We start from the raw sequence: 72,089 nt of genomic DNA, 5'->3' as shown, positions 1-72,089 counted from the left end.
CTCAGGTACCACCTCACATCTATCAGATTGTGTAAGATGGGAAAAAAGGACAGTGGTCAATTTTGGAGAGGATTTGGGAAAACTGGGAACAACAATATACTGTTGGTAGACCTGTAAACTGATTCAATCATTCTGGACAGCAATTTAGTACTTTGCTCAAAGGGCAAGCAATCACATTGTGCATACAATTTGATCCAGCAATACCACTATTAGATCTATCTCTCAAAGAAAAAAAAGGAGGAAGTGGGATTACAAAAGGTACAAAACTATTTATAATAGTTCTTTTGTAGGGGCAAAAAAATTTGAATTTGATAGAATGTGCATCAATTGGGAAATGACTGGATATGTTATGTTATATGAATGTTATATAGTACTATTGTTCTTTAAGAAATCATGAGTGAGGAGTGGAGCCAAGATAATGGTGTGAAGGCAGCATTTCCCTGAAACTCACCCCCTCCAACTCCAAAAGCCATAAAATTATGACTCTAGCCAAAACTTGGAGGGGCAGAACCCACAGAAAGACTGACTGATACAATTTCCCCCATCAAAAACAACTTAGAAAAATCTCCCAGAAAGGTGTATTTCATCAGGACTGGGGGGGTTGGAAAAAAAGCCGTGACCACAGAGCAACCCAGGGATCACCAGTTTGAATGGGTGGTGAGAGAACTCTGCTGCATTAGAGAATAGCCCCGCAATGAGAACCTGCAGTGGGAATTGGGGAAGCCAGTCTGCAACCCACAAATTGTAAAGGGGTAGCGGGAGATTGTAAAAATCTCTCTGCTATTGCTGGACCAGGACTCTGTTGTTTGCCCCCAATCAGATCACCACTGTAGGGCAGAGGGGAGTGGCTGTGGTCATCTACATATCAAAGCACAGGCAAGTGACTATAAGACCTCTAAGGAATAAAAGTCCCTGTAGATTGTCCCAAAACTCCCCCAAGCCTTGGAAATACTGAAAATTAGTCTTGGGTTGCGGAAATGAGCAAACAAAAGAAAAAGATGAATATGACCATTGAAAATTACTTTGGGCCCCATGGAAGATTCAAAAGATGACAAACTCGAAGCTTCTGTATCCAAAGCCTGTTAGAGAAATAGAAAGTGGGCTCAAGGTATGGATGAGCTCAAAAAAAAGATTTGGAAAGCAATTAAGGGAGGTGGAGGAAAAATTGGGAAAAGAAATGATAGCAATACTGATAAATCATCAAAACTAAATCAGTAACTTGGTGAAAAAAATATAAAAAAACTACTGGGGTGGCCAGGTAGCACAGTGGATAGAGCACTGGCCCTGGAGTCAGGAGTACCTGAGTTCAAATCTGGCCTCAGACACTTAATAATTACCTAGCTGTGTGGCCTTAGGCGAGTCATTTAACCCCATTGCCTTGCAAAAAAAAAATAAACTATTGAAGGAAATAATATGCTAGAAACAAGTTTAGACCATATGGAAAAAGCAAAACAAAAGGCAAAGGAGGAGCATAATTCCTTAAAAAGCAGAATTGGTCAACTGGAAAAGGAGATAAGAAGAAAATAAGAAGAAAATAACTGCTTCAAATGCAGAATCGAACTAAAGGAAGCTGATGGCTTTGAAAGAAATGAGGAAGAAATAAAACTCTACAAAAAAGTCAAAAATTAGAAGAAAATGTGAAATATCTTATTGGAAAACCAACAGACCTCAAAAACATATCCAGGAGAACAGACTGCAAAAGGATGAACATTGGAAACTATATTTTCATGTAATCAGAAAAATATAAAATAAAAGTTTTGCCAAAATTATCATTGTTTAAATCAATAGTGATTTAAGATATTGTTTGCATTGACTATTGATAGAACTAATATCTTCCTCCAAAACTGCCTGATAATATTCTTTGATCACTTATTAATTGAGAATAAGTTTTATGTTTATAAATTTGACTCAATTGTCAGGGAATCACAACCTTGATGCCATGGTCTTCAAGAATGATAGAAAAAGGACATTTCAAGGGTGAACCCAAGATGCTGGTGTGAAGTTAACATGCTCTTAGGGCTTTTACATTCCAAAGCTAAATGAAGCCTCTGCACAAACATTAAAAATATCGATCTCACAAAAAAAAAAGATCCAAAGAAGTTTTCTACAGTAGATATTGTGAAGGATTTTTCAATGAAGGTCTGGTTCTTCTGGGAGAAAGAGTAAATAAAACTAATCAAGACTAGAGAGCAGAAAAGCCAGTGGGAGCCTTCCATCCACAGTGTAGTCCAGGTCCCAACAAGTAGGCAACACATTATGTCCTGGCAGCAAGATGGCAAACCAGCAAGGGAGCACATCAAAGAAATCTAAATCCTGGGAGCACCAGGACAAAAGACAGGATTGGATTGGGAACAACCTAATTCATAGGAAGAACCTCAAAATATAAAGGAGAAAATAAACTTCTCCAAAGGCAAGACCTGGTCAACATAGGCAACAACTTGACCAAGGACAAATCAGGGATCAGACCCAAAAAATTTTGGGTCTACACTCCCTATATACCAGGAGCAGAGTTAAAACAAAAAAGATGAGCAAAAAGCTAAAAGAACTCTTACTATAGAAAGTGATTATGCAGATAAAGATGATAACAATACCAGTTTCAGAAGAGTGTATGAATTGTATACAAATCCAAAAACTCATAGAACTTTAAAAAAAGAATTTAAAAATTATAAAAAACTGGCAAAAGAATTTGACTCCTTTAAAAGTAAAAACAACCAACTGAAAAAGGAAACACAAATGTTAATTGAAGAAAATAAAACCATAAAAATTAGAATGGAACAAATAAACCAATAAATTTATGATTACAAGAATCCATCAAACAAAATACAAAGACTGGAAAAATGGAGAAAACATAAAGTACTTTTTAGGAAAAAATAACCTGGAAAATAGATCAAGAAGAGATAATTTTATGAATCCTTGGATTACCAGAAAGTCAAGATAAAAAAATTAATGTAGGGTGGCTAGGTGGTGCAGTGCATAAAGCACTGGCCCTGGAGTTAGGAGTAACTGGGTTCAAATCCAGTCTCAGACACTTAATAATTACTTAGTTATGTGGCCTTGGGAAAGCCACTTAACCCCATTTGCCTTGCAAAAACCTAAAAAAAAATTAATAAAAAAACCTGGAAGATATTTTGCAGGAAATTATCAGAGAAAACTGCCCAAATCTGCTAAAACAAGGAGACAAAATAGCCATTGAGGGAATGCACAGAGATCCTCCAGAAAGTGACCACGGGATAAAAACTGCATAACTATTATTGCTAAATTCCAGAATTCTCCTACAGCAAGCAGCATAATGGAAACAATTTGAATACAAAGGAAACAAAATCAGAGTAGCTCAGGACTTATCAGCCTCCACAATGAGGAGAACCAGAGAACCTGGAATACCTTATTAGGGAGGGCAAAGGACTTTAGATTTCAACACAGAATTTACTACCCTGCTATACTGTCAGTGGAAAAGATGGATGTTTCAAGGAAACAGAAGACTTCCAAAATTTCCTGATAAGAATACCAGAACTGAACAGAGAATTCAGTTTTAAAAGCAAATCAAAACAAATTTTAGGCCAGTCCATTCCATCAAATTCTATAACACTTGTAACTCTTGAGAATTATATTTCTCTTAGGATAGTTAAAAGACTGAATATAATTGAAGAGATTGGACTTAGAGGATATGGGTATGGTTGATTCTTGTCTCTCCACTGAAGAGGAAAAAAGATGACATCACTATATTTGAGACAAAAATCCCTGATGAAAAGTAGGTTTCGGAGGCACTTAGGTGACATGGGGGATAGAGCACTCCCTGAAGTCAGGATGTTTCCTGAGGTCAATTCTGGCCTCAGACACTTAATAATTTCCTAACTGTGTGACCTTGGGCAAATCACTTAACCCCTCTGCCTTTAAATAAATAATTTTTTAAGAAAGGAAAAGCAGGGCTGTTTACACTTAAGTGTTTTAGTTTCCTTTGACCTACTTCAATTCTAATTTTGCTCACAAAACTTTAGCACTTTCACTGATGAGGGACCATCATAAGATGGTCATTCCTGAGTCACTGTCTCACATGCCTTACAATCAATTGTAAAGTTCTTAATAGAGGTCTTAATAGTGTCCCAGTACTTAGAGCACTTTGAGATTTTATGGTTAATTCAGTCAGATGTGACTTTAGGACCAGAGGGTGAGAACTTAGGCAGGAAGGCTGGACTTTATCTACACTTTAATTTACAAGGGTTTAAGCATGCTTTGTGGAGAGCTAGAGTGTGCTTGCAGGGATGTATAAATATGTTTCATGAAGTGATTTGATTTGGGTTGATATTTGGGTTCATGAAGATTTTGTGTCCATGGGGAGTAGTTGAAAAGTGAGTAAGGTAAAAAATGATTATAATTTCATGTGATTCACGATTCTTGAGAAGCATATTTCTAGGGAGACAGAAGACAAAAGAGTACTGTGACTTTGAGGCAATGCTGCTTATCAATTAATCAATCAATCTGTTCTTGTACTTTGATAGTACTTTGAGGTTAACAAGCAATCAAGCAATCAACTAGTCAAGCATTGATTGATGACACCTTACTGAAAGTATTTGATAATTAAATAAAATCAGGTGAAGAGGCACAAAGATATATAGTTTTAGAGGGAAATAAGGGATGATGAGAACACTGAGCAAATTCTATTCTACAGAGTCAGCCCAGAGAGGGAATAAGATGCATTGCCAGTTGGAGTTAAAAGTCTATCCTACTCTACAAGGAAAGGGAAGGGGCTAGGGAAAGAAAAGTGAAGAAGGGACTGGTAAAAGGGAAGGGGGAAGGTATAAGTAAAAATAAACTGAAGGGCAAGGTTTAAAGGAAAAGTTAAAGGAAAAAGGAAGAAAATCTTTGGTGAGGAGAAATAAGAGAAAAGGAAAGAGAAAAATACAAATGGGGAAAGCTGTCATGGAGGGTAATACAGAATTATTAATCTTGAATATGTGAATGAGATGAACTGTCCCATAAAATGGAAGTGGATAGAAAAATGGATTAAAAACCAGAATCTTAAAATATGTTGTTCATAAGGAACATATTTGAAGCGGAGAGATACATACAGGGTAAAGGTAAAAGGATAGTTGAAAACATATGCTTCAGCTGAATTAACAAAAATCAGGGGTGCATATACTGATCTTAGATAAAGTTAAAGCAAAATTTGATCTTATTAAAGGGCTAAGGAAGGAAACTACATCTTCTTAAAAGGCATCACAGCCAATGAAGCTATATCAATATTAAACATGTATGTGCCAAGTGATATAGCATCCAAATATTTAGAGGAAAAACTGAGAGAATTAGAAGACATAGACAGCAAAACTTTAATAATGGGGGACCTCAACAATCCTCTCTCAGAGCAAGATAGACCACAAAATAAACAATAAGGAAGTTAAGAAGGTGATAAAATCTGAGAAAACTTTAATGCAATAGACCTCTGCTGAAAATAATAGTAACAGAAAAATAATAAAACTTTTTCTTTGCATTATATGACACCTATACCAAAATTGACCATGCAATAAAACATAAAATCCTTAAAATCAAATGGAAAAAGCCATAAATAATAATTGTACAGTTCTCAGATCTTGATGTGATATAAATTACCTGAAAAAAATAGGTCACAGAAAGATAAAACAAAAATCAATTGGAAACTAAATAACTTAATTTTAAATAATGATTTGATCAAAGGGCAAATCAGAGAATTAATCAACAATTATATCCAAGAAAATGATAAAGATGAGACATCATACCAGAATTTATGGGGTGTAGTCAAAGCAGTTTTGAGAGGAAATTGTATATCTCTTAAATGTCTATATGAATAAAATAGAGAAAGAAGAGAATAATGTATTGGGCATACACTTAAAAAGCTAAGAGTTGCTTTTATGAAAAGAATACAATAAAATAGACAAACCTTTGGTTATTTAATTTAAAAAAATAAAGAAGATAACCAAGTTACCAGTAATAAAAATGAAAATAGTGAATTAACTATCAATGAGAAGGAAATTAAATTGATAATTTGGAGCTACTTTGCTGAACTGTATACTAATGTTTGATAACCTGAGTGAAATGGATAAATATTTACAAAAATATAAGCTGCCCAAATTAACAGAAGAGAAAACAAAATACTTAAACAGTTAATTAAAGAAAAAAAAGTTGAAGGAAACATGAATAGATTCCCTAAGAAAAAGTTTCCAGATCCAGATGCATTTACAAGTAAATACTAGAAAACAATTAAGGAGCAATTTATTCCTATACTGAATAACTATTTAAAAAATGTGAGGAGTACTGTCAAATCCCTTTATGTCACCAATATGGTGCTTATACTGAACCAAGGAAACCCAAAATAGTCAAAGAAAATTATAGACTAACCAAATGAGCATTGATACAAAAATCTTAAATAAAATTTTAGCAAAGTAAATAGGGCAAGTTATTTCTAGGATAATGCACCATAATAAGGTAGGATTTATACCAGGTAGGCAGGGAAGGTTTAATATTAGGAAAACTCTCAACATAATTGAATATATCATTTACAAAACCAACAGAAATTATATGATTATCTCAAGAGATGTTGAAAAAGTCTTTGATAAAATACAACATTAATTTCTATTAAAAACACTAGAAAGTACAGGAATAAATGTCATTTTCCTTAAAATATTAAGTACTATCTGTTTAAAACCCATCAACAAACATTCTAAGTAATGGGGATAACCTAGGAACATTTAAAATAAGGTCAGCAGTGAAACAAGAATGCCCATTATGACCATTACTATTCAATTACTATTCATTACTATTTTAATAGTATTAAGTTTTGGAAATGTTAGCTTTAGCAATAAGAGAAGAAAGAGAAATTGAAGGAATCAGAACTGACAATGAGGAAGCAAAGTTTCACTCTTTGCAGATGATACAATGGTATACTCAGAGAGTCAGAGAAAATCATCTAAAAGACTACTTGAAACAATGAACAAATTCAACAAAGTAGCAGAATATAAAGTCCACATAAATTATCAGCATTTCTTTATATGAATAACAAATTCCAAGAGCAAGGGGTAGGAAGAGAAATTCCATTTAAAGTAATGGAGACATCATTAAAATATTTGGGAATCTACATCCCAAGGCAAATTAAGAAACTGAATGAACAGAATTACAAAGCACTTCTAAATATTTGGAAAAAAAAGTCTCAATTTTAGGTAGAGCTCATTTTATAAAAATGATACTTCTACCCAAATTAAATTACTTATTCAGTACCATGCCAGTCAAAAGAGCACATAATTATTTTACTAAGCTAGAAAAAAGACAAGAAGAAAATTCATCTGGAGCACCAAAAGGTCAAGAATATCAAGAGAACTGATGAATAAAGAAATGTAAAGGGAGGTGGACTAGTTCTATCAGATCTAAAACTATAATGTAAAGTGGTAGTCATCAAAACTGCCTGGTTCTCATTAAGAAATAGAATAATGGATCAGTGGATTAAGAAAGATTTAGCAAAACAATAGTAAAGACTACAAGTAATCTACTGTTTGACAAACCAAAGGACATTAGATTCCGGGATAAAAATGAACTATTTGAAAAAATTGTTGGAATAATTTGACAATTGTATGGCAAAAACCCACACCTCATCCCTATACAAAAATATGGTCAAAATGTGTACAAATTTAGAAAGTTTAACAGCATAGATAAATTAATAGACCAAGAAGGACTCTATCACATCTTTGGAATGGGAAGAAACTTATGACCAAGCAAGAAATAGAGTATATTATTAATTGCAAAATGAATGATTTTGACTCTAATTAAAAATGTTTTGCACTAACAAAATCTGTGCTGACAAAATGAGAAGGAAAGCAGAAAGTTGGGAAACAATCTTCAAAACTAGGGCTTCTGATAAACATCTGATTTCTAAAATATTTAGAGAATTACAAGATTATAAGAAATTCCCCAATTGATAAATGATCAAAGGATATATGAACAGAAATTTTTAAATGAAGAAATTAAAACTACAATTAATCATATGAAAAAATGTTTTAAATCATTACTAATTAGAGGAAGCAAATTAAAAGAAATACAAACTATCACCTCACACCCTCACACCTTAGTTCAGATTGGCTAGGATGACAAAAGGGGAAAATTATCAATGTTGGAGTGATTGTGGGAGGATTGAGATTTTAATGCATTGCTGGTGTAGTTATGAGCTCATCCAACTATCCTTTAGAGCAATATGAAACTATACCCAAAAAGCAATAAAACTGATGGTACCTTTTGACCCAGAAAATAATTGGAAATTGAGAGGAGCTATCAATTGATAGACTGAATAAGTTATGACATATGAATGTTATGGAATTCAATTGTTCTATAAGAAACCATAAGTGATCCGTCTCTAGAGAAGCATGGAATGAAGTACAGGATTTGATTCTAAGTAAAGGGAGCAGAATCAGGGCAACATTGTACACATTAAGGACAACATGGTGAGTTGATCAACCTTGATAGATGCAGCTCCTCTCAGCAATTCAGGGAGCTATTAGAGTGGTTATGGACAATGCTATCCCCAACCAGAGGAAGAAAAACAAAACAAAACCAAATAAACCTCTTCATAATCTAATGAATACTGGAGTCAATTTTTAAAAAAAATTCTCTTATGTCCTTTTCTCCCCCTTAATCCTAATACCTATATTGAAAATGACTAATCTACAAATGTGTTTAACACAATATGTATGTGCAATATTTGCTTGACTCTGCTGCTGAGGGGAGGGAGTTGGGAAGGGAGGGTGGAAGGAAATAAAGTAACTTAAATATATACATAAGAATATCAATGAATTTTGAAAAGTTTTCACAGTATATATTTGGAAAATTAAAACATCAATTAAATGAAGGACTAAAAAACATGCAAAACACATTTGCACAGGTCTTTTTTTAGACAAACTGGTTGTTTAATAACTGTTTCCCAGTTTATTTTTAAATTTCATAATCTTCTCTCTTTCTTATTTGGTAATAATTTTTTTCCCCATAGATCTAACAGGTAAACCATTTCCTTGAACTCCTAATTGGCTAATGATATCAACCTATATATGTAAATCATGTACCCATTCCATCATTATCTTGCTATAAGTTTGAGATGTTAGTCTATGACTAGTTTCATCCATATTATTTTTTAGTTTTTCCAACATTTTTGTCAAATAGTGAATATTTTTTTATCCTAGAGGTTGAAATCTTTTTTTATCAAATTACTATATTTATTTACTATATCAAATTACTATACTTACTATTTATCAAATTATTATACTTATTTACTAACGTGACTTATGTACTTAATCTTTTCCATTGATCAACTGTTTTATTTCTTAACCAGTGAAAAATAGTGTTTTAATTGATATTTTATTTTATTTTTCCAATTATATGATATGAAAATATTTCAACCTTCATCCACATACATATGCATATTTATAAGTTACATAATTTTCATCTGTTCTCCCTTCCCACCTGACTCCCCTCAGCAGGCAACAGTCAGGTGACTATTACACAAAACCATTTGTGTTTAACTTGTTTACAAATTAGTCATTGTTGGTATAAGAAACTAGTAGAAAAGGAAAAGAAAGAAACCATGATATAGGAAAGAAAAACATAAGATAATTTTATTAAAAAGTTAATGTAGTGTTCTTTGAAATTGCATAGACATTTTGTTTTGTTTTGTTTTATTTTACTTTTCTTCCTTTGGATGGGATAGCATTATCCATAGTCCCTCTAATAGGGTTCTCCTAACTGTCTGAAATGCTGAGAGGAGCTGCAGCCATCAAGGCTGATCAGCTCACTATGTTGTGGTTATTGGATACAATGAACTCTTGGTTTTGCTCCTTCACTCAGGATCAGTTCCTCTAATTCATTCTATGCTATTCTAGAGTCCTACCATTCATGGTTTCTTATACAAAAAAATTCATATAGCATAACATTCACAGCATAATTTGTTCAGTTACTCCACAATTGATTTGAATCCCCTCAATATCCAAATCTTTGCCACCACAAAAATAGCTTCCAGGAATATTGTGGAACATAAGGGACTTTCCACAGTTTTTATGCTTTCCTCTGGATATAGACCCAATATTGGAATTATTTGGTCAAAAGGTATCAACAGTTTTATTGCTTTTGGGGCATAGTTCCAAATTTATCTTCAGAATGTATAGATCAATTCACAACACCAATATTGCATCAATGTCCCAATCCTCCCACAACCTCTCCAACATTGATCATTTTACATTTTTTTCATCTTAACCAATACAATAGGCATGAGGTGATAGATCATATTTGTTTTAATTTGCATTTCTCTAATTAGTAATGATTTGGAACATTTTTTCAGTTAATTCTATATAACATTTATTTCTTCATCTGAAAACTTTATATTCTTTTAACAAAGGTTACAAGTCATTTCAGAAGCTGAAATCTTCTGGGGGATGACTTGTAACCTTATAAGTCTGATGGAATTATCTATACATTTTTGAAATGAGATTTTATCAGAATCACTAGTTGTGAAAATTATTTCCCAGTTTTCTATTTTCTTTCTAATTTTGGCAGCATTGATTTCATTGGTATATTTTAAAAATTTTAATATAGTCAAAATCATTCATTTTCTTTTATAATGAACTCTAGCTCTTGTTTTGTCATAAATTTCTTCCCTTTTACAGAGATCTAACAGGTAAAGTATTTCTTGGTCAGTCAATTGGTCTATGATATTACACTTTATGTCTAAATCCTGAGGACATTTCAACCTTATTTTGGTATGGGGTGTAAGATGTGTGTCTATGATGATTTAAGAAGTTATAATACATAGTGAAGTATAGGTAGAGAGAGAGAGAAAGAGAGAGAGAGAGAGAGAGAGAGAGAGAGAGAGAGAGAGAGAGAGATAAAAGAATCCATCAGGCAGCACTGAATGAGCCAATAGATAATAGAATACTGTGGCTCTGAGCTGGAATCCAACTCAGGTTTTTATGTCTTGCTTCTCATCCAGGGGGCAAAAGGTGAACTCCTTCTCCTTACTGGATCTGGAATTAGGTAGAAGTTGAAGCCTAAGGAGATCAGGACACAAATTTTACATTACCCAATGAATCAATGGTAGTTAATTTACATCTCAAGAGTATTTGGTTGTCAATTTACATCTCCACCCAATTTCTACATTCACAATTCTCTTCATCTTCCTCCTACATCATCCCCCCCACAAAATTATTCAGAACCCAGATTCTTCTGGGCCTTTCAGAGACCATTTGGGGATGAATACATTACAGCAAGGACTTCATTGAGGCAAGATCCAGAGAATGATCAGCTGGCAAACTGGTTAGTATCCTTCAGAGGCTAATCTCAGAGATATACAACTTAGAGAAACAAAACCCAAGAAATTGGGTTTTGAGCAAGCAAAAGCTGGAGATATTGTAACAGAAAAGGATATTTAGAAGAGGTCCAATAATTAGGAAAAACTAGGTCCATAAGGGACAAGAATTATACTTTATGATCCTATGCCAGTATCAAAATACCTTTTATAAGAACATGGGTTCCAAAATAACACCTTTTCATTGATGGATGCCACATAAATTGTAAACAAAAGCTCAAAAATAGTATAAACAAATGTACTGAAAAACATCTTAAAAATGCAAGTGTCCAAAAAAGTAATTAGCAAAAAAATTTTCAATTTTGCTTTGGCTATGTTTAGAATGAACAAAAATTCTACTTGAAGAATGGGTCTCTCCTTTAAAGTAGTTAAAAAATTCTAATAGGCATCATTCTGATCCTCTAGTTCCCTCTCATACTTAATTATGATGCACCTGGAATGATCATGGAAATTTGCTATCACAGAGCAGAGAAGGGGATGAGGACATGTTCCCTTATGAAGTCATACAGACAATCCTTTTCAATGACCCAGGTGAGGATTCCTTTAGGAGAAACCTACCCCAGATGAGGCTAGGGCCATTCTTTCAAAGGTCATTTAACATCAAACCCAATAGTTTCATTGGCATATTGTCTTTCTATTTTAATTTACCTGATATCAGGCAGATCAATTATCAATATATTGTAATATGACAATTACCTAAAACTACAGCTTCAGGTGGATTGAGCACTAAGGAGAATCAAGACTGTACCAGGATGTAATTTGGTATAAGAGATCCAGGGGTAAAAATCATCATTCAATTGTTGCTCATACATCTAAAGATAGTGCTTTAAATGAAATACAATGAATACATTTTGAGATATAAAAAAATGCAATATACCTAAATCATATTTTTTTATGAAATCAACTTTTTGCAATGAACCAATTTAGTTCTTAACTATGTTGAAAGTAACTAAACATCTTCTGGCTAGGAGGTTGCCCATCATCTCCATACTTCTCTTGCTAGAGATTGCCACAGAGAAATATCAAATCATAATGATTTTTTTTCTTCCTCATGTTACATAGGTGGTTTTCCCTCAAACAAGGAACCAGTTTAGTACAAGTCCTTATATATATATATATAGCTAGAAATTTCTATGCATAAACTTTTACAAATTATTTTCAGAATTTTTAAAATACATATGCATATATATTCCCTTCCATAAACATGATGATAGATGATAAGAGATGAAGATTACAAACTTTCTTCCTTTATCAACAAAAGACGTTGTGAAATTGTTGACAATGTATATCAATTTATCATCAAAACAGATCAGATTACCAAATTTGGGTAAAATATTTCACTTTCCCAAAAGAAATCAGTAAATATATTATATATGATTCAATATTCCAATGGGATTTTCTCAGCCTAGCTCAATGGGGTTTGGAAATGATAAACACATATAGCCTAAGGAAAACGTGGACCCTGCCCACAATAGGGCTAAAACCAATTTTGGAGGATCTTACTCTTCCTGCAGTGAAGCATGCATTCTTCTTAGACAAAAGTTTGAGTTTTGAAGTCCTAAAAAGAAAGATTTCCTTCTCCCTCCCCCCTCTGCCTCAGAGGATAGGAGCTACAGAGAATTAGAGAGCATTTCAAAGAGAAAGAGAATTCACACAAATTTAATTTCCAGGAACTCAGGTGTTTTGATTTTGTCAAATCTAATTCCTTCCAAGGAGCAAGCACACAGCTGGGAAGGGGGAGTATTTGGTACCAAGTTTCCCCCATATTTTAATTCTCCATCAATTTATAGGTAGGCAAATAGTCATTTGAACGTAAGGCCAAATGGCCTTCCTTAACAATCCTTACTCCACAGTGGAGTGTAAACCAAACACACTTCAGAACTGCCTTTCTCTGGTAAGTCTGAATAAAACAAGGCAGGCCCACACTAGGGCTCCTGTGAAACATCCGCATGGGATCAGCTTGCCTGACTCTTCATAAAGCCCAACCTTTTTCTATTTTCCAGAAAAAGAGAAACACAGAAGGGGGACTAGAGGTCCAATAATTTTCCTACTTTTCTAAAAATATAGGATATAAAAAAGACAGTGTGCTTCTCTCCTATGGAGATCAATCCTATTTCCTAAGTCTGCACAGAGACTTTTTTATCCTGTCTGGCTCACCATTATGTAGCCAGTGGTGATTTGAGTTTGGGTATGTCTATAAGAACCATTATTCAGCCTTGGGAAAGCAAGGGTGGAAATAAAACAAAAATCTATTAAAAGAACTTACAACACATGGGGTGATAGAGAGAGAGGAGAGAGGGAGAGATAAAAGAACATCCATTCCTATTTAAAACAATAAAATGTATAGGAATAAATGGAATTTTCTCTAAAATAATATCATGGTCATTAAGTGTTCTTCCCTCTCCCATCTCATTAGGAATACACTTCTCAAGAGTCATGAATCACATCAAATTTAAATCATTTTATAGCTTGCTCTTTTTCAAGTACCCTCTAAGGACACAAAATCCTCATGAATGAAAGCAACATGCAAAGCCAAATCATTTCATAAATCATTTGTTACCCCCTTCCCACACATACTCTCTCCCACCCTCTCCCTTTTAGCTCCCCAACTATGGTACTTAAAATCTTGCTAACTGAAGTATGGATTAAGTCAAATCCTTCCCACCCTCTGCTCCTAAAATCACTTCTTATTTAATTAATCATAGAGTCTCTAAATGCTCTAAGTACTGGGATACTGGGGAGCTCTCCCTTAAGAATTTTATAATTTTTTGTAAGGTATGGCAAACACTGACTCAGAACTGCCCAGCATGTCAAGCCATCATCAGAAAAAAGCCATCTTCTGTATCACATAAAGTCTCTAAGTGTTCTAAGCACTGGAACACTCTGGAGCTCTCTAAGAGAGAACTATACAATTGATTGAAAGGTATGGCAAATACTGACTCAGAATTGTCCGGCATATCAAGCTGTATAAGCAAGAAATACATGAATTAGGTCAAAAGAAACTGAGACAAATGAACATAGAGTACACACCTCTGCTTTCATCTGGGCTTTTTATCTCAAACATAGTGATGTAATTTTTGTCCTCTTCAATGGAGAAATAAGAAACAACCATATCCATATCCTCTAAGCCCTATCTCTTCTATTATACTCAACCCTTTAACTATCCTAAGAGAAATGCAGTTCTCATGAATTACATGTGTTATATCTCCACTTTTAGGATTGTATAGAGTTTGATGGTCTTGACTAAAATTTGTTTTATTTTGTTTTTCCTTCTCCTTTTCATTTACATTTTTTATGAAATTCTTGAATCGCGTATTTGGTCACTGAATTCTCTGTTCACCTCTGATCGTTTTATCAGGAAGTTTTGGAAGTTCTCTATTTAATTGAATATCCATCTTTTCCCCTGATAATCTGTGCTGAATTTTGCAGGTTCATAAAATCTGCGTTGTAATCCAAGATCCTTTGACCTTCAGTATATGCCAGGTCCTCTGGTCCTTTAATTTTGAAGCTGGTAAGCCCTGTGTAAGTGTGATTACATTTCCTTCCTATTTAAATTGTTTCTTTTTGTTGCTTGCAGCATTTTCCCCTTTATTTGAGGATTCTGGAATTTGGCTATGATAGCCCTTGGAGTTTTTATGCTGGGAACTCTTTCTGGAGGAGTTCTGTGTATTCTTTCAATGGTTATTTTGTCTTCTTGCTCTAGGAGCATACTGCAAGATGTTCAAGGTTCTTTTTTTTAATCTAGGCTTTCTAGTAGTCCAATGATTTATAAAATGCCTATCCTGGGTTACTTGATTTTCTTAAATGGTAATTTATACCTTCAAGTTTTTGAGCCTTTTTATTGTGTTTGATGGAATCTTCTTGTCTCATAGATTCACTGGTTTCATTTTGTACAATTCTAATTTTTAGAGTTTTATTTTCTTCAATTAACATTTATTTGTTTTTCTAGTTGGTTAATTTTACTTTTTGTGTAGTTGCATTTCATTTCCAGTTTTTGAAGAGTTACATTCTTTTTCCAGTTGGTTATTTTTACTTTTAAAGGAATTTATTCCTTTCTTCAGGTTTTTGTAATTTTCCTACATGGCTCTCATTTCTTTTATCAATTCTTCTTCCTCTCTTCTTTGGTTTTTAAATTCTTTTTTAAGCTCTACTGTGAGCTTTTGGATTTGAGTTTAATTCACAGATTTTGAGACTTCCTGTGTGAGTAATTTTTCACTAATTTCTTCTACAAAGGTGGCATTTTATCATCATCAGCATAGTCACTTTCTATACTGAGTGCTTTTGCAACTTTTTTGCTCATATTTATTGTTTAGCTCTGCTCTAGGGAGCAGAGTATAGAATTAGCCCTTTTATGCTAGGATTGGATTCTGATCCCTGGTTTGTTGTCGGTCAAGTTGTTGTTTTTGCAGTCCAGGCATTGCCTTTGCAGAGATTTGTTCCCTTCTTTAGGTTAAGGTTCTGCCTATGCATTGGTTTGTTCCCAATTCAGTCTTGTCTTTTGCCCCAGTTCCCAGGGTTCAAATTTTATTTAGGGATGGAACCCTCCCTGTTGCTTTGCTATCTAGCTACTGGGATACTGGGTCTAACTGTCAGGACCTCAACTACACTGTTACTAACTGCTTTCTGCTGGCTTTCCTGGTCTCTGTCCAAGCTGGGCATTACTTCACCTTTTCCCCCAAAGAGACAAAACTGAAGATCATTCATGATGTCTACAGTTGAAAACTTCTTCATATCTTGTCCTTTTTTTTGATGGTATCTGTAGCTTTCTTGTCTGGACAGAGGTTTCATTTAACTTTGTGTATGGAAAAGCTCCAATTGCTTGATAGCTTCACACCACCATCTTGGCTTCAGCCTAGAAGTCTCTGCAAAATACTTTCGACGATTCCTTCTTTATATTATACTTGTTAATCTTGTTCAGCTAGCCCACCTTTCTACTCATATTTTTTCAGTAATTATCTTGATATTCTTGATCTTTTATTTTCTCCTTCTATTTTATAATTTTTCAGCTCTATGAAATATTTTACATAGTTTGACAACTTTGTATGACCCTAAATAAAGAGATTAATTTAGGTAGAATTCTCATATTTATTACATTTGCTCTGCCCATACATGAGCAATTGATATGGTTCCTTTTTTCAGATTTGAATTTGTGTGAAAAGGATTTTGTAATTTTTTTATATACTTGCTGTGTTTGTTATGACAGTAAGAATTCCAATATTTCATAATATATAGTTATTTTAAATGAAATTACTTTTTGTATCCCTTGCTTTTGGGTTTTTTTGATCATGCATATAAATCTTGATGGTTTATGATGGTTAATTTTATATACACTACAATTTTGCCATAATTGTTGATTATTTCAAGTAGTTTTGGGGGGTTTATTTTCTAGAATTCTCCAAGTATAGAGTGAGAGTTTTCTTTCCTCACTGGCTATTCTAATACCATTGATTTTTTTCTTCTCTTATTCTAAAAGATAACAATTCTAGAACAATATTGATTATTGGTGTCTAACATGGATATTCTTTTTTCAAAGTTGTTATTATTGAGAAAGCTCCTTTTTTATCCCAATTACAGATAAAGTTTGTTAAAAATTGTAGAGACTGCATGACATTTTAATGAAAATCCCATTTATTCCTATACTCTCTAGTGTTTTGATAACAATGGGACCTGTATTTTCTCAAAACTTTTTTCTTTGACTATTTAGATACGATCAATTATTCTGATAGTTTTGCTACTGTAGAAAAGTCATGTGTATCTTATGTTAATGTTTCAACCTTAGAATAAGTTACTCTAATTTTTGTAACATTTTATTTATGTAACATTTGTATTTGTAACATTTGCAACATTTATTATTTATGTAACATTGTGTAACATTTTATTAACTTGTAGCATCAATATAAAAAAAGAGAAATTGCCAAGAAATTTTATTCTCTGCCCTGTCTTTTGCTGATTTTAATAATTTCATCTATTTGTGTCATAAAAAGAATTTGGTAAAGTTTGTGCTTGTTTTTTCTAAATAGTTCATATTGTTTTTTTTAAAATAACGGTTCTTTAAAACTTTAGTAGATTTCACATGTAAATCAATCCATCCATGTAATTTTCCCCTCAGAGTTTTCATAATGAATTGTTCATTTACTTTTCCTTTTTTTCTTTGCAGTTTTCTTTTATTTTTCCAACTACCTGTAGAGATAGTTTCCAAGATTCATTTTTGCACAATTTTCTTTCTCCCTCTTTCCCACATTTCTCCACAAGATAGCAATCAATTTGATCTTGTCATATGTGAAATGAGGGGGCAGCTAGGTGATGCAGTGGATATAATATTGATCCTGGAGTCAGGAGGATCTGAGATCAAATCTTCCCTCAATCACTTAATAATTAGTTATGTGACCTTGTGCATTCTGTCTTCATAGTTCTTTCTGTCATTGAGATTTTTCAGTCATAAATCTTTTAGAATTATCTTTGATCTTTATATTGTTGAGAAGAGTTATAGCTTGCATAGATAATCATCACACAGTGTAGCATTCATTGTATTCAATATTCTCCTCTTTATTCTCACTTCACTTAGCATCAATTCATGCAAGTCTTTCTATGTTGTTTTCTGAAATCTGCTGAATTATAATTTCTATGTTTAATGAATTAATTTATTTTTCAACTGCATGCAAATATAGTTTTCAGCAATTATTTTTGTAAGATGCTGAGTTTCACATTTTTCTCCTTCCTTTCCTTCCTCCCCTCTCCCTGAAATAGAGCAATATAATGTAGGTTATACATGTACATCTATTTTAAACATATTTCCATATAAATAATGTTAAAAAAATCAGAACAAAAAGAAAAAAAGCATTAGAGGGAAAAAACCTTAAAACATAAAACAAATTTTTAAAATTGAAAATGATAAGTTTCATTCTACTTTTAGACTCCATAGTTCTTTCTCTGGATGGGGATGGTAATTTCCATCAAAAATCCTTTAATATTATCTTTGATTATTGTACTTCTGAAATGTGCAAGTACCTCAAAATCATCATCACACAATGTTGCTGCTAATGTGTCCAATGTTCTTCTAATTCTTCTCACTTCATTCAGCATCAGGTCATGTAATACCAGGATTTTCTGAAGACCCTTCTCTCATGATTCTTTGCATAACAATAGTACCCCATAATATTCATATATCAAAATTTGTTTATTCATTCCCCAATTGATGAGCATCCACTCAATTGATAATTCTTTGCCACTGAAAAGAAGCCTACTATAAATATTTGTGTGCAAGTGGGCTTTATACTGGTAATATTTTTGGGATTCAAGATCTAGCAGTGGAATTAACTTGATAAAAGGATTTTCTTGGTTTTATTGTTCTTTGGTTGTAGTACCAAATTGCTCCCAAGAAAGGTTGGATCAGTTCACAAGCACACCAAAAATGCTTTAGTGTCCTAGTTTTACCATATCCCCCTCCAAGATTGATCATTTTTTTGGTAATTATAACCAATCTGATATGGGTAAGGTGGTATCTCAGAATTGTTTTAACTGGCATTTCTCTACTCAATAAAGATTTAATCAATTTATATAGGACTATAGTTACACTTAATTTATTTATCTGAGAACTGTCTGTTCATAACCTTTGATCATTTATCAATTGGAGAATGACTTGTATTCTTATAAATTTCATTCATAATTTATATATTTTAAAAATGACACCCTTATCAGAAACACCCACTATAAAATTTGTTTCCCAGTTTACTTTATTCCTTTTATCTTGGTTATATTGACTTTAAATTGTGCAAAAGATTTATAATTTTATGTAATTGAAATGATCAACTTTGCATTTTATAATGTTCTCTATCTCTTCTTTAATCATATACTGCTCCCCTTTCCAATGATTTGACAGCTGAACTATTCCATATACTTCTATTTGACTTTTGGTATCACTTTTCATGTCTAAATTTTGTGTACATTTTGACCTCATGTTGGTAAAGAGTGTGAGATGTTGGTCTATGCCTAGTTTCTGTAATACTATTTTCCAGTTTTCCCAGAAGTTCCTGTTAAAGAATGAGCTCTTATTCCATAAACTAGCATCTTTAACTGGCATCTATCAAAATGTACATTGTTATATTCATTTACTACTATTTCTTTTGTAGCTTATCTATTCCATGGACTCACTTTTTCATTTCTTATCCATTCCAGATGGTTTTTATAACTACAAATTTATAATATAGTTTTTGCTCTTTTTATTTTTTCACATGACTACAATAGACTTGTAATTTCCCCTCTCCCCACAAAGACAGAGAAACCACAAGAAAAATAAAGTGAGAGAAGTGAGCTTCAGTCTGTTTTCAGATAGATGGATCACATTCATTATCCTAAGTCCAACAGAGAAATTGCTTCAACATTTCCCCCCACATTTGCTATTAATAACTTTATTTCCCTCCATCCAATATCTCCCCACTTCCATTTATACTTTTTTTCTCTTTTCACCCTGTCCTCCTCAAAAGTGTGTTATTATCTGATTTCCTTCTTCCTACTCTTCTATCACCTGTACTCCTTCCTTCTCCCATCCCCTATTCTCCATTACTTTTATCTCCCTTTGTCCCCCTCTAGGGTAAGATAGATTTCTATATCCCTGTTGCATGTGTGTCTTATTTCCTATCTGAGCCACTTTAAATATGAATGAAGGCTCACTCATTCCCCTCATCTTCCTCACTTACACTCCATTGCAAAATCTTTTTCTTGCTTTTTTCACATGAAATAATTTAAACCATTCTGCTTCTCCTTTACCTTTCTCCCAGTACATTCCTTTCTCACACATTAATTCCATCTTTATAACATATTATACTTCTATATTCAGCTGCCTACTGTGCCTTATCTATCTATCTATCTATTTATCTATCTATCTATCTACTCCTAACTGCCATAATAAATGAGATGATTCATATGTGTTATCAATATCATCTTCTCATGAAGAAATATAAGCATTTCACATCATTAAATCCCTCATAATTTGCTCTTCCCATACACTCTCTCTGTGTCTCACCTGAGTTCTGTATTTGAAGATCAACATTCTGTTCAGCTCTGGTCATTTCAAAAGGAAATTTGAAAGTTCCCTATTTCATTGAATACTCTTCTTTTCTCCTGAAAGACATTGTTCAGATTTTCTGGGTAATCGATTCTTGGTTATAATAGAAGTCCTTTTGCCTTCCAGAATATAATTCAAAGTTACACAAACCCTTAATTTAGAAGCTTCTAAATCCTGTGTAATCCTAACTGTAGCTTCATGATAGTCAAATTGTTTTTTTCTGGTTATTTGAAATATTTTCTCCTTGACTTGGTAGTTATGGAATTTGACTACAATGTTCCTTAGTATTGCTATTTCAAGGTCTCTTTCAAGAGAGGATTTATGGATTCCCTCACTTTTTAGTTTACCCTCTGTTTCTGGAATATTAGGGCATACCTGGAATATCAGTTTCCTGAAGAATTTCTAGCAAAATGAAGTCTAGGCTCTTTTTCTGGTCATGACTTTTAGGTAGCCCAATAGTTTTAAAATTGTCTTTCCTGGATGTTTTCTGATCAATTGTTTTACCAATGAGATATTTCACAATTTCTTCTAGTTTTTCATTCTTCTGATTTTGTTCTATCATTTCTTGATTTCTCACAATCATCTGCTTTCCTTAGCTCCATTCTGCATTTGAAGGAATTATTTTCTTCAAAGAACATTTTTAATTTCCTTTTCTATCTTGCTTTTTAAGGCATTCTTCTCATTGACCTTTTGAATTACTTTATCCATTTGACTTAAACTAGTTTTTAAGTTGTTATTTTCTGGGGCAGCTAAGTGTCTCAGTAGATAGATCCCAAGCCCTGGAGTCAGGAATACCTGAGTTCAAATCTGGCCTTAGACACTAAATAATTACCTAGCTGTGTAACCTTGGGCAAGCCATTTAGCCCCACTGCCTTGCAAAAACATAAAGAAAATGTTATTTTCTTCAGTGATATATTGAATCTCCTTCACCATGATGCTAACTTGGTTTTCCTGAGTTTTCTGCATTACCCTCATTTCTCTTCCCAGTTTTTGCTCTCTCTCCTTTACTTGGTCTTCAAAATCTTTTTTTTTGTTTGTTTGCTTGGTTTTTTTTGCAAGGCAAATGGGGTTAAGTGGCTTGCCCAAAGCCACAGAGCTCAGTAATTATTAAGTGTCTGAGGTTGGATTTGAACTCAGGTGCCCCTGACTCCAGGGCTGGTGCTCTATCCACTGCAGCCACCCCTATTCAAAATCTTTTTTGAGCTCTTCCATAACCCAATTCATTTTTTTCTTGGAGGTTTTTGATACAAAAGCTTTTATTTTGCTACCTTCTAAGTGTGTATTTTGATCATCCATGGGGCTAAAGTAACTGTCTATGGTCAGTTTTTTTTCTTCTATTTTTTTGCTCATTTCCCAGCCTCTGACTTGATTTAATTCTTTTTTTAATGTGGGGATTCTGCTTCCATGGTGGAGGAAGAACTGGTTCAAGCTTTTGAGGCTTTTTGCAGTTGTTTTTCTCCCCCAGAACCTTTTGTGAGGCTCTTACCCTCTCCTAGTCTATGCTCTGGTCCCCAGATCACCATAAACACTCCCTTCTACCCTGGAACTGAGAAGAGAGTCTGCTCCACTATGGCAGTAAAGCTCCATTTTCTGAGAAATGGATCTGAGTATGATGAAAGTAACAGAGTCCTGCCACAGAGAAAAATAGCAGAGAGACCTCTTCAGTCTCCTGTTACTCCTTCACCAACATGAACTGACTTCTCTGGAAACAGTGATTGGGTGGCTCCATCGACCTGCTTCTGATTCCCAGGACTAGGGCAGTGCTGAGGTCTGTGCCAAGGCCTGTGCCAAGGTGTGCACCAAGGCTTGCTTTGGACTGGGTTCCATGCTCACTCTGGTATGACAGTTTTTCTGCTGACCTTCCAAGTTGTCCTTGGCAATCCCTGGTCTGAAAACTGCCACTGCTGCCATATGACCATGTGCCCACCCCTGCCCCCACCCTGAGACCAGGCAGTTCATGACCTAGTTTGGGATTACTGTAGTCAGCTTGCTCCTGCACAGTCTGTGCTACACTGCAGTTCTTTCCAACCCCAGTGTAACAGACTGATCTTCCAAGTTATTTTGTACTGAAAAATTGTTTCACTCAAATTTTCTATGGGTTCTTTCACTCAAAAATTAAAATTTGGTTAGAATCATTATTTAAAGAGCTTAAAGAGTTATTTGAAGTGGTTTGGGAGAGAGCTTCTGGAATTTCCTCCCTTCACTCTGCCATATTGGCTCTACCCCTCTATAATTTAGTTGGTTTTTTTTAGATTTTTCAAGGCAAATGAGGTTAAGTAGCTTGCCCAAGGCCACACAACTAGGTAATTATTAAGTGTCTGAGACCAAATTTGAACCCAAGTACTCCTGACTCCAAGGCCAGTGCTTTATCCACTGCACCACCTTGCCACCCCTCTAATATAGTTTTAATTATGATATGGCTAGTCCACCTTCCTTTAGAAATTTTTTTTCATTAAATCCCTTATATTTTTAACATTTTCTTCCTCCAGATGAATTATGTAATTATTTTTCTAACTTTGTAAAATACACTTTTGTAATTTGACTGGTATAGCAGTGAATAAATAATTTAATTTAGGCATAATTGCGATTTGTATTTTATTAGCTCATCATCCACATGATAAATTGATATTTTCCCAGTTGATTTGCTTTCACTTTCTTTGAGTGAAAGATATCTTGTAATTGTGTTTACTTAGTTCTTCAGACTTTCCAGGTTTTGTTTTGAGAACATCTTACTTGTAATTTCTTATAGCAAAATAATATACTTTCACAATGATATTCAACAATGTGTTCAGTCATTCCCCAATTGAGTGACATTTCCTTAATTTTTAACTATCATTAGAAGAGCTGTTCTAAATAGTTTCGAATATGTTCATCTCTTTCCTTTGTCTTTTTTGATTTTGTTTGTTCATTTTTGTTTGCTTGTTTTTTTCTCTTTGGATACAGCCCTAGTAGTAATAGTGCTTGATCAAAGAATATGCTTGATATTATAGCTTCAGCAGAAATTTATTTTTTTGTTTGTTTTGATTTTTTTTAGGTTTTTTGCAAGGCAAATTGGGTTAAGTGCCTTGTCCAAGGCCACACAGCTAGGTAATTATTAAGTGTCTGAGACCAGATTTGAACCCAGGTACTCCTGACTACAAGGCCGGTGCTTTATGCACTGTGCCACCTAGACACCCCAGAAATTTAGTTTTTCAATGTTTCCATATCTACTCCAGTATTTGTCATTTCCCCATTCTGTCATATTAGCTAATTTGATAGGTGTGAAGTGGTAGTTTTGAGTTATTCTAACTTTCTGTCATTAATCAATAGTAATTTAGAAAATTTTTCACATGATTATATAAAAATGTATATATATAATTATTTTTTGCTTCAAAATGCCTTTTCATATCCTTTGAATATTTATTATTTGAGGAATGGCTTATTTTTATATATTTGACACAATTCTCATGATATTTGATAAGTGTGTCTTTATTAAGAGAAACATTTTGTTCCTTTTTTTCCCACAGGTATGACTACAATGTAGTTCCCTCCATATTATTTTACCTGTTTATTCCACTCTATCTCCTTTCATCTTATCATCCTAAAACAAATTTTTTTCTGATTTTTATCTACTCCTATCCACCATCCCTTTCTTAGCCTCATTTTCATCATCTTCCCTTTCTGCTTTCCTGTAGAGTAAGATGTACTTCTATACTTTGCATAATATTTTCATTTTGAGTCACTTCCAAGGAAATAAAGGTTCATGCCACTAACTCCTCATCTTTCCTTCCACTGTAAAAGTTCTTTCATGTCTATTATCAAGATAATTTACCTCATTCTATCTCTTTTTTCCCCATTCTTCCCATGCATTCCTGATTAAAATTACATAAATTTTTAGACAGTCACTTCATCACAATCAACTCACATCCATGCTTTTTTTCTCAGTATGCTTCTTATTGCCCTGGTATGGAAAATACGTTTTTAGCAGTTACAAGTATCATTTTCTTATCTTGGAATACAAAAAGTTTAACCTTATGGAAACTCTTGTGATTTATTTTTCTGTTTAATTTTTTATACTACTCTTGAATTTGGTACTTGATAGTTAAAATTACTACTCACTTCTGTTCTTCTAATCAGGAATACTTAAATGTCTACTATTTCATTGAATTTTCATTTTTCTCCTGTGGAATTTTACTCAGTTTTTCTCATCCAATTGACTTTGATTGTAATGCTAGATCATTTGTCTAATGGGATGTCAATCTCCTGATCTTTTATCTTCTAATATAAATGCTGCTAAATTATATGCTATTTTGATTTTCACAATATTTGAATTGGACATTTTTGGCTTTTTGCAACATTTTCTCCTTAACCTGAGAGCTCTGGAATTTTATTGTAATGCTTTTAGGGGTTTTCATTTGGGGCTCTATTTCAAGAGATAATTAACAGGTTCTTCAATGTCTATTTTTTTCTCTTGCTCTAGAATATTAGTTCACTTTCCCTTTCACAATGTTCTTTTCCAATTATCTGTAGAGATAGTTTTAAACATTTATTTATTTATTTGCTTCTTTTAGTTTTTTTGCAAGGCAAAAATGACTTGCTCAAGGTTAGCTAGGTAATCATTATGTGTCTGAGAACAGATTTGAAATCAGGTTCTCCTGATTCTAAGGACAGTACTCTATCCAGTGTACACCTAACTGCCCCTTACCATATATTTTTGAATTATTTTGAGTTTCACATTTTTCTCTCTCCTTTATCTTCTCCCTCCTCATAAGTAATATGATATAGGTTATACTTGTACAGCAGTTTTCCTCATAATAAATTCTAGAAACATTCTAGGCTCATTTTTTTATTATGACTATCAGTTAGTCAGATAATTTTAAATTTTTGTTCTTGGATATTTTCCAAGTTGACATTTTTCAATGAAATATTTCATATTTTATTATATTATATCATTCTTTTGATTTTGCTTTATTGACATCTTATCTTTTATGGAATTATTTTCTTAAGTGGGTCTATTTTTAACCTTTGTCATTTGGTCATTTTTCTTTTTAAGGAATTCTCTTTAGTGAAATTTTGTAACCCTATTTTTACATTTGACTAATTTGGCTTTTCAAAATATTCTTCTCTTCATTGGGTTTTTGTAACCCTTTTGTCATTTAGTCTATTCTGTTCTTTAAGGTGTGATTTTCATTAGTAAGTTTTTGCTAATTGCTTTACGAAGCTATTGATTCTTTTGTCACAATTTTCTTGTGTCACTCTCATTTCTCTTCCCAAGTTTTCTTCTACCTCTTTTTGTTTATTTTAAAAATTCATTTTTAATTCCTCCATAGTCTGAAACTAACTGATATTTTTCTTTGAAGCTTTGGATGTAGCAGTTTGGATTTTGTTTTCTTCTTCTGCATGTGTATTCTGAGTTCTAAGAGTGTGCTCTGCTCTTCCTTGTTCCTGTGATAACTTTGTATAGTTACATTTTTTTCTGTTATTTGAGAATTTTTCCTTACTATTTCTTGACTTTTAATTCTTTGTGTTCATGAGACTTTGCTTCTGTGGAAGATGGAAAACTTTCCCAAACATTTGAGCTTTTATGAAGCTGTTTTTAGAAGTAGTTCTTGGCATTTGAATTCAATTCTTCCAAGGGACCATGATGTAGGAAAGGATGGGTTTATTCTCTCCTGCTCTGGCAGTAGTCAAGCCATTCTTATCCTCACTGCAACTGTGATGAGGGTCCATATTCTCCCCCTGCATTTATAGACTCTGGTGTACTGGTGCTCCTCCTTGCCCTGAAACTACCATTTTGTGATCAAGAACTAAGTATGGGGTGCACTAGAGTCTTGCTCCTGATACCAGTAAAGGCACACTGTAAACTCTTTCTGACCAGTCAAGCCCCAGTTATCATCCATAGGCTTAAGAATCAGTCCTGATCAGTGCTCCTGATTCAGTATCACATCTTCCATTTTTCCAACTGATTATCTAATTTAAATCCAAGTTCCATAGTGGACTAAAAAGGTGAAGACATTTTAAAATAACTTTATCCAAGTTAAATGAATATTCTTTTTTATCAGTAGAGATTTTCTTACCATGACCCAACAAATTCTCAACATTTCTCTAACCAACATTGTGAGGTATTTAACACTCAAATTTTTTTCCCTCAAGCAATAAGCATTCTTTTTCTTTGTCATTTCAGTCTATTGAAAAGAAATGAAAAGAAAAAATACATTTGTAACAAATACATACAAGAAAAACAAATTCTCACTCAAGACATATTTGTTGTGCCCAGAAATCCCTCATGGTGAGATCTGCTAAAATTGTTCATGATTATTGCAGAGATGGAGTGAGCAAGTCCATCATGGTTGATCATCACCTCATGTTGTTGTTAGGGTGGACAATGTTCTTCTGGTTCTGCTCATATCACTCAGTATCAGTTCCAGACTTCTCTGAAATTTCGTGTCTCCTGATTTCTAATAGAACAATAGTGATCCATCACACACATACACACACACACACACACACACACACACACACACACACACACACACACACCACAATTTGTTCAGTCATTCAGCAATTGATGGACATCCCCTTGCTTTCCAATCATTTACCACTAAAAACAGAGCTGCTATAAATATTTTTGTACATGTGGAGTTTTTATCCTTTTTCATGATCTCTTCAGGATACAGACCCAGTAATGGTATTGTTGGATCAAAAAGTGTGCACATTTTTATTGCCCATTGGGCATGATTCCAAATTGCTCTCCAGAAAGGTTGGATCAGTTCACAAGCCCACCAACAATGCATCAGTGTCCCAGATTTCCCACATCCACTCCAACATTGATCATATCGGCCAATCTGACAAGTGGGAAATGGTACCTCATAGATGTTTCAGTTTGCATATCTGGAGAAAGTCTCCTTCTCCCACAGGAATGTGGGGGAAAGAAGGAGACAGAGCTGGAAACAAGGGGGACTTCATTGAAAACAGGGGCGCTCATGGCCTGGGGCTTCCAGACCAACTTGATTGGTTACACGTTTGAGCTGATACACTGGAACTCTCCTGTCTGCCTCCCACACAACAAATGCTTCTGCAGCTGTTCTCAGGTCAGTCCTCTGGTCACTCCCTGTGCTAGGCCTCTGCTCTTTGCTCCCAGCTCATCCACATTCCCTGTGACAAACTTTATTTGTAGATAGTCTTCTCTTTGATTCTTCTCTGGGGTTCTCGGGTTCCAAAAATCCATTAGGAGATTTGGTTCACATTAGTTCTGAGGGAAAGCCAGGAGAGATTAAAACACTGTCTGGCTTCTCTTTGTCATCTTGGCCAGAACTTATTGGGAATTTTTAATTGCTGCCTTTTATAGCTTTTCAGATTGCATGCTCAGTTCAGTCATCTCCACTCTAATCTGTTTATATATGTGTTTAGATTTATAACATTTTCATTAACAACTGTTGCTGCTACATTCCACAAGTTTTGGTATGATGTCTCAAGGTTATAATTTTCATGGTTGAAATTGTGGATCATTTCTATAATTTGTTCTTTGATCCACTAGTTCTTTAATATTAAGCTATTTAATTTCTAATTTTAGCTTCTCAGTCCATGGACCTACATAATATTCAATTTTTATGTCATCATTTTTTGAAAAATTGCATTAATATTTTTGCTTTTCTGCATATTATTGTAAAACTGATTTATGACATGTTTAGGCATATTTTAGACATTTTTCTGTAGGTGCTGTGTACCAGTGAGAAGAAAACATATTCCTTTCTATTCCCTTTCAATTTCCTCCAGAGGTTTATGATATTTAACTTTAACAAAAAACTCTCTTCAACTTCTTAATTGCCCTCTGGTTTAGTTTTTATTAGAGTTATCTAATTCTGAATGAGGGAGGTTGCAAGCTCCAACTAATATAATTGTGTTATTAATATTTTCCTCTAATTCCTTTAGTGTCTTTTCTAAAAATTCGGATGTCATACCACTTGGTGCTGATATATTTAATTGTGATATTACTTCATTGCCTCTGTCAGATTTTAGGAAGATGTAATTTCCTTTCTTATCCCTTCATAATTTTATCTATTTTTGTTTTTATTGGGATAAGAATTACTCATTCTCTTTTTTTAAAAAATTAGCTGAAGGATACTATATTCTGCTTCAAACATTTACCATTACACAGATGCAGTGTGTGTGTTTGTGTGTGTGTGTGTGTGTATTTCCTCTTCAAATGTGTTTCTTGAGTTTTGATTTTTTTTGATTTTTTGATTTTTTAAAAAATTATTTATTTATTTTTATCCATATGAACATCTATATTTCCAAGTTGCAAAATTTCTCTCCACCCTCCATTCCCACTCCTCTCTCCTCAACAGGGAACAGTCAGGTTAACATTTTATATACATATTTTGATATACTTGTTTACAAATTAGTAATTTTTGGCATGAGGAATTATGATTAAGGGAAATAGATTCAAAAGAGATAATTTTTATAAAGTGTTCAACAGATTTGAAAGGGCCAGTTTTTTTCTTCTTTATGATTTGTTTTGTTTTGCTTTTCTTCCTCTGAATGGGAATAATATAGTCCATAATCAGTAGAATACAGCTATCTTAGCTCTCTGGATTGTCGAGAGGAGCTGCTTCAATCAAGGTTGCTTATCATATAATGTTGTTGTTGAAGTGTACATTGTTCTTTTGGTACTACTTCCTTCACTCATCATTGGATCTCATGAGTCATTCTATGCTTTTCTAGAGTCCAACACTTTACGGTTTCTTATTGAACAATAATAGTATTCTGTAGCATTCATGTACCATAACTTGTTTAGCCATTCCCTAATTGAAGGGCATCCCCTCAATTGCCAATTCTTTGCCACTACACAAAAAGCTGCTTTGAATATTCTGCAATATGTAGGACTTTTCTCATTTTTATAATCTTTTTTCGATATAAATGTAGAATTGGAATTTCTGTGTCTAAGGCTTTGAAGAGCCTCTTTGGCCATAGTTCCATATTGGTCTCCAGAAAGGTTGGATTCACTCAAACTTAGCCAGCAAAGCACAAATGTGCCAATATTCCCACAACCTCTCTAACCTTGATCATTTTCCATTTTTCTTATCTTGGCTAATCTAATAGGTGTGAGATGATACCTCATTGTTGGGGTTTCTCAAATAGTACATTGCTGTAGCCTTTTACTGCAGTTTCCTTTAAATCCTAATCCATGATCCATTAATCTACTTCTTAAACAAAAGGCAATTTTAATGACTTCTGATTTATACTATAGTTTTAGATCTGGTAGAACTAGACCACCTTTCTTTAATTTTTTTTATCAGCTCCCTTGCTATTCTTACCCTTTTGTTGCTCCAGATGAATTTTGTTACTATTTTTTTCCCTAGCTCATTAAAGCAGTTATTTGGTAGTTTGATTGGTATGGCACTGAATAAATAATTTAAGTTGGGTAGAATTGCCATTTTTATTATATTAGCTCAACCTAATCATGAGCATTTGCCATTTTTCCAATTATTTAAATCTGACTTTATTTAGGTGAGGAGTATTTTATAATTGTGCTCCTACAGTTTCTGCGTTTTCATCGGGAGGTTGATTCCTGAGTGTTTAATGTTGTCTATAAATGGTAAATGATATTTCTCTTTCTATCTCTTGATCTTAGGCTTTGTTATATATATATATATATATATATATATATATATATATATATAAATATGATTTCTGTGGGTTTATTTTATATCCTGCTACTTTGCTGAATTTGTTAATGGTTTCAAGGAAATGTGTTTCTTGTAAATACCATATTTTAGGATTCTGCTATTCAATTCACTCAGTTCTCTACTTCCATTTTTTGGGAGACTTCATTCTATTAGCATCCACAGTCATAGCTAAAGCACACTGTATTTTGCTTTATCTTATTTCCCCATTTTTTTTTACTTTGCTCTTTTTCTTTCTCACCAGTGCTTTGTTTTTGACAGTGCCTCCCTCAAGCTGCCCTCCCTTTTATGAATTCTTAACTTTTTTTCTATTCCCTTATCCTTTAATCCATTTTATTTAATTTTACTTTTCTCCTCTCTTTCATCAAACCTTCTTACTCTTTCTTTCCCTATTCATCCATCCCTGCTTCCCTGTAGGGGGCAAAATAGGACTATTTCTTAACCCAATTGGTAATGTATGGAATTCCCTCATTTAGTCAAATTCTGTTGAGATTAACACAGTGCTCACACCCTCCCTTCTTTCCCACAAAAAATAGGTTATTTTTGACTCTTCATGTGATGTTATTTATCCTCTGCCTCTGTCTCCCAGTCTCAACATAATCCCTTTTCTTTTCCCAAGCATGTCTTAATTGATTTTTACCTGTCTCATATCCACCTTCCTCTAACAAGTATGATCCTTTCAATTGTCCACATAGATGTAGAATTCTCAATAAGCATGAGGATCATTACTTCATAACCAATTCATTCTCACATTCTATTATCAAGAACAATCCCTTCAACTGTTCTAATATAAATACAACTATCAAGTGTTAGTACTGTGATCACATCACATCCATTTTATATCCACACCCATCTTTTCCCTTGAACGAAAATACTTAAATTTTTAGTATACTTGATTCTTGGTTATAATCTAAGGTCCTTTATCATCTGGATTATCATACTCCAGGACCAACTCCCTAGTATTTAAATTGCTCCTTTGTTGGCAGCCTGTAGCAATTTCTCATTTGTCTGAGAATTCTGAAATTTGGCAACAAGTTTCCTTGGATTAGTTATTTTGGGATCTCTTTCTGGGATTGAGCAATGCATTCTTTCAAGGATTATTTTAATCTTCTTCTAGGATTTAGGATTAGTTTTCTATGACAATTTCCTGTTAGATATTGTCCAGCCTCTTCTGATCATGCCTTTCAGGTAGATCTATAATTCATAAATTATTTCATCCAGATCTATTTTATCAGGTTGGTCATTTTCCTAAGAAGTAATTTACATTTTCTTCTATTGTTCAGCCCTTTAGTTTTGTTTGAGGGAATCTTCTCTAATTAAGTCATTCATTATCATTTTTCCAATTCTAGCTTTTAGGATTTTATTTTTTTCAGTAAGTTTGTGTGTTTATTTTTCTAGTAATTTTTACTTTTAAATAAACTTCTTTCCTTTTCCTTTTGGAAACAACCAACCAATTACTAATTCTCTTCTTTTTCAGTTTTATTCCCTTATCCAATTGTATACTTCTTGATCTCATTGATTGTATATTCTTTTCTCTTTTTTTGTATTTTTAGTTCAAGAACTTATTACAGTAACTAAGACACAATAAACATTAAAGAAATTGTAAGGAATTATTTTGCTCATGCATATACCAATAAAATTGACAATTTGATTTAATAGTATAAAACTTTATGTGTATATATATATATATATATACATATATGTATATATATTTGGCCATGTACTTAGCAAAAATATGATTATTTCAGTCAATGCAGAAAAAAAGCATTAAACAAAATTTATTGGTAGAAAACAGGGGTGAAGCAAAGATGGAATAGAAGAGGCAGGGCTCATCAGAACTCTCACTAAAGCATCTCTAAGCAACTATAAATAATGCCCACAAACAAATTCTGAAGTGGCAGAACACACAAAAGAAATGGGTGAAATAATTTCCCCACTTCAGATAAGTTGGAAGGTGTTGTGGCTTGCTTCCTTGGGGCTCACAGCGGCAACCTCCCTCCAGGAGGGGAGCTGAGAATAAGGAGTCAAGCCACTACTGCCTTATGGCCTCCAGCTCAATTTATTATTGCTTAGCTATTACATATATACTGTTAGGTCTTCTGAGGTAGAAGAAAGAATAATGAGGTAATTGTTAGGGGGTAAAAGCGATGTGTAGGTGCAGCTTTTTGCATTACAGGATAGGTGGGTATGTTAGGGAGGAGATGATAAGGTACAGCTGTGTCTAGTGCCCTTGGACAGTGGGGTGGAATGCCCAGCTCCCAAGGACTCTGGCTCCCAAGGACTCCAGATCACCTTATCTCTCAGGGTGGCAAGCCAGATCCTGAGATTGTCCAGGTGATGGTTTACTTGGAGATGATTTGTGTCATGGCTGTTAGAATAGCCTGTGTACCCATTGGAAGGCCAGCAAGAAAGGTCTTTTGTACCAGGATGAGAGTGGAGCACAATTCAACTCCCAGGTTTCCCCCAGCAAGCAGCAGGCCTTCAAGGTGACTGAATCAGTGATACTAATAAGAGTTTCCAGATATTTAAACCAACAAATGTTTGGGGCACACACAATTGGTCAGGTTGAGAAAACAGGGTTCTTTTGCTGATACTCTGTTGCATTGCTCATAATAGAATATGTGTCAAAGTTCTCACACACCTGAATTTTATGGCACATTGGTAACTCAAATTGGAACAATTGTAGAGTGGAAAAAAGTTCTTGAGATAACTCACAGACAGGAAGACAGGTCTGGAGGGTAGTAAACAAAGCTTTCTTTATATCATACAATCATGAAAGAAACACAAACTTTCAGGTCCTTCGAATTATCTTTGAAAATATTTGCACAAAAGCTCTAAACCTTGGGACAGTACTTTCTTTAATTTACAAGTGAGATCTAATTTTGAAAAATCAAGCACACAGTAGAAAAATACCCTGACTACCCTGACTATAGAAATTTACTTGGGTAACAGTGATGATCAGAACAAAAGCTAAAAAGAAGACAAAAAACTAACATCCAAAGTCTCAAGTAAAAATGAAAAGGTCTCAAACCATTGAAGAGAATGAAATAGAAGTAGAGAGAAAGCTTGGAAGAGAAATAAAAGTGCTGCAAGAAAATCATGGGGAAAAAAGAGTTAATAGCCTGTAAATGGAGGCAAAAAAATATTGAAGACCTTAATATCCTTACTCTCTGTCACAGGGAGAAGGGAAGAAAGAGAGCAGGAGAAAAATATAGAACTCAAAATATTCTAAAAATTAATATTAAAAATTTTGTTTATATGCAATTGGGAAAAATAAAATTAAAATAAAAAATTAACATCTTAAAATACAGAATATGCCAAATGGTAAAGGAGACACAAAAATCTAATAAAAGTAATGCTATGAAAAGCAGAATTGAATAAAGGGAAAAGTAATTAAAAAAAAACTTCCCTGAAGAAAAGCACTCCTGTAAAGCACAGTTGGCCAAATGTAAAAGAAAGTACAAAAACTCCTTGAAGAAAATGATTCCTTACAAAATGGAATTGAACAATTGGAAAAAAGTGTTACAAAAGGTCATTGAAGAAAATAATTCTGATGGTGTGAATCCAAGAAGGTGTATATAAGAAAAGAACATGCCTGAGCTCTCTCAAAAATCCCCCTTTACACAATGCCCTAAAACAAATTCTGAAAGGCAGAACCCATAAAGGAAGGACAGGATGAAATCATTTTCCAGCAAGACAATTTAGAATATTATCAGTAAAATCCTCTGTAATACAGGAGTGAGAATGGAGTGCAACCCATCAGGCTGCACCAACAAAGTCCATCCCCAGGAAATCAGGAGCTAACCTTGGGAACCATTGAATTAGCAGCAGCAGTTGCTGCTTCTGGAACTCTCAGCACACAGAGTTAAATGGTTAAACAATTGGTCAAAAGGAAATTACAGGGGATTATTTGCTGGTACTTGGGACAGAAATCTGTTGGTTTGCACCTTCCTTTGTCTGAGTCACAGTAGTGGGTGGTAGTTGCAGGGTGAAGAGGAGCACTATCACACCAAAGTTTGTAGCCCAGTGTACCAAGATATTTGTCACAGTTTCAAGGAAGAAAAAAAGTCCTTGTAGTCATTCAAAGACCAGAGTGCAGAGCAGGAGAGTAAAAATCATCTATCCTTAGGTCAAAGCACCATGGAAGAACTGGTACTGCTCTGTTCATAGCAGAATACTATCAAACGATTACAGAACAATTACTACAAATGCTTCATAAATTATTCTCAAATATTAAGATAGAAAGCACTCTCCCAAAATCTGTTTTTTTTTCTAATTTTTCTTTTAACCTTTACTTTACTCCAGAAATATTCAAAAGCAAGTCTCAAAATCTACTTCCAAAACCCCGAGTACCAAATTCTCTCACTTCCTCCCACCCCATTCTCTCCATTGAAGATGTCAGTTACTTGGTGTAGACTAAAAATCTGTAACAATGAAACAGATTACTACAAATAGTCATGTTGCAAAAGCAATCATTAACAACCCCCAACACGAAGAAAGGGAAACATTGAGAAGAAGAAAGTGGGGGGGAAAGTGCACTTCAGTCTAAATTAAGACTCCATCAATTCTGTGTTTGGGGTAGATAACATTCTTTATCATCAGTCCATCAGAGAATTGCTTCAATAATTTTTCCTGCAATTACTATTGCTAGATTTTACTCCATTCTATCCCCCCATTTATTCAACCCTTCCTTTCCTTAAACCCTGACCCTCCTCAAAATTGTTTTGCATCTAGCTTCCCTCTCCCATGATCTTCCATCCCTTCTATCAATCAACTACATTCCCTCCCCCCATCCTCTTTCTCCCATCCTTTTCCTATCCCATTTTCCTCTAGGTAAGCTAGATTTTTATTCCCAACTGAGTGTGGCTGTTATTTCCTCTCTGAACCACTTCTGATGAGAATGATGTTTGACTCATCCCCCCCCTTCCCTGCTTTAACTACACTACTTGCCTCTATTATGTGAAATATTCTAACTCATTCTGCCTCTCCTTTCCCTTTCAGTATATTCCTTTCTAGTCCACTGACTTTATCTTTATAATATATTATACTTTCATTTTCAGCTTCCTCCTGTGCCTTGTCTAAATACATGCCTAACTATCCTAATAAATGAGAAGGTTCAGATGAGTTATCAATTTCATCTTCCCATAATGCTTAGAAATTTAAGTTTTAGCAAAAACGAAGGATTTCAAATCAATAATGAAGAAACAATATTTTCACTCTTTGGAGATGATGATAATGATGATGAAAACCCTAGAAAATGATTTTTAAAACTACTGGAAATAATTAGAATCTTTAGCCATGTCACAGGATATGGAATAAAGTCACTTCTGTTCTCAGAACTTATATATATATTTTAACAAGATACAGCAGAAAGATATATAGAAAGAAAATTCCATTTAAAATAAATTCAAACAATATAAAATATTTGGGAATCTCCCTGCCAAAGCAAATTCAGAAGCTTTATGAAAACAACTATTAAATAGTTTTCACACAAATAAAATCTGATCTAGACAAATGTCCTGGCCAAATGTCAATTGCTCATAGGAACAACAAGTTAATATAATAAAATAACAATTCTAACCAAATTAAATTATTTGCTTAGCACCATACCAATCAAACTTTCAAAAAAATTCTTTAGTGACCTCGAAATATAGAAAAGAAATTCATATAGAGGAACAAAAAGGACAAGAATAACAGGTAAATTAATGGAAAAATGGAAAGGAAGGCAACCTAGTCATACTAGATCTAAAATATTATTATAAAACATCAGTCATCAAAATTGGTATGGTCTAAGAAATAGATAGGTGGATCAGTGGATCAGGAGCAAATGAGACAGTAGTAAATGACTATAGTAATGTGCTATTTGAAAAACCCAAAGATTCCAGCTTCTGAGATTTAAAAAAATCACTCTTTTATAAAAAAACATCTAGGAAAACTAGCAGACAGCAGGGCAAAACCTAGGTATACACTAACATCTCATACCCTATACCAAGATAAGGTGAAAAGGTATAAGATTTAGACATAAAAGGAATAGTACACTTATCAGATCTACGGAAAGTTATGATTTATGACCAAGGAAGATGTAGTGACCATTATAAAAAACAAACTGGTTAATTTTGATTACATTTAATTAAAAGATTTTTGTACAAACAAAACCAATACAACCAAAATTTAAAGAAATTTTTGCAACTAGTGCTTCTGACTAAAGATTCATTTCTAACATATATACAGAGCTAGGTAAAATTTATATAAAAAAATAACCAAGTGATTCCCCAATTTATAAATTGTCAAAATGAATGGAAAGACAAATCTCAGATGAAAAAATCAAAGTTATCTATACTATTAAGAAAAATTGCTCTAAATATTTGTTAATTAAAGAAACACCAATTGAAACATCTCTGAGGTACTACTTCACACCTGTCAGATTGGCCAATATGACTAAAAGGAAAATGATCAATGTTGGAGGAGATGAGGGAAAACTGGGACACTAATGCATTGTTGGTGGAGTTTTGAACTAACACAGCCTTTCTGGAAAGCAATTAGGAATTATACCCAAAGGGCAATAAAACTGTGCAAACCCTTTGATCCAATAATATCACTACTGGGTCTGTATCCCAAAGATATCAGAAAAAAATGATAAAAATCCTCCCACATGTGCAAAATTATTCATAGAAGCTCTTTGTATAGTTGCAAAGAATTGGAATTTGAGAGGATGCCCATCAATTCTAAATGGCTGAACAAATTGTATTATATGAATATGATGGAACACTATTATTCTATAAGGAAACTTGAGATATGGGATTTCAGAAAAGCCTGGAAAGTCTTGAATGAATTGATTATTAGCATAATGTGCAGAACAGGAGAAACTTAAACACACTAACAGCAAAGTGAGGTGATGATCAACCATGATGGACTTGTTCATTTTAGCAGTAAAACTTCTACAGGAAAAGAACATCTATATTCAGAGAAGAAACTGTGCAGTTAAATGAAGACCAAAGCTTATTAACTTCAATTTTTAAAAGTTTTCTTATTTATAATGTCATTTTCTTTCTCTCTAATATTTTCTTTCTTCTGTTTGGATATAATTTTTTTATCTCACAATGAGATCAATATGGATCTATGTTTAGTGTAATTATAAATGTATCAGATTGCTTTCCATCAGGGAGGGGGGAGGGAAGATAGGGAGGGGAAAAATTCCTGCCAAAAAATTAGTAAAAATTACCGTTTTACATAGTTGGACAAATAAATGAATAAAGTATTAAAAAATAGATCTAACATATGCAATGAGGAAAAATTACTTTATGGAAAATATAAAGCAAGATCACTAATAAATATAGACAAAAATTTAAACAAGATCGTATCAGTATACATTTATTTATTCAAAATGGAACACTTATTATGGGTAAATGGAATTAATATCTGATATAATGGGCGTTGTTTCATTATTAATAAAATAATTAGCATAATAACACTGAAAACAAAATATCCAAAATCACATGATCATATCCACAAATTCCTTGAATTATTTAATACTAAAATTCCTATAAAGTATAGGGACTTTAATATCATTAAAAGCAATAGATGTATGCATTTAGGATACACTATTTTTCCTATTATACACAAAAGTAAGGCAAGTATATCCAATCCCCTTGCCATTATTTAATATATTTCTAGAAATAATAGCAACAGCAGACAAGAGAAGAAAATTAAAAGTCCAAAGAAAGTTAATAAAGAGATAATATTACTCCTGTTTGCTGATAATATGATGACTTACTTTGCAATTCCAAGGAAATTAACAAATATAATAATTATTGATATAATCAATAAGTAACAATGTTCTAGGCTATTAAACAAACAGAAAAATTAATAGCATTGTTATCAAATAGCAAAATTCAAGAAACAAAATTTGAATGAGGAACTTCATTGGAAATTACTAAAAAGGAAATAAAATATCTTTGAATTGAGCTACCAAAGGACATAAAAAGATTTTATACATTTTATTGTAAGCTACTATTTAAGGAAATAGCATCTTAAACAAATGGAGGAATGTGCAATGCTCATATCCAAGCCATGAAAGTATCAATAAAAAATACTTTCAAAATTAATTTATTCTTTAAATGCCTTATCAATCATAAGAATTTATAGAAATTGATATAGTAATAATTTCATTTATTTAAAAATATTTAGACTTTAATGGGAAATGATGATAAAATAGGTTTGACAATGAAACAACATACCAAAACCTATGGGATTCAATTAAGGCAGCTGTCAGAGGATATATTATATATCTTTTAATGCTTATATGAATTAATTAGAGACAGAAGAAATCAATGAAAAAATATGCGACTAAAAAACTTAGAGAAACAGCAAATGAAACCCCCCATTAAATACCAAATTAGAAATTAAAAATATTAAAGGATAAATTAATAAATTTGAAAGCAGAAAACTATTGAACTAATAAATTAAACCAAAAGTAGGTTTTATTGAAGAAACAATAACATTGATAAACCTTTGGTCAGTTTGATCAAAAAAAAGAGAAGAAAACCAAAAATACTAATAGCATAAATGAAAATAATTGAACTCACCACCAAATGAGGAGCAAATTGAAGTAATAATTCAGAATAATTTTGACCAACTCTATCCCAATAAATTTGACAATCTAAGAGAAATGGACGAATACTCACAAAAACATAAGTTGTTCATGTAAAGTGAAAAGCAAATTAAAACCCTTTACAACCCTATCTCAGAAAAGGAAAAATCAGCAAGCCATTATTGAACTCCCTAAGTAAAAATCTCCAGGGCCAGATGGATTCAGAAGTGAATCAAACATTTAAGGAATAGTTGGTTTCAATTCTAATTTTTTAGATTTTTTTTTCAAGGCAATGGGGTTAGGTGGCTTGCCCAAGGCCACATGGCTAGGTAATTATTAAGTGTCTGAGATCAGATTTGAACTCAGGTACTCCTGACTCCAAGGCCAGTGCTCTACCCACTGCGCCATGTAGCTGCCCCTGGTTTCAATTCTATATAAACTTTTTGGAAAAACAGGAGACAGAATTCTGCCTAACACTTTCTATGACAACAATATGGTGTTGAAACCTAAACCAGGAAGAGTTAAAACAGAGAAAGAAAATTATAAACCTATCTCTCTGATGAATATTGATGAAAAAATCTTAAATAAAATCTTAGCAAAACAAGTTATCACTAGGATAATATATTATGGTCAAGTACAATTTATTCCAGGGATGCAGTGTTGGTTCAATATTAGGAAAACTGTTAGTATAATTAATTAGATTAATAGCAAAGCTAACAGAAATCATATGACTATATCAATAGATGCTAAAAAGGTTTTTAACACAATACAGCACCCATTTCTACTATAAAATTCTAGATATTATAGAAATAAATGTTTTTATCCTTAGCATAATAAGAAGCATCTATCTGAAACCATCAACAAGCATTATATGCAATGGGGATAGGCTAAAAGGCATTCCAAATAAGATCAGGGGTGAAACAAAGATACCCATTATCAACACTAGTAGTCAATATCATATTAGAAATTTTAGCCTCAGCAATACGAGAAGAAAAAGAAATTGAAGGATTTAGAATTGGGAAGGAGACAAAACTCACATTTTTTGCAGATGACATGATGGCACACCTAGAGAATCCCAAAAATTGACCTAAAAATTACTAGAAATAATTAGCAATTTTAGCAAAGTCACAGGATATAAAATAACACCTCATAAATCCCCTCATCTTTTCTATATATGACTAGCAAGATATAGCAGAAAGAGCTAGAAAGAGAAATTCCATTAAAAGTTACTTCAGACAATATAAAATACTTCAGAGTCTATCTGCCAAGGAAGACTGAAAAATGTTTTGAAAACAATTACAAAACACTTTTCTCAAAAGTAAAATCAAATTTAAATAACTGGGCAAACATCAACTGCTCATGGATAAGTCAAGCTAATATAATAAAAATGACAATTCTACCAAAACTAAAATACCTGTTTAGTGCCCTACCAAACAAAATTACATAAAATTACTTTACTGAGTTAGAAAAAGTTGTAAGTAAATTCATATGAAGAAATAAAAAGTCAATAATTTTCAGGGATTCCATGAACAAATGTGCAAAAGAAGGTGGCTTAGCCTTACCAGATGTAAAATTATATTATAAAGCATCAGTCATCAAAACTGTCTTGTATTGGCTAAGAAATAGAGTGGTGAATCAGTGCAATAGATTAAGTGCAATATCAGGAAATGATTGTAGTAATCTGCTGCTTGATAAAGCCAAGGAGTCCAGCAATTGGATGAAAAACTCTCTCTTTGATTAAAAACTATTGAGAAAATTGGAAGTTAGTATGGAAGAAACTTAGAGTAGACCAACACCTCACACCCCATATCAAGATAAGATCCAAATGGATACAGGATTTAGGCATAAAAAATATTATTATAAGCAAACTTGAAGATCAAGGAATAGTTTACCTGTCAGATCTATTGGAAGGGAAGCAGTTTGTGAACAAGGAAGAGATGGAGAACATCATTAAAACAAATTAGACAACTTTGATTACATTAAATTAAAAAGGCTTTGCACAGATAAAACCACTGTATCCAAGAGCAAAAGAAATGTAATAAACTGGGAAACTATTTTTACAACTAGTATTTTTGACAAAGGACTCATTTCTTAAATATACAGAGAATTCAGTCAAGTTTTCAAAAAAAAGGCATTCCACAATTGACAAATGGTCAAAGGATATGCAAAGGCAATTTACTGTTGAGGAAATCAAAGTGATCTATAGTCATATGAAAAATTGCTCTAGATCATTACTTATTAGAGAAATGCAAATTAAAGCAATCTCTGAGGTATCACCTCACAACTCTCTGACTGGCCAATATGACCAGAAAGGATAATGATCAATGTTGGAAGGGATGTGGGAAATCTGGGACATTAATACATTGTTGGTGGAGCTGTGAACTCATTCAACATTTCTGGAGAGAAATTAGGAATTATTCCCAAAGGGCAAAAAATATGCGTACACTTTGATCCAACAATATCATTACTGGGTCTGTACTATACAAAAACATTCAAAGCAGCCCTATTTGTGGTGGCAAAGAATTGCAAATTAAGTAAATATTCTTCAATTGGGGAATGGCTTAACAAACTGTGGTATATGTATGTCATGGAACACTATTGTTTTATTAGAAATCGGGAGGGATGGAAATTCAGGGAATCCTGGAAGGATTTGCATGAATTGATGGTGAGTGAGAAGAAAAGAACCACAAAACCATTGTACACTCTAACAACAACATGTGAATGATGACCAGCCCTGATGGACTTGCTCATTACATCAGTGTAACGATCAGGGATAATTTTGGGGTTTCTGTGATGAAGAATATCATCTGTGTCCAGAAAAAGAATGATGGAGTTTGAACAAAGACCAAATACTATTACCTTTAATTTTTTTGGTGGGGGGATCCCATTATCTTACTATGTAATTCTGCTATCTCATACTTTTCCCCCCTTATTGTTGTGATTTCTCTCTCATCACATTCAACTTAGAACAATGTATACCATGGAAACATTGTGAAGACTAACCAACTACCTTCTGTTGGGGCGGGGGGGGGGGGGAGATGGATGGAAGAGTAGGGGAAAAAATTGCAAAACTCAAAATACATAAAATCTTAAAAAAAGGAATATAGGTTTGAAGGGAATTAGCACATCCATACTCAGCCATATTAATAAACCAATATTAAATAAGGTCATCTAACAATTGCTGGAAAACTTGATAACAGCATTGATTGAACTAACTGAAGCAGAGGAATTCTAAAACAGTAGATCTTGATAAGCCAAAATATAAAGTCTTTAAAAATTCTCTTTTTGAAAAAAAAATCTAACAGTTGACAATACAGGATTTGAGATGATGCTAATAATTGATTATTTTGTCTTCACATGACACCATGTTTTTTTTAATGATTCATTACTCTACCTTTATGGGAAAACTCAAGAAGCACTGCCAAAATCTTTCACCTATTTCCTTGAATTCCACAGATAAAAATGAAGATCATCAACTTATAGACTCCATTTTTGACTTTTTCTCAAATCAATTAATGTTGATTTAATATAATTTCTGTCCAGTACTTGCATTCATTATACTGCAGTACAGTCATTCATCATTCAGTTCTCTGACATTCAAAGTGCATCATTATAACTTTTAATCTTTATGCATGAATCCTTTGGACTAAGATTACTGTTAATAACAAATATAGGGGTGGCTATGTGGTGCAGTGGATAGAGCACCAGCCCTGGAGTCAGTAGCAACTTAGTTGAGATCCAGCCTCAGACACTTAATAATTACCTAGCTGTGTGGCCTTGGGCAAGCCACTTAACCCCATTGGCCTTGCAAAAAAAAACAAATACAGTAAATGTACTGCCTAAGATAATTTTTTAAATCTACTTTAAAACATTGAGTCCTTATAAAGCTACTAAATATAAATGGAATGGATATATTTGTCAATTTTGACTATGAATTTTATTGTTTTAGACTAATAAATAACATCATCAATTTCAATTTAAAAAATATTCCACTGTAATTTAATCAAAATGGCATATCTATGTTTTTAATAAGAATGTTTTATCTAGTGACTTTGTCAAAAGAGTTTATCTCAGAAGCAGCACTTTGAAAATTGAGTCTGAATCAATAATAATTCTGGAAGGCAAAATCAGTTTTTCAAATCCTTCATTTCTTTGGCTATAACTGTTACCTTTGCCCTTTATATTTTAGGTTTTCTTCCAGAATGCTATCATGGATACTTATAACTTTCAGTGAACTGGCTATTTTTTTCTAATATTAAAAAATTCATCTCATAAAAATATAATGTTTTGTTTAAGGAAAACTTAATAAACAAAAGCAAAAAAAGTATTTTTGTAAGGAAAGTTAACTTGAGAAAAAAATGTGCAGACCAGAGAAATAAAAAGTTGGGAACTTCTTCAAGAGTCATAATCAATAGAAACTGTACATTGGAAATGGTACTTTTCTTGGCAACAACAGAAATGAGGGTTAGGGGACAAAGAGAGTGAATAATAGAATATGCACTATAAAGATCTTTATATAGATTGCTATTGTTTTCTTCATCACCATGTCTTCTAGTTTGCTAAATACTGTCAATATATGGATAGTGTTGGAATGATGATAGCACATGTTATTTTGATATTTTCCCTTCATTTTGCCATCCAGAAGTATATATTGACTTTCTGCCAAAATGATCAAAAAGATGAATTTGTCTTTTATTCATTTTCTGACTCCAGAATTTTCTTCCCCTGTAAAACAAAATTGAAAAGAAGCCAAAAATATTAAATTCGTTATTAGCAAACTGAATTTGTAGTAGGACAGAGCTCACCAATATGGTTTGATTAGTTTATATTCATTACATGAATAACATGAAACAACAAGCAGTCCAAACAAAAGCAATTAAAAGAAGATTGACTTAGACTAAGTAGGGAAAGGTCATTTATAGTATAGAAATGATATTAAGGATACCATTGATTCAGTTGAAAAGTTTTGATATTGCTCTTATCGTGTTAATAATGCTCTTCTAAATTCTCAGTCCCAGTTAGAATATCTAGTGCATTTTTTTTCATTTTGGGTTGATCAAGAAGCTACATCAATGACGTGAGAAAATTAACTTTCTTTTTTTTAACTTTCAAGAACATTATGAATATAATTTTAGGGAAAGGATCAGTTCATTTCATATGGTAAAGAGCCCAACTATATATTTCTGCCAACTTGTCTTATATTTTCATATCAAGATCCTAAAATTTTTCACTTAATGCATTTTCAGCCTTTATGGAAAACTCTTATTTAAGGAATGCCAAAAGTCTCACAGTGGTGAAGTGGTGACACTGAAATGAAAAATTAGACCAGAAAGAAAGTAAAAATGAAAAAAAGAAAAAAAGAAATCTTCAGCCTCACCCTTTCCCCTCAGAAAGAGTGTTGATTGGACTAGGATTTTGACACTGGAAAATGTTCAAAATTCCCAGTATAATAATGAACAGGACTGGTACCTGATAAACAGAATGGCATCAAGAGTATCAATGATACAATGAAGATTATGATTCTTCCTGCATAATAATTTACACTAATAAAAGGCCTCAGTAATCTGAATTAAGAAGGTCTGTTCCAATATCACATCAGTATAGGCATACATTAGGGATATTGTGGGCTTTATTTCAGATTACTGCAGTTTAGTCATATCACATTAAATTGAGTTTCATTGAATTCCAGTCAAGATGGTAGAGAAAAACCAGGATTTCTTTCAAGTGTGCCTCGGTTTCCCCTAGAACTGACATTAATCAAGACTCAATAGATTTGCTTCAAAAATCAGAGTGAAACATCTTCCCATAATATCTGGTGTGGGGGGGAACTTGAGCGTTCCCAGGACAGAGAACAGAGACCCAATGCACCAGCAGAGTGAAGTGGGAACTAACTTGAGATCCTCAGCTATGGGAGCAGTAACTTTAGAATTAAGACTTGATTATGTAATGAATGACTCCAACACACTAGGAAAGTTCCAGCACCAGTGTCATAATCCACATCCAGCCTGCACAGCTGCTTAAGATGACCCAAACCTGACAGCAAGCTTCTGGTATTCCTAGCTGGGAGGATACTCAGAGATGGTCCCAGGTTTTCATACCTTTCCCAACTGACCCAGATCTCTGTGACTTCCCCTTCACTGACAGTTGATCCAGAGAGAAAGCCCTTGGAATTCCTCCACAAGTAGTTCAGACATGTTCCCTCTCCCATCAAGGGAGTGGGAGGTTGACTTCCTCAGTTAAGAGAACCTCTGATGTTTCCAGTCTGACTGGCCTGCCCTAGTCCCTAGTGACTGGGATGTCTCAGGTATCAGCCCAGTCAGTCCACTGGAAAACCTCTAGGCATTCATCACATCAACATCCCAAAGCAATTAGCAAGCCTCTGGGGTTCTCAACACTGAAGATATGCAAGCAAGTCCTTCCGTAACACAAGAAACTTGGAATGGATAGCAAAATTTGAAATGAAGAAAGGCCAAAAAACATCAGGATCCATTGAAATATACCTTGGAGGGGTGGCTAGGTGATGCGGTGCCTAGAGCACTGGCACTGGAGTCAGGAGTACCTGAGTTCAAATCTGTCCTCAGATGCTTACTAATTACCTAGCCTGTGTGACTTTGGGCAAGCCACTTAACCCCATCGCCTTGCAAAAACCTAAAAAAAACGTTACCTTTGAGACAAGGATGGGTAAAACATAAGCTCAGAAAATGAGAGCAGATGAAATGCTACATGTGTAGTTATGCAGAAGAATATGAATTGGTCTCCATACTCAAAAGATTTCTTAGAAAAGTATAGAAATGATTGTAAAAATCAAACAGAAAATTTGAGAAAATAAATGCAAGAAAAAAATTAACATCTTGTAACAAAAAGAAGAAAACAAATCCCTTAAAAGTACAATTGGCAAATGGAAGAAGGTATCGGCTCTTTTAAGAATAAAACTGATATAATGTGAAAAGAGATACAAAAAATTAAATGAAGAAAATGCCTCCCTGAGAAATAGAATACGATTAATGGAAGCTAATGATTTCATGAAAAACCAAGAATCTAGTAAACAACATTTTTAAAAAAGTAAAGATGAAAATGTAAAATACCTAATTGTAAAATAACTGACCTGGAAAATAGATCCAGAAAAAATAATTTACAAATAATTAAACTTCCTGAAGGCCATGATCAAAAAAAAAAAAGAGCCTGGATTTCATTCTTCAGGAAATTGTCCAGAGTTACTCTGATGTCAAGAAACCAGAGGAAAAATAATCATTAAAAGAATCTATCAAATCTTTGAAAGAGATTCCAAAATGAAAGTGCCTAGGTATATTGGTAACCAAATTTAAGAATTATCAGATCAAGGAGAAAATCTTACAAACAGTCAGAAAGAAGCAATTCAAATCCCAAGTAGGAACAGTCTGGATTACATAGGACCCGTCTGCATGAATGTTAAAGGATCAGAGGTATGGAGCCAAGATGGCTATAGGAGGACAGACATTCCTGGAAACTCATTCCCCAAAACTCCAAAACCTGTCAAATTATGACTCCAACCAAAATTTAAGGGTGCAGAACCCACAGAACATCTGAGTGATACAATTTCCTAGTTCAAGAAAACTTAGTAGATCCATAGGAAAGGTCTTTTTCACTGGAAAGGGGGCTGGAAAGAGCTGTAGTGCAACTAAGCCCCATCACAGCCAGCCCAGAGCAAACTGGCTCCAGCCTTCCAGGAATTTCCTACTGGGAACAGCTGGGTCCATGGCAGAGGCAGGAGTTTCCAGACCACTTGGCCAAGAGAACACTGGGGATGTCTCACACCAAGTGAGCATGGAGTCCTGGCCAACACTGGCTTCAAAGCAACCCTGCGGTGGAAACCTGCAGAGCCTCTAAGCTCTTTCAGAGTGTTCAACCAACAGATTATAATGGGGTAGGGAGAGGCTATAGAGGTCTCTCTACTGTCCTTGGGGCAGGACTGTGCTGTGTGCCCACACTCATATTCAGGTTGCAGTATGGGCCCCAAACTACCACAGAGGAGCAGCAGCCCCTGTCACATCTCCAAGACAGAGGGAAAGGCTTGTGTTCATCCACAGACTAAAGCACGGGAAAGAGAGCAGTCAGAGCCTCTCATAAGTCCTTGGATGAATTAAAGTAGCTGCAAGTTGAACCAAAACAAAGTAAAAGCCTTGGGATGGTGGTTAAATCAGTCATACACTGAGAAAATGAGCAAAGAAGAAAAAAAGAAGAACCTGATCATAGAGAATTAGTCTGGAAAAAGGACTTCCAGCCAAGATGGCAGAAAGAAGACAGGCACTGTGATAGGTGCTCTCTCTTTCCTCTCAGAAATAACATGAGAGAAATCTCTTAATAGAAATTCAATCAACGCAACAAATTTTTTTTTCTACTTCAGTAAAGTAGTTATTTCATTGTTTGATTGATATGGCACTGAATAAATAATTTAATTTGGGAAAAGATATTTTTATTATAATCACTGAACCTAACCATGAGCATTTGACATTTTTTCAATTATTTAGATCTAAAGGGACTTATTTTTCAATAAATATTTATAACAGCTCTTTTAATGGTGACAAAGAATCAGAAATTGGTGGTATGTTCATGAATCAAGGAATGGCATACCAACCAATATATGATTGCAATGGCAAACTATTTTACTACAAAAAGTGATGAGCAGAGTAGCTGGGTGCCTGAGTCCATGGCAGGGGGGTGGTTTCCAGACCTCCTGGCCCAGGGATCATCAGGGACAGCTTGAAGATGTGGGGAGAGAACTCTGCAGTACCAGAGTGAGTTTGGAAAGCTGGCTTCAGAACTGTCATGTGGTGAGAAGCTGCAGCAGGAAACAGCTGAACCACCTACACTTCCAAAAAGCCCAGCCCACAGAGGGTAAGAGGGTTGGGGAATACTGCAGACATCTCTTTGCTCTCCTTGGGATAATATTCTGCTGTTTGCCCACTCTCAGATCTAGATTGCAGTCTAGGCCCCCATATTACCAAAGTGGAACAGGAATCCTCCTCACAGGCAAGAGAGAAGTCAGAGACTCTCATAAGAGCTTGGAAGAATCAAGTTCCCTGTGGGGTGTCCCCAAAACTCCCCAAAGCCTTGGAAATGAACAAAAAAACAGTAAAAGAAGATTCTAACCACCAAAAAGTACTCTGTTTCCATGGAGGATCAAAATACCTACTCAGAAGTTGACAAAGTCAAAGCTTCTACATCCAAGGCCTCCACAAGAAATAGGAAATTGGCTCAGTCAATAGCAGAGCTCAAAAAAGACTTTGAAAAACAATTAAAGGAGGTATAGAAAATTTGGGAAGAGAAATGAGAGTGATAAAGATAAATCATGAAAGCCAAGGCAGCAGCTTGGTGAAAGAAATACAAAAAAAAAAAAAAAAAAAACTGAAGAAAAAAACATGCTAAAAACCAGTTTAGGCCAAATGGAAGAAACAAACCAAAAGGCAGATGAGGAGAAGAATGCCTTACAAAGTGTAACTGGTCAGCTGATAAAGGAGATAAAAAAACTCACTGATAATAACTCCTTGAAATGGGGAATGAAACTGAGGAAGCTGATGACTTTGGGGGAAATCAAGAAACACTAAAACAATAACAAAAAGCACCAAAAATTAGAAGACAATATGAAATATCTCATTGGAAAAACAACTGAAGACTTCTGGCCAAGACCGCAGAGAGAAGACAAGCACTGTGATAGGTGTACTCTCTTTTCCCTCAGAAACAACATGAGAGAAACCTCTTAACAGAAATTCGATCAACAAAATACAGAAAGAGAAGCTAGGAGAAGAAAGGCCTACCAAGAAGTTCTGTTTCAGGGGGCTGTGGATGAACCAGGAGACAGGAGCTGAAGATCAGTGTGGGGATGCCAGCTGGGAGCAGCCAAAGGACAGCCTCAGCCATTAGAGACTTCAGTGAGTGACTGGTGTGAGATCCAACTTTAGCTGTGGAATCTTTGACAAGGGGAAGAGGAACTACAGGAGCCTGAGTTCCAGCACAGAGTCTCAGAGCACACCTGGAGGACAACCATCTGGGCCAGGAATTTGAATTCCATAATTTCAGCAGAGCCCTTTGCCCAGAACAAACAATAAACAACCCTCCCACCCTACTACTACCTCCATCCCTGAGGGCAACAGAGTTCACTCAACAGAAGGAGAATAACTCCCTCCCCTAGGGCCCAGCCCAGTGTGCAAGGTCAACTCAGACCCTCTTGCTAAGGCCCTCACTCCAGAGAAAGAAACCAGCAAGCCCTACTGGCTGGCCCTTGGAATTACTAAACCAAGTGAACAAAGCCTCTAGGATCCTTAAAAGCAAACCTCTGAGAGCAAGCTCTGCTGCTCGCCCAGCACAAGAGGACAAAAGGCCAGAGAAAGGGAGCCCATGGAGAAATATTTAAAAGAGGAAGATTCAAACCTAGAGAAATCTAACACTGCTGAGAAGAATATGAATTGGTCTCCAGCCCAGAAAGACTTCCTTGAGGAAATCAGGTAGAAGTTTAAAAATCAATTGGAAAATTTGGGAGTAGAAACTCAAGAGAAAATTAACATCAGACAACAAGAACAAACAATAAAGAACCCCTCCACACCCTACCACCACCAGCACCCCTCAGGGCAAAAGAGTTTACTCAACAGAAAGAGAAATACTCCCTCCACTAGTGCCCAGTTCAGTGCTCAAGGTCAACTCAGACCCAGCTGCTAAGGCCCTCACTCCAGAGAAAGAAACCAGCATGCCCTACTGGCTGGCCCTTGGAATTACTAAGCCAAGTTAACAAAGCCTCTAGGATCCTCAAAAGCAAAACTCTGAGAGACAGCTCCCCCCAACACAAGATGAAAGAAGGCCAGAGAAAAGGGGGGGCCCATAGAGAAATACTTAAAAGAGACAGATTATAACCTAGAGAAATCTAACACTGCTGAGGAGAATATGAATTGGTCTCCAGTTCAGGAAGCAGTTTAAAAATCAATTGGAAAATTAAGAAAGTCAAGAGAAAATTAACATCATATAACAAGAAAAACAAATCCTTGGAAAATACAATTGGACAAATACAAAATGGGAATAACTCTCTCAGATCTTCAATTGGGCAAATGCAAAAAGGATAATGATTCTCTAAAATCCTCAATTGGGAAAATGCAAAATAAAAATGATTCTCTCAAATCCTCAACTGGGCAAATGCAAAAAAGGAAATGATTCTCTCAAAACTACATTTGGGCAAATATCAAAGTCCTTCAAAAATAGAATGGACCAACTGGAAAAGGAGTTGCAAAAGATAAATGAAGAAAAATCTTCTTCTCTAAAAAAAAAGACTGGAATCAATGGAAACTAATGACTTCATGAGACAACAAGATTGTGTTAAAGAAAACCAAAAGATAAAAAAAAATAGAAAAAACGGTACAATACCTCATCAACAAAACCAATGACTTCGAGAACTGATCCAGTAGTCAGAATCCAAGAATTATTGGCCTTCCTGAAAACACTGAAGAGAAAAAAAAGCCTAGACTTAATACTATAGGATTTAGTGATGGAAAACTGCCCTGATATGAGGGAGCCAGAAGGCAAAAAGAGTTATTGAATGAATATATGGATCCCCTCCAGAAAGAATCCTAAAATGAAAACAGCAAGGAATGCTGTGGCCAAATTGCATGATTATCAGATAAAAGAAAAAAATTCTACTGGTAGCCAGAAAAATTTAAATATCCAAGGAGCCACAGGAAGGATTATGCAGGAACTGGCCACAGCAATATTAAGGGATAAAAGGGCATGGAATGAATATTCTGAAGAGCAAGGGAGCTTGGAATGCAGCCAAGAATACACTACCCAGCAAAGCTGAGCCTTCTCTTTCAGGGAAAAAGATGGACATTATTAATAATTATTAAGTGTCTGAGGTCAAATTTGAACTCAGGTCTTCCTCACTCTAAGGCTGGTGCTCTATCTACTGTGCCACCTAGCCACCCTCCCCCCATATAGGACATTTTTGAAAAACAAAAGCAAAGTAAGGATTCCTAGCAATCCCTAACCTAAAATTATATTGTGAAGCATAAGTCATCAAAACTATTTGGTACTAGTTAAGAAATAGAGTCTTGGATCAGTGGAATTGACTGCTTTGTGAGATAATCAACCTTAAAGGAAACAGCTCCTCTTAGCTCAGAGAGTCAGGATAACAGTATTAGACCAGCTATGGACAATGTTATCCCCCACCAGAGGAAGAAAAACAAGACAAAACAAAAAGAAAAATCCTTCAGAAGATGATGAGAAGTTTATAAAAATTATCTTGATTAAAAATCTCTTTCCCTTAATCCTAATTTTTCATGCTGAAAATGACTAATATGTACACATATTTATCCAAAATGGGGGAGGGGGGAGCTAGGTGGCACAGTGGACAGAGTACTGGGCCTGGAGTCAGAAGTAACTGAGTTTAAATATGGCTTCAGACATTTAATAATTGACTAGCTGTGTGACCTTGGGCAAGTCACCTAACCATATTACCTTGAAAAAAAAATAAAAATAAAAAAATATGTATATACAATGCTAACCTTACTGTTTGCTGCTGAGGGGAATGGATGGTGGAAGGAAATTTTGTAATTTAAAAATATACATTTGCATATGGATGAAAATAAATTTTTAAATTTGAGAGAATGAAGGAAAAAATAACAAATCTAAAAAAGTAAAGAGAAAACTATGTATATAGCTGGAAAAGCTGGAAGACAGTATGACAGAAACTAGGCATAGACTCACATTTCACTTCCTATTATATCAAAATAAGGTGAAAATGGATACAAAATTTAAGCATAAATGATATCGTAGGCCAATTAGGAGAACAGGGAATAGTTTAACTGTGGAAAAGGGAACTGTATGTGTCAAAAGAAGAGATAGAGAGCAATATAAAAGACAAAATGGATAAATTTTATGGATAAAACTGATTTTTTTTGCACAAAGCAAGCTAATGTAACCAAGATTAAAAGGAAAGCTTCAAATTGGGGAAACGAGAGTATATAGAGAACTGAGACAAGTTTTTATTTTTTTTTATTTTTTATTTTTTTAGGTTTTTGCAAGTCAAATGGGGTTAAGTGGCTTGCCCAAGGCCACACAGCTACGTAATTATTAAGTGTCTGAGACTGGATTTGAACCCAGGTACTCCTGACTCCAGGGCTGGTGCTTTATCCACTCACTACACCACCTAGCCACCCCTGAGTCAAGTTTTTAAAACAAGTCATTCGTCAAGTGATAAATGGTCAGATGATATGGAAATGCAATTCTCAGATGAAGAAATAAAAGTTATCTATAATATGAAAAATTGTTTTAAATCATTATTTATTAGGGAAACGCAAATTGGAACAACTCTGAGATTACACCTCACAGCTACCAGATTGTCAATATGACTACAAGAGTAAAGTGATCAATGTTGGAGGAGATAGGGGAAAACTGTGAAACTAATACATTATTGGTGAAATTGAAAATTTATCCAAACTTTCTGTAGAACAATTTGTAATTATGCCCAAAGGGCAGTAAAAATGTTCATGCCCTTTGATCCGGCAATTGCCAACGTCAAACAATCACATGTGCAAAGATATGCATAACAGCTCTTCTCGTGGTGACACAGAATTGGAAATTGAGGGGATATCTATCAATTGTGGATTGGCTGAACAAATTTTCATATATGATTGTGATGGAACATTATTGTTCTATAAGATATCATGGGGAGTGGGACTTGAAAATTGCCTGGAAGACTTGAATGAATTGTTGCTTAGTAAAGTGAGTAGGATCAGAAGAACATTATACACACTAAAAGCAATATGGAGGATTATCAATTGTGATGGACTTGTTCATTTCAACAGCACACTAATTAAAGACAATGCTAAAAGACTTGTGATTAAAAATACCAACCATGTTTTGAGAGGAATCTTTGGAGATTAAATGGACACCAAAGTCTTCTACATTCAATTTAAAAATGCTGTCATGTATTATGTGATTTTTTTTCTCTCTAATGCTCTTGTTTTTCTTCCGTTTGAATTTGTTTCTTCTTTCACAATAACATTAACATGGATTTATGTCTAGCATAATTCCACATGTAGAGTCTATATTAGATTATTTTCTGTCAGTGAAGGGAAGGAATAAAGGGAGTAAAATATAAAACTCCAAATCTTACAAAAAGAATGTTTAATGAAACATCACTGCATGTTTTGGAAAAGTAAATAAAATTTTTAACATAAAAAAAGAGAAAATTTAAAATCTGAAAAAATCCAATAAATAAAAGATAAATTGTCATGAGTATTTAGATTTCCTAGTACACATAAAAGTTCTGTTTACACTACACAGTAAATTATTAAGTGTTACAATGATATTATGTCTAAAAATGCTCCAACCTTAATTTAAAAATACTTTAATTGCTAAAAATTGGTAATCATCATCTGACCCTTCAGTGAGTCATAATCTTTTTTTCCTAGTCTTGCCTTGATGTTGATAGTTGCTAACTGATCAGGGTGGTGGTTGCTAATGGTTCTGGTGATGTAATTTCTAGAAATAAGACAGCAATGATGCTTGGTATCTCAGTTGACTCTTCCTTTCATGAAAGATTTCTCTATTGTTTGCAATACTATTTGATAGCATTTTCACACAATAGAATAAATTCTATGCAAATTATATTCAATTCAAATATTCAAAATAGTAGTCAATCCCTGCTGCTGTTTTGTCAACTGAGCTTACCCAATATTTTTAAATATTGTTGTGTGTCAAGGAATTGGGAAACCCAAGGAGAAGAGAGGCAGAGGAATTGCCAGTCAGTGGAGCCTTCAGAAAACAGACATTTGTCATTAAGTTTACTGTCTTACACAAGCATGGTTCAATGTGTCCCCAAACCAAGTACAAAAGCAACATTAAAGATCATTAATCAAAGATCACCATAAATAACACAAGAATAATGAAAAGTTTGAAATATTGTGAGAATTACCAAAATGTAACACAAAGACGTGATGTGAGCACATGCTATTAGAAAAATGATTCTGTAAAACCACTAAATTTAGGGTTGACACAATATTCAATTTGTAAAAACAAATATTCAAAATGTGCAAAGTGGAAAAAAGAAACTGAAAATTTCCTTATAACATTAGACACTGAATATTCTTTTGCTTACCAGACCCTACCCTGTCCTGGAATGTTTATTGAATATGGGGATATAAATGTTAAATCTATACAGTTTTGAAGACTACCTCTTGGATCTGCTTCTCCAGAGGATAAGTAAAAAAGTTCTATCTCCGCTTTATTACAAGAAATAAATCTCCTGCCAAAAAATATTATCTCTTATTCCTTCAAGATTTAATTGAGAAGGGTTTTCCAAAGATGCTATTCAATAATCTGGCAGTCATGGAAAACTTGTTCAGTTTTTGATTGCAGGAAACAAAGGACTACACTGTTTCTATCTTTGCTACTGTATGTGATAGTTCCCACTATTCCAAGAACCGTATCTCTATCCAAACAGAAGGAGCACAGACCTCAGCTCCTTTGCCTTGAATCTCAATGAAATATATTTAACCACAAATTTTCCAGTCATGAAGAGCAGGTAAAGAATATCAGTTATGAACAACATGGTTTTTCACCTTCTTCAGTTTCAATAATTTCTATTTTTCAGTCACTATCAAAACACTCTACTTTGATACCTAGCTAACTAACATAAATCTCGATCTAATATCATTTAATAACTTCCTTGAACCAAGAAGGATTCTATTAATAGTTTTTTAGGGTCTCTAAGCTATCATCAGGAACTACTACTCGAATTTTATTGAACTAAGGAAGTATAAGGAAGAAATTATCCCCCCCCCTTTAGTCAAAAAGTTAGTGATCCTGTAATTATTTAAAATAAAGAATAATTACATATTCTCCACAAAATTTTGAAACAATTCTATACGCTGACCAGAGTCTTAAGAGAAGCTATATAGCAGGAACCTAACAAATTGTAGTTCTGGGCAATACACTGTCTTTTCAACAACTTCTGTTCACTAGAAAAAGATTTCTAAGTTTAACATGTATTTTACATATATGTATATATACATATATGTATAAATCTATGCAATTTTGAAGACTACCCTCCCTTTTTCTTTATGGTCAGAATAAACAGTTTCAGTTTCACCCTTGTTTCCAGAAACCAAGACACTTTACAACTTAGTCCTTCTATTCATTCATTAAAATGAGTTATTCAATGAACATTTGGCACTCAGCTGATAGTAAAGTGGAGTAATGCTACCAAACACATACATACATAAATATACATATGTATATGTATATGTATGTGTATGTATGTGTATATGTATATGTATGTGTATGTATGTGTATATGTATATATACATGTACATGTACATGTATATGTATATGTATGTGTATATGTATATGTATATGTATATGTATATGTATATGTATATGTATATGTATATGTATATGTATATGTATATGTATAGGTGCTAGCACTGCCCTTTTCCCCAGACATTTTCACTACTTGCCTAGGATTTCATTCCACAATGCCAGGGGGAAAAATACCCTTGAAAGTTCAGCTAGTTTTTCTGTAAAATGTAGCAAAGCAGCACCTGAAACTTGACTGGCTGAGTAAGCTATGAGTCAAGCTACAGTTTCTTGGTATCCTGTAACTATATTAATCCTGGTCATAAAAGGACATAAAATCACATTTGATTCAGTTCTTTTAAGGCTTGACAGGTGGTCCAAGATTGCATAAGTCACTACATTCTATTATGTTGAAAGGGAAATAAATATAAATATCTTGGAAAAAAAAGGGAAAAAAAATCAATAAATGGATTCCCTTAAAAAATCTAGAAGAGGATGACCAGAAATAAGTCACCATGAAAGAGCAAAAAAAAAAAATTAGGAAAAAATCAAGACTGAAAAAAATAAAATAAAATGTAAAATACTTGAATATGAAATAACTGACCTAAGAAAAAAAGTCAAAAAATGATAAATTTAAAATCTTTGGATTTTAAGGTAAAGAGCTTAGACTATAATATTCCAGAAGACTAAAGATATATGAAATTTTGCTTTCTGGAATATTGTTTCAGGTTTTCCCATTCACAATCAAGAATTACTTAACCAACAAACATGAATATGGTCCTATGGGGAGAGCAAATAGATATTTAATGGAATAGCTGAATTTCAAGCATTCCAGATAAAAGGATCTATAAAGAAACTTTGAAATACAAGCAAAGGAATAAATAGAAATATAAAATAATAAAGATGGGGACTGCAATTAAATGAGACTAGGCAAGAAAAGATCTTACATTACAATTTTGAAAAATGATAAATTTATCTACTAAGAACAATATAATCATAAGGGATGGTAGAAGGAGGTTACCAAATATACTGGGAGCAATTTTATTATGTTTGAGTGTTATTATTAGTACTATTTAAATTCTTAAAGTTAGGAAAAAATACACAGTTGAGTACAGAAAAATATTTCACTCAATGGACAAGAAAGAAGAAAAAGGGGAAAATAAAAAGTGGAAATTAAGGTTTAAGTCATAAGCAAAGTAAACTAAAGACAATGCATCTTATTTTTTAATCTTTTTTTTCTTTTCTTTCACTCTTTTGCAAGACAAATGGGGTTAAGTGGCTTGCCCAAGGCCACACAGCTAGGTAATGATTAAGTGTCTGAGGCCATATTTGAACTCAGGTACTCCTGACTCCAGGGCTGGTGCTGTATCCACTGTGCCACCTAGCTGCCCTAAGACAATGTATTTTAAAGAGTGGAATGAATAAAAAAAAAACATGAATACAAATCTATGATTGAATTCTGAGTGAGGAGAAAAAGAGAAGCAGGAAAGAAAAAAATCACACAAAACTAGAGCACAGATGCTAAATTAAACTTTCCTCACCATTCTCTTTTTAATAAAGAGGTGATAGGAAACATAAAAAAGGAAAGGTATAAGATGACAGGATAGAAGAAAAGCACAATTAATGAGCATAGGAAGGAAAATGAATGTAAATGGGATCCAAAAACTAGAAAAGCATATTGAATTAGAAACACAATCTAACAATACAAAAATATAAAATATCTCATGACCTTGAAATTAGGGACTTGATAGAATCAGTTACACTTTAACTGAAGTACAAAAAATAAAAGAGATAATAATAATAGGAATTGTGGACAAAGAAATGATGGAAATTAATTATAAGAGATGAACAGTGAAAATACATTTTGTTGAAATGTTCCATAAACAATAAATTATTATCAGTAATAAATGCACATTCAACAAATGACATAAGATGTATTGCATATTCTTAAACAAAAGGTTATAGGTAGTAGGATAAGGGAAATAATAAAATTATTAAGTAGAGATCATCATACACAGATAAATATTACCCCTTAAAATAGAAGAAAAAAAGTGAAGTACCTGAAAAAGAAGCTTATAAAATTTAGATATGATAGAGTTATGGAAAGTATTGAATATAGATAGATAGAATACATATTTCTTGACTGTGAGAATTAACATCACAAAAATCGACTATGTATTGAAAAACATAAATACTTCACATACACAAAAAAAAGCAAAACAGTTCGTTTTATTAACTAAAATGTTATAAAATATATTAAATAAAAGCATATTTAAGAAACAATTAAAATATATTAGAAAGTAAATACCCTAATCATTTAAAAATTAGTTTCAAAGAACAAGCCATAGAAACAATAATGAACAATATACCACAATTTCGGGGATGCAGCAAAAATCTAATTTTCATTATTTTTGTAAAAAAGAAGAAAAAAATCATAGAATTGTTGTGTAAAAAATTAACCCTGCCCCCTCCAATTAAAGGTCAATAATGAGGTTTCATGAATACAAATAGTAATTTTCTGAAATCATGAACCAATAATATCTGTAATGGAAATATTTTTCCAATAAGATCAAAGAAAGAATATTCATTATATCCATTATTATTAATTTTATTTCTAGAAATGCTATCTATGAGAATAAGACAATAAAAAGTAATTTAGGGAAGGAGCATAGAAAATAAAGCTATTACTTTTGCAGGTGACATAATAGTTGATCCAAAGAATTCCCAATTAATAGTAAGAGGGCATTAATAAAATTTTCCTAAGTCATATTTATTTATGTCACTATGACTGGCTCTAAGCAGAACCTTATCTTTAGATGCATGTCTGCTTTTTTTAACCTCTCATCAACTTTTGAAGAGAGGGAGAAGAATGATATCATAGTTCCACTTAACCACCTGAATGTCTCAAATCTAGTCATTTACATAATCTTCTCCTTATTCATAGAAAGAATAATTATTTAATGCTTTATGCCTGTATTGAGTGGAGTTGGGGGCAGTTAGAGAGAGGAGTACTCTGTATGAATTATGCTTTATCTCTTATAGAAAAGAACCTGATTTCAATTTCTATTTAGGCAAACATTCCTGGAGGGAGAGGAAGGCTTCATTAAGAAGTAAATATACTGATGAGTCAATGTTGTCTGCATGAGACTTGAGGGAAGATCAGAGCACTCTCCTTCTCTTTGTCTCTGTCTGTGTCTTTGTCTTTGTTTCTGTCTATCTGTATCAGTCTGTGTCTGTCTTTCTATCTGTCTATCTATCAATCTATTTATCAATCTTCCCAAAATATTCTTCTCCCTATAGAAGAACTTATTCTCTCTATATACAATATGGCATTTTATTTTTCATCTTAGATATCCCCTTTGATTTTTAAGTGCTTTCTGCTTGGAAAAATAGGCTCATTTGCTTTGTTTTGGATACTTGCTAGCTATGTGACCCCTGGACAAGTCATTTAAAGAAATTTCCCAAGTTTCTCGTTTAAGAAATTAAGATCTATAAAAGAGTTGTAGAAGAAATTGGCAAATACTACTGTATTTTTGCCCAAAACAAAAACAAGGGAAAAAACTTAAATCAGGTCATGAGTCAGACATCACTAAAATGACTGTCCAGCACCAATAAAATCTTCCAGGCACTTTGCTAAGTACTGGAGATCCTAATATAAAATACCATCCCTGCACTAAAGGAACTTTGAATCTAATGGGAAGCATAAGAGACACAGAGGCTCGCTCTCTCTCTCTCTCTCTCTCTCTCTCTCTCTCTCTCTCTCTCTCTTTCAAAAATGAGTAGGTTGGGGCAGGAAAGTATCAGAAAAGTATAAAAGGAGTGCAGAAATGTAGGAAATTGAGGGTATTGTGCCTCTGCCTTCCAATTAAAGGCATAAAAGATAGTTATGAATCCTGAGTATCTAGATTTATTTATCATATATTATGAGATTTTTAAGTGATCTGTGGGTAACTAGCATTAATGAAAGGGAAATTAAATCTTTGCATATACTTTGATATACATCTTATCCATTGAAATATAAGGACCAGTAAAAATGACTACCATCAAATTTCATTTGTACTAGACTAGCAATATTTAGGGAAGAGGACAGGTAGCAATAAAATTAGTCCTCTCTCCTATGTGAGGAAAGTAAAATCAGCTGCCTTCATCAGCACAATCTCCTGATCTTCTAGATGAAATCAGTTTACATTGAAGAGTGGTTTGGTAGATTCCAGAGATAACTACTTCTCTTTGAGTGAAATTTAAGAAGACTCATGTGGAAAATATGTAACCTACCTGGACAAAAAATGCCTTACATAAGCTCTGCTTCTGTGGCATATCCAAAGATAATGGTTCAAATTCAAATGACTTTTCTCTAAACTTTTGGGGGATTTTATGGAAATATTTATTTATTTTAAACATCTTATTATTTCTGAATACATTTAAAATTATAATGCTTGCATTTTAAAATATTGAGTTACAAATTCTCTCCCAACTTTCCTGAGAGAGTAATGAATTTGATATAGTTTATACATAAGCAGTCATGAAAAATATTTCCATATTAATCATGTTGTGAAAAACACAAGTCAAAAAAAAGGAAAAAGAAAGTTAAAAAAGTATTCGGTGATCTGGATTGACACTCCATTAATTCTTTATCTGAAAGTGCATAACAATTTTCATCACAAGTCCTTCAAAATTGATTTGGATCATTGCATTGCTAAAAGAACTAAGTCCTTGGTAGTTGATAATTTTACAGTATTGTTGATCAATTAGCTCTGTTGACTTTTCAACAGTTCATATAAGTCTTTATGTGTTTTTCTGAGCAAATCATGCTTATCAATTTTTTTCAATTTTTTTGGTCTTTTAGTAGAGACTTTTTTATTTTTAAGTGACAATTTGGTTTATTTTACATTGTTACAATAATCTTGTGAAAGTAAAAATAAATTCCTCCCCCCCAAAAAAGATAGAGAAACCTCAAGAATAGTGAGAGAGAGAAAAAAGAATACTTCACTCTCTGTTGAGATTCAAATGGTTCTGTCTCTGGCATGAGTTGCCTTCTTTATAATAAGTCCACCAGAGAAGTTGCTTCAATATCTTTTCTCACAGTTGCTATTATCAATTATATATCCTTCCAATCTTTTCCTCCCCACTCTCATTCACTGTATTCGTTCTCTCTTTTTACCCTGTCCCTACTCAAAAGTGTGTTGTATCTGAGTACCCTCAGCTACGATCTTCCCTGTCCTATCACCTACTCCCCCTTTCTCTCCCCCATCCCCCTTATCCCATTCCTTTCCTCTCATTTTTCTCTAGGGTAAGACAGAATTCTATTCCATATTAAATGTGTATGTTATTTCCTTTCTGACCATTTCTGATGAGAATGAAAGCTCACTCATTCCCCCTCACCTTCCCCTCCTACCACTCCATTGCAAGAATATTTTCTTGACTCTTTTATGTAAAATATCTTAGCTCATTCAACCTCTCCTTTCCCTTTCTCCAAGGACTTTCCTTTATCACCCATTGACTCCATCTTTTAACTATATTATACCATTATATTCAGTTCCCATCGATGCCTTATATATGTCCCACCTAATTGCTCTTATAAATGAGAAGGTTCATATGAGTTGTGAATATCTTCTTCCCATGGAGGAATACACACAGTTCAAAATCATTAAGTGTCTCACAATTAGTCCTTCTTGTTCACTCCCAATATACTTCATCTAACTTCTGTACTTGGAGATCAAACTTTCTGTTCATCAGTGGTTGTTTCAATAGAAAAGTCTGAAAGTCTCCTCTTTCATGGAAAGTTCATATTTTCCCCTGAACAAAGATGCTCAGTTTTTCTGGGTAGTTGATTCTCAGTTGTAAAGTAAGCTATTTTGCCTTCCAGAATGTTATTTACAAAGCCCTACAAACCCTTACTGTAGACACTGCCAAATTCTGTGTCATCCTGACTATGGAGCCAGGGTAGCCGAATTATTGGTTTGTGTCAACTTGTAGTATTTTCTCCTTGACTTGGGAGTTTTGGAATATGGCTATATTCCTAGGAGCTTTTCTTTTGAGAACTCTCAGGAGATGATTGGTGAATTCCAACAATTTCTATTTTACCCTTTGCTTCTAGGATCTCAGGGAAATTTTGCTGCATTATTTCTTAAAAATGAAGCCTAGGCTCTTTTTTCTGGTCATGAATTTCAGGTAATCCCCAAATTTTGTAATTATCTCTCCTGATTCTATTTTCTAGGTCAGTTGTTTTTCTTTCTTTTTTTTAAGAAAGATTTTATTTATTTTGAGTTTTACAATCCCCCCCCCCAATCTTGCTTCCCTCCCTGGCACACCCCACAAAAGGCATTCTGTTATTTTTTACATTGTTTCCATGTTATATGTTGATCTCATTTGAATGTGATGACAGAGAAATCATATCCTTAAGGAAGAAAAAAATATATGAGACAGTAAAATTAAATAATAATATAACTTTTTTCCTAATTTGACAGTAACAATCTTTGGTCTTTGTTCAAAGTCTTTCTCTGGATACAGATAGTATTTTCCATTGCAGATAGTTCAAAATTGTGCCTGGTTGTTGCACTGAAGGGATGAGCAAGTTCATCAAGGTTTATCATCACTGCCATGTTGCTGTTAGGGTGTACAATGTTTTCCTGGTTCTACTCATCTTGCTCACCATCAGTTCATACAAATATTTCCAGGCTTCTCTGAATTCCCATCCCTCCTGGTTTCTAATAGAATAATAGTGTTCCATTACATACATGTACCGCAGTTTGTTAATCTATTCCCCAATTGAAGGACAATCATTTAATTTCACATTTTCTGCCACCACAAACAGGCCTGCTATAAATATTTTTGTTCAAGTGCTGTTTTTAACCTTTTTCATAATCTCTTCAGTGTATAGACCCAGTAGTGGTATTACTGCATCAAAGGGTATACATATTTTTGTTATTCTTTGGGCATAATCCCAAATTGCTGTCCAGAAATGTTGGATGAGTTCACAGCATGACCAATAATGCATTAGTGTTCCAGTTTTCCTGCATCCCTTCCAACATTGTTCATTGTACTTTATGGTCATATTGGCCACTCTGAAAGGTATAAGGTGATACCTCAGAGATGCTTTAATTTGCATCTTACTCTAATAAGAAATGATTTGGAGCAATATTTCATATGACAAAGGATTGATTTGAGTTCCTCATCTGTAAATTGCCTTTACACAACCTTTGACCATTTGTCAATTGTGGAATGGCTTTTTTTTTTGAAAATTTGACTCAGTACTCTATATATTTTAGAAATGAGTCCTTTGTTAGAAATACTAGTTCCAAAAATTGTTTCCCAATTGACTACATTTCTTTTGATCTTGGTTACAGTGCTTTTATCTGTGCAAAAACTTTTTTAATTTAATGAAGTCAAAATTATCTAGCTTGTTTTGGATGATGTTCCCTATTTCTTCCTTGGTTATAAACTCTTTCCCTTTGCATATATGTGACAGGTAAACTACTCCTTGATCTTCTAATTTGCTTATAATATTGTGTTTTATGTATAAATCCATCATCCACTAGGATCTTATCTTGGTATAGTCTGTGAGGTGCTGGTTTAAGTTTCTAAGTTTCTTCCATACTAGCTTCCAATTTTCCCAACAGTTTTTATAAAAGAGAGAATTTATACCAATAACTTGACCCTTTGGGGTTTATCAAACAGCAGATTACCATAATCATTTCCTGGTATTGCACCTAGTCTATTCCACTGGTCCACCACTCTATTTCTTGGTCAATACAAGACAGTTTTGAGGATTGATGGTTTATAATATAATTTTATATCTGGTAAGGCTAAGCTGCCTTCTTTTGCACTTCTTTTCATTAAATCCCTGGAAATTCTTAACTTTCTATTTTTCCATAGGAATTTACTTACAAGTTCTTCTAACTCATTGATGTAATTTTTTGGAATTTTGATAGGTAGGGCACTGTATTGTGATTTTAATGAGGTTCGGATTCATTCCTGTAAATGATGCTCTCACACAGTTGAAAATGAAAGTATTTTAATAATGCAAGGAATAGATTGCTTACAATAATATTCTATATAGCAAATAATATATAGATATAAGAGAAAGAATTATTAATTCTATAACAAAAGTAGAAGAGAAAGATAAAGAAAACATCACCAATTTGGGGGAGCACCAACTCTCAATTGGTTTGGCTGGATAATTCCTGTTCCACAGCCACAAGTCCCAAGTGGGAGAGTCAAAGGCAGAATGTCTTCTCCATGGGTAGGATTCCTGTTCTTCTGCTTCTTCTCCTTCTTCTTCATCTTCATCTTCATAATAATGAATGATTGGAGTCTCAGGATATTTATTAGGGAAGAACAAAGGTTTGTTGCCAAATTCAATTGGAAAGGATCCCAGAATTCTTATCATGAATGTAGGAAGTCAGTAAGTGTTATGATGTTAGGAAGATGTCATATGGGGTTGCAAAACACAACATAATTAAGGTCAGTACTGTCAGAATAGCCAGTTCTTTTCAGTACTGTTTATGTTCGAAGGAATGGCTAATTCCTGGGACTCTAAGAAAATGTGGTCAAATCACATAGGACATGTTCCGGGGTGAAGGACACATTCTCATACAGGCTCAAGTGAACTTACTCATATAAGAATCTTTTGTTGTTGTTGTTGTTGTTGTTTTTTGTTTGTTTTTATTATGTTTTTTGTAAGGCAAACGGGGTTAAGTGGCGTGCCCAAGGCCACACAGCTAGGTAATTATTAAGTGTCTGAGACTGGATTTGAACCCAGGTACTCCTGACTCCAGGGCTGGTGCTTTATCCACTACGCCACCTAGCCACCCCTTCATATAAGAATTTTAATTTCTTATACAGACACTAAAGGTATAGTTTAGTTGTGGTAGAATTGTCATTTTTATTATATTAGCTTGACCTCTCCATGAACAAATGGCATTTGCCCAGGTATTTAAATCTGAATTTATTTGTGTGAGAAGAGATTGTAATTGTTTTCAAGAAGTTTTTGAGTCTGCCTTGGCAGGTAGACTTGCATGGTATTTTCTGTAGACTGAGCGTACTTTAAATGGGATTTCTCATTCTAGTTCTTTCTACTGTATCTTGCTACTCATACATAGAAATGTTGAGGATTTGTGAGGTTTCCTTTTAATCCTGTGACTTTTATAAAGTTGCTAAATATTTATAGTAGCTTTTGAGATGACTTTTTGGGATTCTCTAGGTATACCATCATGTCACCTGCAAAGAGTGAGAGTTTTGTCTCCTGCTTCCCTTTTCTAATTCCTTCAATTTCTTTTTCTTCTCTTATTGCTGAGACTAACATTTCCAATACAATATTGAATAGTAGTGGTGATAATGAGTGTCCTTGTTTCACCATTAATTTTATTGGAAATGCCTCGAGCCAATCCCCATTGCATATAATGCTTGTTGATAGTTTCAGATAGATATTGCTTATTATTCTAAGGCTCAAACCATTTATTCCTACACACTCTCTAGTGTTTTTATTAGGAATGGGTGTTGCATTTTGTCAAAAGCTGTTTCAGCCTCTATTGATATGATCATATGATTTCTGATAGATATGTTAATGATATAATTAATTATACTAATAGTTTTCCTAATATTGAACCAACCCTGCATTCCTGGGTTAAATACTACATGATCATAATTTATTATCCTAGTGATAACTTATTGTAATCATTTTGCTAATATTTTATTTAAGATTTTTGCATCTATATTCATCAGGGTGATAAGCCTATAATTTTCTTTCTGTTTTAACTCTTCCTGGTTTAGGTATCAGCACCATACTGGTGTCAAAAAAGAGTTAGGCAGAGATCTGTTTTCACCTATATATCCAACGAGTTCATATAGAATTAGATTCATTTGTTCCTTAAATGCTTGATAGAATTCACTTGTCAATCCATCAGGCCCTGAATATTTTTTCTTAAGAATTTCAATAATGCCTTGCTAAATTACTTTTTCTAAGATAGGGTTATTTAAGTTTGCATTTCCTTTTCTTTTAATCTGGGCAATTTATATTTTTGTGAATATTCATCCATTTCACTAAGATTGGCAAATTTATTGGTACATATTTGGGCAAAATAATACCAAATTATTACTTTTATTTCTTCCTCATTGGTGGTGAGTTCACCTTTTTGATTTATGATACTCGCAATTTGGTTTTCTTCTTTCTTTTTTTTAATCAGACTGATCAGAGGTTTATCAATTTATTGGTTTTTTCATAAAACCAACTTTTGGTTTCATTTATTAGTTCAATAGTGTTCATGCTTTTGATTTTATTAATTTCTTCCTTAATTTTAAGAATTTCAAATTTGGTATTAAATTCGGGATTTTAATTTGTTTTTTTCTCTAATATTTTTGGTGTTGCATTTTTAGTTTTTTGATTTCTTATTTCTCTAACTTATTCTTGTAAGCATTTAGAGTTAAACTATATCCCATGACTGCTGACTTTAGTGTATCCCATAGTTTTTGGTATGTTGTTCCACGATTGTCATTATATATGATGAAATAATTAATTTTTCTATAACTTTATTCTTGATCCATTCATTCTTTAAAATGAGGCTATATAGTTTTCAATTACTTCAAGGTCTATATCTCCCTGACCCAGAATTCCATTTTATTTTTATTGCATTATGATCTGAAAAAGATGTGTTCATTTTTTCTGTCTTTCTGCAAGTGATTATTAGTATTTTATGTCCTAGTACATGGTCAATTTTTGTGTAAGTGCCATGTATTGCAGAAAAAAAAGTATATTCCTAAGGGGCGGCTAGGTGGCACAGTGGATAAAACACCAGCCCTGGAGTCAGGAGTATCTTGCTTCAAATCTGGTCTCAGACAAATAATAATTACCTTGCTGTGTGGTATTGGGCAAGCCACTTAAGCCCATTTGCCTTGCAAAAAAAAATCTAAAAAAATGTATATTCCTTTCTACTCCCATTCAATTTCCTCCCTATTTCTATCTTATCTAGATTTTCTAACAATCTATTTACCTCTTTAACTTCCTTATTGTTCATTTTATGATTTGATTTATCTAAATCTGAAAGCCAGACTTTGAGGTCTTCCACTAGTAGAATTTTGCTGTCTATGTCTTTCTGTAGGTCTTTCAACTTCTCCTCTAAGAATTTAGATGCTGCCCCATTGGGTGCATACATATTTAGTGTTGAAATTACTTTATTGTCTATGGTACCTTTTAGAAGAATATATTTTCCTTCCATATCTCATTTAACATGATCTTTTTTTTGCAGCTACTTTGTTTGATAAGGATTGCTACGCCTGCTTTTTTTCACTTCATCTGAAGCAAAATATATTTTGCTCCACCTTTTTACCTTTACTCTTTATATATCTCTGTGCTTCAATTGAGGTTCTTGTAAGCAGCGTATTGTAGGATTCTGGTTTGTAATCCACTGTGCTATCCACTTACATTTTAAGGGAGAGTTCATCCCCTTCACATTCAGTTATAATTCCTAACTCTTAATTGTTCTGTATGCTGTCTTCCTTCTGTTTGTATTTTTCTCCTTTTTTCCCTTCATTACATATTACCCAGGGTTTTGTTTCTGAATACTGCCACTTTCAGTTTGTTTGCCCTCTTTTATCAACCCCCTACCCTTGTTCCTCTTTTCCTTTTTCCCTCTCTTTCCTTCCTTCTGTTAGTTCCCCTTCTGCCCCCCCTACCTGTTCCCCCTTCCCTTTTCCCCTTTTAATACATGGAAGGTAAGATAAGATTCTTAACTTGATTAAGTGTGTCTAAATTAACTTTAATCCAAATCTGATAAGATGAAGACTCAGGTGGTTTTCACATCCTCCTTTCTTCCTCTCAATTACAACAGGTCTTTTGTACCTCTTGACGCAATGAGATTTTCCCCATTCCGTCTTCCTTCAACCTTCTTTACCCTTACTGATTCCCCATTTTAAGGAGGTATTGTTTTTAAATAATTCTATCTGAGTCACAGAAAAGTTATGCATCCATCACTTCTGTCTGAATATATTCTCTCTAACAGAGTTACAATTCTAAAGAGTTATGAGACTCTTTCTCCCAAGTAGGTAGATAGCCAGTTTCATATTAGCATAGAAGTTTTATTTTTTAACCTTTTCATGTGTCTCTTGAGCCTCCTGTTTGATGTTCAAATTTTCTATTTAACTATGGTCTTTTCAATTTTAAATCTTGGAAGTCTCCCATTTTATTAAATGTCCATCTTTGTCCCTGGAAGAGAAGGCTCAGTTTTGTTGGGTAGTGGATTCTTAGCTGCATTTCAAGCTCCCTTGCTTTTCAGAAAATTTCATTCCAGGCCCTTTGATCCCTTAATGTTTCTGGGGCCTGGTCCTGCATAATCCTTACTGTGACTCCTTGATAATTAATTTTTTTTTCTTTCTAGGTGCTTATAGGATTTTTTCTTCTATCTGATATTCATGGAATTTGGTCACAACATTCCTTGGTGTTTTCATTTTAGGATCTCTTTCTGCAGGTGATTGGTATATTCTTCCAATCACTATTTTCACCTTCTGTTTCCATAATATCAGGGCAATTTTCCATCACTAAATCCTATAAAGTCCATGCTTTTTTTCCCCTCTTCAGTGATTTCAGGAAGGCCAATAATTCTCAGATTCTGACTACTCGATCAGTTCTTGAAGTCATTGTTTTTGGTGATGAGGTACCATACATTTTTTTCTATTTTTTTGATCTTGTGGTTTTCTTTAAGACAATCATGTTGTCTAATGAACTCATTAGTTCCCATCGATTCCGTTCTTTTTTTTAAGACAATATTTTTCTTCATTTATCTTTTGCAATTCCTTTTCCAGTAGCTCCATTCTATATTTGAAGGATTTTCTATTTGACCAAATGTAGTGTTGAGAGAATGATTTCCTTCTTGAATTTGTCCAATTGAGGCTTTGAGAGACTCATTTTATATTTGCATTTTCCCAGTTGAGGATTTAAGAGAATCACTTTCTTTATGCATTTGCCCAATTTAAGATCTGAGAGTTATTCTCATTTTGTCTTTGTCCAATTATATTTTCCAAGGAATTATTTTCTTGTTGCCTGATGTTAATTTTCTCTTGAGTTTCTACTCCCAAATTTTCCAATTGATTTTTAATCTCCTGACAGATTTCTTCAAGGAAGCCTTTCTGGGATGGAGACCAATTCATATTCTCCTCAGCAGTGCTAGATTTCTCTAGGTTAGAATCTGCCTCTTTTAAGCATTTCTCCATAGGCTCCCCTTCTCTGGCCTTTTTTCATCTTGTGCTGGGGGGTGGAGCTTGCTCTCAGAGGTTTGCTTTTAAGGATCCTAGAGGCTTTGTTCACTTGACTTAGTAATTCCAAGGGCCAGCCAGCAGGGCATGTGGGTTTCTTTCTCTGCTGTGAGGGCCTTAGCATCAGGGTCTGAGTTGACCTTTCACACTGGGCTAGGCCCTAGGGGATGGAGTTATTCTCATTCTGTTGAGTGAATTCTGTTGCCCTGAGGGGTGGTGTTAGTGGTAGGGTGGAGTGTTGTTTATTGATTGTTCTGGGCAAGGGGCTCTGCTGAAAGTATGGAACTCAGGTTCCCAGCACAGCTGGTAGTTCTCCAGGTGTGCTCTGAGACTCTGTGCTGGAACTCGCCCTCCTGTAGTTCTTCTTCCGCTTGCCAAAGATTCCACAGCTAAAGTTGGATCTCACACCAGTCACTCACTGAAGTCTCTAATGGCTGAGGCTGCCCTCTGGCTACTCCCAGCTGGCATCCCCACACCGATCTTCTGCTCCTGTCTCCTGGTTCATCCACAGCCCCCTGAAACAGAACTTCTTGGTAGGCCTTTCTTCTCCTAGCTTCTCTTTCTGTATTTTGTTGATCGAATTTCTGTTAAGAGGTTTCTCTCATGTTGTTTTTGAGGGAAAAGAGAATACACCTATCACAGTGCCTATCCTCTCCCTGCAATCTTGGCCAGAAGTCTTCAGTTGTTTTTCCAATGAGATATTTCATATTGTCTTCTAATTTTTGGTTCTTTTGTTACTGTTTAATGTTTCTTGATTTCCCCCAAATTCATCAGCTTCCTTAGTTTCATTCCCCATTTCAAGGAGTTATTATCATCAGAGAGGTCTTTTTATATCCTTTATCAGCTGACCAGTTACACTTTGTAAGGCATTCTTCTCCTCATCTGCCTTTTGGTTTGTTTCTTCCATTTGGCCTAAACTGGTTTTTAGCATGTTTTTTCTTCAGTTTTTTTTTTTTTTTTGTATTTCTTTCACCAAGCTGCTGCCTTGGCTTTCATGATTTATCTTTATCACTCTCATTTCTCTTCCCAAATTTTCTATACCTCCCTTAATTGTTTTTCAAAGTCTTTTTTGAGCTCTTCTATTGACTGAGCCAATTTCCTATTTCTCGTGGAGGCCTTGGATATAGAAGCTTTGACTTTGTCAACTTCTGAGTAGGTATTTTGATCCTCCATGGAAACAGAGTACTTTTTGGTGGTTAGAATCTTCTTTTACTGTTTTTTGTTCATTTCCAAGGCTTTGGGGAGTTTTGGGGACACCCCACAGGGAACTTAATTCTTCCAAGCTCTTATGAGAGTCTCTGACTTCTCTCTTGCCTGTGAGGAGGATTCCTGTTCCACTTTGGTAATATGGGGGCCTAGACTGCAATCTAGATCTGAGAGTGGGCAAACAGCAGAATATTATCCCAAGGAGAGCAAAGAGATGTCTGCAGTATTCCCCAACCCTCTTACCCTCTGTGGGCTGGGCTTTTTGGAAGTGTAGGTGGCTCAGCTGTTTCCTGCTGCAGCTTCTCACCACATGACAGTTCTGAAGCCAGCTTTCCAAACTCACTCTGGTACTGCAGAGTTCTCTCCCCACATCTTCAAGCTGTCCCTGATGATCCCTGGGCCAGGAGGTCTCGAAATCACCCCCCTGCCATGGACTCAGGCACCCAGCTACTCTGCTCATCACTTTTTGTAGTAAAATATTTTGCCATTGCAATCATATATTTGTTGGTATGCCATTCCTTGATTCATGAACATACCACCAATTTCTGATTCTTTGTCACCATTAAAAGAGCTGTTATAAATATTTATTGAAAAATAGGTCCCTTCAGATCTAAATAATTGAAAAAATGTCAAATGCTCATGGTTAGGTTCAGTAATTATAATAAAAATATCTTTTCCCAAATTAAATTACTTATTCAGTTCCGTATCAATCAAATGACCAAATAACTACTTAACTGATCTGGAAAAAATAGTAACAAAATTCACCTGGATCAACAAAAGGGCAAGAATAAAAACAATGTAAAAGAAGGTAGCAGAGCTCTATCGAATCTAAAACTATACTATAAAGTGCTAGTCATCAACACTGTCTGGTACTGGTCAAGAAAAAGAGTGATGGATCAATGAATTAGGATAGGTTCAGAAGATACTGCAGTAAAAGCCTACAGCAATTGAATATTTGAGAAACCCCCAAATGTCAGCCTCAGGGCTAAGAACTCACTTTTTGCCAGTTGAGAAAACTGGAAAATAGTGTGTAAAAATTATGTAAAGATCTACATCACACACCGTATACCAAAATAAGGTTTAAATCAGTACAGGATTTACATGTAGACACCATAGCTAAACTGTAAGATCATGAAATATTCTATCCAAAAGATAGGGGATCAATTTATGAATAAACAATAATTAGAAAACTTATTAAACTGCAAAATGAATGATTTTGACTTTATTAAATTAAAAAGGTTTTACACTAATAAGATCAATGCTGCCAAAATTAGGAGGAGAGCAAAAATGTCGGGGGAAAATATTCACAATTAGGAGTTCTGAAAGAGGTCTCATTTCTAATTTAGAGAGAATTATATCAAATCTATAAGATCACAACTCATTCCCCAATTGTTAAATGGTCAAAGGATATGAATAGACAGTTTTCAAATGAAGGGATTTAAGCTATAAATATTCAGACAAAAAAAAAATACTCCAAATCATTGATTTGAGAAATGCAAATGAAAACAACAATGGGTATCTTTGCTTCTATCAAATAGATTGGACAAGATGAGAAAAAGGGAAAATGATAAATGTTGGAAAGTTTGTGGGTAGATTGGGAAATTTATGCATTCCTGGTGGAGTTGTAAATGGATTCAACGTTTCTGGAGAGCAATATGGAGCTATGCCCAAAGAGCAATAAGACTGTTCTTACCCTTTGATGCAGCAATTACAATTCTAGGTCAATTACCACCTTGCAACAAGAAAGCAAATCATTGGAAAATACAATTGGACAAATACAAAATGACAAAAACTCTCAGATCCTCAACTGGGCAAAGGAAAAAAGAAAATAATTCTCTCAAAGCCTCACTTGGTCAAATGGAAAGCTCTTTCAAAAGTAGATTTGACCAATTGGAAAAGGAGTTGCAAAAGGTGAATGAAGACAACTCCCCTCTAAAAAAAAATGGAGTCTGCGGAAACCAATGACTTCATGAGACAGCAAGAGCCTGTTAAACGAAATCAAAAAACAGAAAAAAGTAAAAGAAAATGTAAAATACCTCATCAACAAAACCACTGATATTGAGAATAGGTTGAGGTGGGGGAACCTGAGAATTATTCTACTTCCTGAAAACACTGAAGAGAAAAAAAGCCTGGACTTAATGTTACAGGTTCTGGTGATGGAAAATTGCCCCGATATCAGAGAACCAGAGGGCAAAGTAGTTACTGAAAAAATACATCGATCCCCTCCAGAAAGAGATCCTAAAATGAAAACACCAAGTAATGTTATGGCCAAATTCTAGAACTATCAGAGAAAAGAGAAAATCCTGGAAGCAGCCAGAAAAAAAAAAATTAAATGTCAAGGTGCCACAGTAAGGATTACGCAGGAACTGGATGCATCAACATTAAGGGATCAAAGGGTCTGGAATGAGATATGCCAAAGAGAAAGGGAGGAAAAAAAACAGCTTAAAAAAACTATTGACCAAGGGGCAATTAGTTGGCACAGTTGATAGAGCACCAGCCCTGGAGTCAGTGGATTTTTGTATCTCCTTTTTCATTTGGCAAATTCTATTTTTTTAGTTTTCCAAGTTATTGATTACTATTCATAATTCTCTTGTATCATTTTCATTTCTTTTCCTTGTTTTTCTTCTACTTCTATTA

The sequence above is a fragment of the Macrotis lagotis genome, chromosome X (assembly GCF_037893015.1).
Source record: "Macrotis lagotis isolate mMagLag1 chromosome X, bilby.v1.9.chrom.fasta, whole genome shotgun sequence".
NCBI classification, from domain to species: Eukaryota; Metazoa; Chordata; class Mammalia; order Peramelemorphia; family Peramelidae; genus Macrotis; species Macrotis lagotis.
This window is presented reverse-complemented; position numbering follows the sequence as displayed.